The sequence below is a fragment of the Sminthopsis crassicaudata genome, chromosome 4, assembly GCF_048593235.1.
Source record: "Sminthopsis crassicaudata isolate SCR6 chromosome 4, ASM4859323v1, whole genome shotgun sequence".
Classification (NCBI taxonomy): domain Eukaryota; kingdom Metazoa; phylum Chordata; class Mammalia; order Dasyuromorphia; family Dasyuridae; genus Sminthopsis; species Sminthopsis crassicaudata.
In genome coordinates, this window is record NC_133620.1 from 181,943,255 (window position 1) to 182,015,343 (window position 72,089).

Below are 72,089 nucleotides of genomic sequence, written 5' to 3' on the forward strand. Positions count from 1 at the left end.
TATTCTATTTACCTCTTTGACTTTTTTCTTATTTATTTTGTGGTTTGATTTATCTAATTCTGAGAGTGCAAGGTTGAAATCTCCCACTATTATAGTTTTGCTGTCTATTTCTTCTTGCAGCTCTCTTAATTTCTCTTTTAAGAATTTAGATGCTGCACCACTTGGTGCATGTTTAATATTGATACTGCTTCATTATTGATGCTGCCCTTTAGCAGGATATAATGCCCTTCCTTATCTCTTGTAATTAGATCAATTTTTGTTTTTGCTTGATCTGAGATGAGGATGGCTACTCCTGCTTTTTTGGTTTTGCCTGAAGCATAATAGATTCTGCTCCACCCTTTTACTTTTAGTTTGAATGTCTCACCCTGTTTCAGGTGTGTTTCCTGTAAACAACATATAGTAGGATTCTGACTTTTAATCTAGTCTGCTAACTGCTTCCTCTTTATGAGGCAGTTTGCCCCATTCACATTTATGGTTAGAAGGAGTAATTCTATATTGCTTGCCATCTTATTAACCCCTGCTTATGTTTTTCCTATTTCCTTCCCTCTTACCCTCCTATTAAACTTGTATTAAACTTGTGAACACCACTTGCTATTCACAGCCCTCCCTTTTTAGGATCCATCCCCCACCTTAAAATTCCTCCCCCAGTTTTACCCCTTTTCCTCACAATTTCTGTATTCCCTTCCCCTTAGCTTGGTCCTTCCATCCCACTTTTCAATGAAGTGGAAGGAGTTTCACCATAAATCGAATATGTCTATTGATACACACTATGTTCATCCCCCTCCTTTCTTTCTCTCAGATATAATAGGTTACCTTTGCCTCTTCATGAGATGTAGTACCACCACTTTACACTTTTTTATGATATAATTTCCTTTCCACCTCTAGTTTCTAAGACAAATTGTACATATGCTCTTTACATATTTTTTTGGCAAAAGTATGGTTCTCAAGATTTCTTTTTACCTTTTTAGAAATCTCTTGAGTTCTGTATTTGAAGATCAAACCTTTTATGTAGATCTGTTTTTTTTCATCAAAAATAGATAGAATTCATTTATTTCGTTAAATGTCCATCTTCTTCCCTGGAAAACGATGCTCATTCTTGCTGGGTAAGTTATTCTTGGCTGCATACCAAGTTCCTTAGCCTTTCGGAATATCATTTCCCAGGCCCTTTGTTCTTTTAATGTGAACGCTGCTAGATCCTGGGTTATCCTTATTGTGGATCCTCCATATCTGAATTACTTTTTTCTAGCAGCTTCCAATATCTTTTCCTTTGTCTAATGGTTCTTGAACTTGACCACTATATTTCTTGGCGTTTTGATTTTAGGGTCCCTTTCAGTAGGTGATCGATGAATTTTTTCAATGTCTATTTTACCCTCTGTTTCCAGAATGTCTGGGCAGTTCTCTTTGATAATTTCCTCGAAAATGGTGTCCAAGCTCTTTTTTTCCTCACATTTTTCAGGGAGTCCGATTATTCTCAAATTGTCTCTCCTGGATCTGTTTTCCAGGTCTGTTGTCTTTCTAATAAGGTACTTGACATTCTTTTCAATTGTTTCATTTCTCTGGTTTTGCTTGACTACCTCTTGGTTTCTCCTTGAGTCATTCATTTCTACTTGTTCGAGTCTACTTTTCAATGATGTATTTTCTTCACTCACTTTTTTTATATCTCTTTGTAATTGTCCAATTGAGTTTTTATCTTCTATGGAATTTTTTTCCATTTCATCCATTTTATTTTTTAGAGAACTGTTTTCTTTTTCCAGCTCACTAATCCTGTTTTCCTTGGAGTTGTTTACCTTTTCCAGCTCACTAATCTTGTTTCTCAATGATTTGATTTCTTTATCCACTCTGTTTTTAAATGCATGGTATGACTTCTCCAGGCTCTCTTGCCAAGCTTCCCTTTCCTTTTCCCATTTCTCTTCCAGCTCTCTTGTGAGAGCCTTTTTGATTTCCTCTATGACATTCTTTTGTATTGAGGAGCAGCTCATATCCCCCTTAGGGGATTCCTCTGGGAACAGTCTGTTTTTAGTCTCCTCAGTGTTTGAAGTCTGCTCTCTCTCCATACAAAAGCTGTCAATGGTTAGAGCCCTTTTGAATTTTTTGTTCATTTTGTCAGAGTAGGAATGGAAGAAAACAAATTGACAAGAGAAACAATTGGTCTGTTCTGCGGGGGATGGGGCTGGATGGTATTAATGGGCTTCCTCTACAGACCGGGGGTAGGGCAGCAGAGAGCCACTAACAGAACAGTGATGACTGTACTGAGTCTGTTCTGAGGCTCTGAGAACTCGCTGAGTCAGTCCAGGTGGGGGTTGGGGGTGCCCGGGTTCTGAGAGACGCTAGCTTTCTGGGGTTTTAATCTTCTCCTCCAGTGTTTACACCCTTTCTGCTGCTCCTGGCTTGCTGCCAAGACAGAACATCCACACTGGGGAAAAAGTCTTTTAGCAGAAACGGCAGAGATCGTACCCCTCCCCCTCTGGTCTGAGCTGTGTGAGCTGCCTGTCTTGCTGTGGCTTGCCTGCCCTCAGTCTGTGCCCAGTCTGATTGACCCTCCCCCGAGCAAACACAGACCTTTTCTGGTGACTTTCAAGGATATCTTCTCTTGGTGATTATTTGTGGATTTCTTTCTGGGTCAAGCATTAAGTCTGAGGCTTGTCATGAAGTAAGTTCTGAGAGAAAATAAGGAGCTCAAGCAGCTGTCTGCCTCTACACCGCCATCTTGGCCGGAAGTCCCTGAAGGTAATCTTGATGGGTAGAATTTGTCCCTAAATTAATATATAAAGGATTACATTATCATTCTTCTCTATGCTGATTAAGTCATTATGCTAACTAGTTGGGTATTGTTGGCAGATTCTAATTGTAACTTTTTCCCCTTCTCCTGCATAAGTATCTCTACAAGTGAATATGGTTTAGTGTTACAACTATCAGCCTCAGTATGGAATCTAAATAAAGGTTAACCTAAAAACAATATTCATGTCCTTATTCATTCTGGACCAGCTTGTGAAACCAAAAATGCAGAGAACAGTTCTATGTAAAGGAATTTTGTTCTCTAGAATATGAATCACCACATCCTATAAAGGCAGGGTTCCTCATTGAGGCGAATCATTACTGATGTCTAAGCACACCAAAACAGCATACTCACATAAATGCACTGTTTTGAAGTAATTTCTTCATCCAGGCTTGAGAGCATGAAGTGCTGTTTTGTTTTGTTTTTTTCCTTATTATTTTTGTCATTTGAATGAAGATAACCACTGAGGAAAAGGAAATTCTTATTTTATTTTTACCACATGAATTAAACTGGGTCATTTCTTATATATAACATTAGGTGTAATGAGAAGTTGAAGGTGGAGGTTAAGGCTTTTGTTTACAAGTTCCCTTTACTTAACACTTGGTAGTTAAAATTCTCAGCCAGTGAGTACTTGTTTTTGTGCATTGTAAAATTCAGCACCAAAGACAGCTACTGCATAGAGGTTGGTTTCCAGTTCTTTAAAAATTGAGGATACTTTTGTTTTTCCTTATTCCTAAGCATACATCCTATATAAGTTTACCTAAATTCAACCTAAAATTATATTTGTAACTATTATTAGTAACAATAATAACATTAATAATTAAGAGATTAGATAGAAATCTTAATTTCCCTACTAGCTCTAGATTTATAACATTCTGAACAATTAATTGTCTTTTAATAAGGGTGTCCCCTGTCTCAACATAGAGTACAATAAAAGATCATAATACCATTTATTTAAAATTAAAAGTCCTATGAAATTAAGGAAATTAAAATTTCCTCTAATTCAACACTTTCATTTTATAAATGAATAAACTGAAGCCTATAGAGACTGTTATGCAAGAATGCTCAGGAACCATATTAAGACCAACAGTAAGGATTTTTCTTTATCCTGCAGACACTTTATTATTGAAGCATGCTACATTCATTTCTAGCTGAAATTTTTTTGACAAAATATAGTGACTTCTAAAATTAGATTTGCATGACTATTTTTGCATAAAATAGTGCTTCTTTCTAAAAAAACAAAAAAACAAAAAAAACCTTACATGTTACAAGCAAAGATTTCAGATTTTTCTCATATTATTCTATAGCCATGAAAAGATATCTTCACTTTTCTAATGTAATTTTTTCAATCTTAGTTTACCATCATTTAATCAATATAGACGATATATACTTTTTAACAAATTGGCTTGATAAATTGTGCCACCTAAAGTCCTGTTCATTTATCAAGGCCCATCCCCAAGCCATACATTTTCTATGAAGAATCCCCCAAGTAGCTCTCATTTATCTTTACTCTATATTGATCTCTTCCTTTTCTGAATTCTTGTACATGGGACATAGCTATTGTCAATGATAACTGGATAAATTTATGATTATACTTCTAAGATAAACTAAAGAGAATTAACTAGTATCATTGCAGAAACTTATAAAATCACCCATAAAGTTAGTCATAAAGAATACTATGTGTAATACACAGTTGACCTCTGAATTATGATATTTTATCCATTGTTGAAGTGGGTTATCTATTGTTCTCTAAATATTACATATATGCAAACTTTCTCTCTACCAATTCCCTATCAAGTACTGAAAGTGAATTTAATGTTATTCATCTTTTATGGCTTTTATGATACAAAATAGTGGGATATATATATATATATATATATATATATATATATATATATGATACTCAATGTATAATATCTATTAGTTGGCTATAGGAAATTAAAAACTGAATATGAGAATGGACAAAGAAAAATGTTTCCAATACAATTATTTTGGAATCCCTATTCTTGACCAATTGAAGTGCAAGGACCTACCCTGACTACAGTTGAAATATTTTCTTATTATAGAAAAAAAGAATATATCAGGAAACTAATAACAGATTGGAATATGAATCCTCAACACATTAAATTAATAATAAATGTGGGTTCTGTCTCTTTCACCATTAAGAAGAAAACATGGAAGAAATTTGATAATTAATGCACCAAATGGATCAATTTCATTGAGAAAGTGTTTTCAGATTCTGGTAAGCCACAGAAAGACTGTGATACTGAGACAATATCAATAGACTTTTGTTGACCAACAAAAATTATTCACTCCTTATTGTTATTGTCAGTTTAATTTATCTCATACTTGCTTTCTCTTTTTTTCTTTCCAAAATTTACCTACTTTAGCTCTAATCCCTGACTTTCTCTCCTATTATCATGGTTATTAAAAACCAGTGTTCCTGATAGTACATCTGCCTAATTGAAATGGTAGAAATAACACTGCTCTTGAATTTAGATACCCTGATTTGTTTCTGAAACTTTCTATGTAATCTCGAGAAAATGATTTCACCTTCCTGATTTTATAAAATATTACTTATCTCACAAAGTTATTGTAAGGAAAGTAGTTCCTAAACATTCAAAGTCTTGAATAAATGTAAATTGTCAATGTAAATTGTTATTTTCTTTACTTCTGATTCCCATGCCTGATATGTTTGAATTATTTTTTTGTCTACCTTGCCTACTTTGCAATTTTAAATCCTTGATACATTTTTCTTATTTGGATCTATTCACTGGTCATGTTATCTGAGTATTTATCCTTTCCTTGTATTTTTAACCTAACAGATTAGCAATTCCCTCTTTGCTAACCCTGAGATTTCTCCTAGAAGGACCCAAGAAATTATGAATTATTAGATAGTATACATAATTCTTACCTGCTCCAGAAGAATATATTGAGTTATAATTGTGACCTCTGCATTCAAGCTCAATATGTAATATGGTCAAAAAAGAATATTTTGACTTAGAACTGGAAAAGACCAGAAAGATCATTTAGTTTCATATACAATAATATATCCCAGGTCCAATAATCTCAAACTAAATGCTGTTTCCACTATATTATGTCACATGAGATGTTATCTTACTTTATGACCTACTGGTGTCAGAATCAGAAGAACTCTGTTTAAATCATACCTCTGATATATACTCACTATTTAAGTCATGGATAAGCCATTTCACCTCTTACTGCTCCTAGATAACATTCTAAAGCCATAACAAAAGTAATGTTCTGCATTGGTATAATATAACAACAAAGTCATAAGTCCAGCCTACAGTGAAAACATCTTTAGATGTTCTGCATCTAAAAAACAGGGGATCTATGACCTTTTGTAAAAATATTCTTTTTCATGTTCTACTTCTTTCTCCTCTGATTCCATTCAAATACAAGATTTTAGTAGTGTAGGAAACTCTTACAATGAAAGCAATTATCAATACACATATAACATATTCTTATTTACAATTTTCTGGTGCACTAAAGAGTTAAGTGACTAGTCCATAGACAAATAATGAGTTTGTCAAATAACCCAGGTTTTCCTGAAACAAAGGTAATGAGGTTATAGATAATAGATCTGCTCTTGTTGGAAAATCTATTGAGCTAAGTGGCAGAGGGTCTTAGGATCTAGATTAACACTAATCTTAGCATTTAAATAGTGCACCCACAAAAGTAACAAATAACCATGCTACTTAAGATGAGGTTTATGGGTAGGTAAAAGCTCACATTCTGTTTAGTAGTGGGATCACACCCAAAAGCAATGTTCATGCTTTCAATCTTGGTGAGACAAGGAGACACTAACTGGGTCATCCTGGAAGAAGCCATATGACTAACACCTGTAAATGTATTAGTTTGTATCAAAGTTAGCAAATGTTCTTTGCATTTTCTCAGGGAGAAAACGATAGAGACAGAGGCAAAGAGAGAATCAAGAGGGAGAAAACAGTAGAGAAAGAGAAAATTAAACTAAAAAAGATATTTTCTAAGACAGAGACAGAAAAGAAAAAGAGTAAAGAGAGGGGGAGAAAGACTGAGATTAAGGAAATTTTATCTGTAATGTCCTACTATAATGATTCATCATGGCAAGGTGAAAACTGTAGATTCTTAGACTGTTTTAAACTGTGAGATGCTCTGAATGCTCAGTAGATTTCTGACACATAGATAGATTTCAGATATTATATAAGAACCAAGACAGAGATGTATGGAAACACTCATGTTTTCTTGGTATGAATTATTTGGTTATAACACATGTAATAAGGGAAATCAAGTGGGATAGGGGAAGTGAAACATGTTATTTACAATCATTTAGCCTACTTTAATGTTCTTCATAAACACCCTGTTATACTATTATATACTATTTTTCTGAAATTGGTTTCTGCTCAATTTTCTTATTTCTTTTCAGTTTATCTTAAAACTATTAACTTGTTATAAGCACAGTAATTACTCATGCTTCTGATTAGATAATAAAACCTAGTTGAAGATTTGTTAATCAAAGGTAATGAATGTCCAAATTTTATAAAAGGATTAGGCATATCAGGAATTTCATAACAATGGTAAATTCTTAAGTATTTTTTTTAATTGATACTTTCAAGCCATACTTCAAATTCAGTAACCATTTAATAAACAATATATTGAAAAGACCATAGTGGTTTCTGGGTAAAAACAATTAATTAAATACTACCTGTCTTCAGTAATCCTATATTCTTTTTAGAGGATGTATAAAAGTAACTAAAACACAATTTGTGGAGGGAGAATACTGAAAATTAAAGGATCAGTGAAAGTTATCTACAGGAAGTGAAAGCTAAGGATTTTAAGAGGGTGAAAAAATGAAACATGTAGAACATGCTGTCCAAAACCAGGAAATCAGGAAATGGAATGTTAACTTGGAAAATAGAAAATAGGCCAGATTGGTTGAATTGTAGAATACAACAACTACAAAAATGTGAAACAAATGTGTAAAAAAGATGAAACTAAACTTTGAACAGCTTTAAATACTAACCTGAAGAGCTTGGAACTTATTTAGAGTAAATAGGGAATTTTAATTTTTTTACATGTATATCTGCAAATATGTACATATGTATATACTTTATATATTGTAGTAATATTTGTACTTCAAGAAAATTATTATGGCAACCAAATAGAGAATGGTTTAGAGAATGATATAGTTAAATGGCAAATCAGGAAAAACAATAAGATGTTCTCACCCGGGCAATTCTAGTTTTACATGCACGTGATAGAGGAAAACAAAATATAAACAATTTTGATCTATCTAACATATTTCTTCAAAATAATTTGAGCCCTAGGACATATTGCTTTCAACTGTATAAAACAAGTTTTTATTTTTCTTAATGCAATTTCTAGGTCTTTGTAATTATCATTTAATCAATATGGATAATATATACCCATATTTTCTTTTCTCTTCAAACAACAATAAAAAGAGAACATTTGCCTGCTTTAAAAACAACATCATTAAGATAAAACAATAGAATTTATTACCTTCATCCATACATTATAAAACTTAATTGTTATCATTAGACCTATTTAGCTTAAATAAAATGTGATTCCTATGTCAGTAATTTCCTGAAACTATTTGAATAACAAACACCTTCAATAGAACTTAGAGAATTCATACTTATATTTCTTATGGTGTGAGTGTGTGTGTGTGTGTGTGTGTGTGTGTGTGTGTGTGTGTGTGTGTGTGTAAGGTATGGTGGTGGTGGTACATCTTTGTGTCAGGGTGTTATAAAGTAACAATGCTACAGTCTTCCTTTCAAATTAATATAATAATTTTTATACCTACCACTTGCCCTGAAGCTCTGCCAAAATTATTTATTTTCTCAGTAGGGAAACCCCTACAGGCTTTCCTAATCACTATTGAAGTACCCTACAAAGAGAATTCAGAGTCAGAACGGATATCTTCTTTGGAAGAAAGATGTGCCCCCACCCAAAAACTGAAGCAAATTCATATTAATTAGATTTGCTTTATATATCTGAAGGCTGCCTTAAGCATCCAAATCAAATAATAACAAATGAAATTAAAAGACTACAAGTAGGAAGTAAGAAGAATTAAAGGAAGAAGAACTAAAGAAGACATAATGATTTTTTTCTCCCCCCTAGTATTGTCTGATCCAGATCAGACAATCAGTATTACCTGGTAATGCCAGGTTACAAAACTCTACAGGAAAGGGAGGAATAAAAAAACCAGAAGTAAAGGTGCACTGTAAGTAAGAGATAATGTAAACAAATATAGCTCAAAAATAATACTGTAAAAAGAAAATATTTAAAGTATTTCATGGATATTCCATATTCACATAAATATAGAATGTATTATGGACTACTTAACTAGGATTAGTAGACTGAGATGTACTGGATGAAATTGAGTTTCCTGTGAAATAAAAACAGAAAATGTATATGTTGTCAAAGTCTATGGTCACATGAAAACTAAACAGATTTCTTGTTAGAACTGAGGTTTTTCATCTTTTTTACAACATGGACCAATTTGGTAGTCTAATAAAACTTATAAAAATAATATTTTTGCATGAATAAAATAAAACATGAGTACAAAAAAATCCAATTATGTTTTAAGTTTATTGATCCTAGATTTTTAAAAAATCACTATATTAGAATGAGAGAGACATAGTTAAAAAAAAATTAGTTAAGACTGTGTGGGTGTGAAGAGCAGGTAGGTAGCACAGTGGATAGAGTACCAGTCCTGAAATCAGGAGGACCTGAGTTCAAATCTAGCCTTAGACATTTAACACTTCCTGTGTGACCCTGGGCAAGTCACTTAACCCCAATTGCCTCAGCCAAAAAAAAAAAAAACAACTGTGTAGATGTAGGTGTGGATGTGTTTGTATGGCAACCAAATATGCATAATATGTATATATGCAAATATGTACATATATATATACTTTACATATTGTTGATACTGGCAAATATATATGTATGGTATTTAATAATATGTATGAAATATATAACTCATTTAATAAATGTTTGGCCTATGTCATGTATTATGTTAAGCACAAGAAATACAAACATGAAGTCATTGCCTTCAAAGGACATGCATTCTAATACAAAAGATAATATTAAAATCGTAGGGAAAGGTTGGTAGATTTATATGGTGAGGAGAAATAAGATAAAAGCCTGGATTCTAAGTAAAATAAGTCAAAAACTCAAATACCAGAGTTCAGAGTTTTTCTAGAGGAATAATTCAAGTTTTCAGATGATCTAGATATAGCCAAGAATGAGTTGAAATCCTGGATCTACATATTTGCATACTATATACATTCTTTTACCTATATATGTATTTAAATATAATATACCTCTTCTTAACCTCCACTTCTCATTCTGATTAGAAATTCAGTATTTTTCTCCTAAATAACCCGATGAGTCATCCACTCCCTGTTTTAATTTTTCACTAACTCCTATTTCATTTACTAAAGCTCACTAGGTATGTGTGTTTTTGTGTGTGTGTATGTGTGTGAGTGCATGCATGCATGTGTATGTACATACATATTGTAAACCAAGATAGATACTCTCTTTAGGGAATTTAGATTTCTCTTTCCCCCAAAAGGGAAGAAAACCAGAGAAAGACAATACCTATGAAATTAAAGATTTTTATTAAGCAGGGAAATAAAACATGTGTATGTGAGATGTTAACTTAATGGTAAATAACACATCTAAGTAATGAATGTGTGTGTATATATATATATATATATATATGTATGTATATATATATATATATATATATATGTACATTTTAAACAAAGGAAGGCAAAGAATGAGGGAGGGTAAGAGGAAAGTGAGAACTGGGCAGATTCAAGAAATGAATGAGGCAGGAAACCACATTTCCATGAGGAGATCCAGGAAACAGTGTAACAAAAAGAATTTCAGTTGTCCTAGCTATGACCCTTTGATAAACAAATCAGATAGCATTTTTGGTGATAAGCAGGCCAAAAAGTTCTAGACTTGAAAATAAATAATAAAATAAGGGGAACATCTCCAAAAATAATAAAACACTATGTGTCTAAGAATATTATAATTACCAGTTAGGAGAGTCTCTGAAGAGAAGAACTTAAGGTTCATAAATCACCAAATGGCTTAGGGTCTGTTTCAAAACTGGTAAGAAATTAATTGTCTTCAGAGTTGACAATTTTCTGTATGTCCAAACTGAGAAAAAAATCTTTGCATCCAAGCATTCTGATAGAGGCCTCATTTCTAAAATATATATAGAACTTACTAAAATATATAAGAATGTAAATCATTCTGCAATTGATAAATGGTCAAAGGATATGAACAATGTTCAGATGAAAAAATTAAAAACATTTCTAATAATATGAAAAAATGCTTTAAGTCACTGTTGATCAAAAATGCAAATTAAGATAACTCTGAGGTACACATTACACACCTCTTGGGTTGGCTAAAATATCAGGAAAAGATAATGATGAATGTAGGAGGAAATGTGGGAAAACTGGGACATAAATAATTATTGGTTAAGTTGTGAATTGATCCAACCATTCTGGAGAGCAATTTGGAACTATGGTCAAAGAGTTATCAAACTATGCATACCAATTGATCTGGCAGTGTCTCTAGGCCTGTATCCCAAAGAGATCATAAAAAAAGAGAACTGGATCCACATGTACAAAAATGTTTGTGGCAGTCCTTTTTGTAGTGGCAAGAAACTGGAAACTGAGTGGATGCCCATCAGTTGGAGAATGTCTGAATAAGTTATGATATATGAATGTATGGAATATTATTGTTCTGTGAGAAATGATCAGCAGAATGATTTCAGAGAGTCCTGGGGATAGTTATGTGAGCTTATGCTAAGTAAAGTAGAACCAAGAGAACATTGGACATAGCAACAAGATTATGTGATGATCAACTTTAAGGGACATGGCCCTTTTCAACAATGAGTTGATTCAGACCAATTTGATATAATGGAGAGAACAATCTGAATCCAGCAAGAAGACTCTGAGGACTGAATGCAGATTACAACATAGCATTTAAACATTTTTTGTTGTAGTTGTTTGCTTGCTTTTTGTTTTCATTCTCATTTTTTTTTTTTTTACCTTTTGATCTGTTTTTTCTTGTGCAGCATGATAAATGTGGAAATGTGTATAGAAGAATTGGTTAACACATATTTAACATATATTGGATTATTTGCTGTTTGGGGAAATGCCATGTAACCCCAAAACAGAGGTTTTTTAATGCTTAATGAAAGCTATAATGCTTGTCGTTTCCCCAGATTAATTTTCTCAATTCTCTTAATTTATCCTTATTTAGTTTTTGCTCAAAGTCATATTTGTCTTCTTTTGTATGCTCTCCAATTGGAAATTATCAAGTTAAAATGTGTGACCAGATTAGAAGAAAATGTTGCAAATGTGGTACAAACAGCTTTGCAAACAGCTACTATGAGGGAGGACTAAAACTATGCAAAGCCAAGAAATAATCCTAAATGGACCAGAAAATTAGAAACAAATAAATTTTATTTCTACACTGGGTAAATTGGTAATCAAATGAAAATTAGGATCACTGTACAAAACTATAGTGCAATGTAATAGTCACCTGCCTAATCTGGGCACAATAACTCTTGTTATCTAGGAATGTATTCCATGTAACTATTAATATATTGATTTTACAGTTTACTAAAATCCCACATGGTTCTTTTTTCAAACAATTCACTAGATATTTTTTCTCTTCTTTCTTGAATTTGTCAAACTGATTAGTAAAAAAAAAAAAAAAAAAAAACAAACATGTTTAATACTTTACATTTATCCCAATTGAAATATATTTTTCTGATTATAGCATGTAGTAATTTTTATGGAATTTTGATTCTTCTACAAAGTGCTTTACTATTGTTCATATTATTGTGAATTCTACAAATTTGATTGACTATCACCATCTGTACTTTTATCTAAATTGTATCTAAATAGATACATATCTTATTGGACATCTATTTCCACAATCATATTGATCAATTAATCTATTTTAGATCAATCTATAGTTCCTATATACATATAATTTCTGTGCCTTAAAATTTACCTAATTATATTATCAGCTACATATATTTTCCATGTTTTTCACAAATGCCATATACAACTCTTTCAATAGATATAGTAAATCTAAGTAAAATATTTCTGTTATTCCCTGATGGAACTGTTAGTTCTATCAACAAATAAAGTTAGGTTTTTTATAGAACCATGTTCACAAAAAGCTGACTTTTTTTTTTTTTTGGTGATCAAAAACTCCATATGTTTATTTACAATCTAAGAAAACACTAGAATTTTGCCAGGAACTATAATATGCCAACTCTATTTTTTTTCCTTTGAAATTTAAAACTTTATCTTTTTACAATCCTTTAATATTCCATACATTGTTCACAATTTTTCATTCCCCAATAATGAAGCAATTATATTTACCAGTTATTTACAGTATCCAAAATGAAGTGCATTTATGACTTCTGGTTTAAATTCCTAAATTATGAATTTAGGAAATCCGATTAGTTGTGTTGAGTACTAATGATATTAATCTCATATGCTTTTCAACATAATTATCATGTTCTTTGAGACAGAATACAGGAAAAAATTAAGGTTCCAATATTTCTTTCACTGGATATCATCACCCCAGACACCTCACAGAAAGATTTTATCTTTCATTGATAACATTTTTCCTTCAATATAGCTAAAAGGAAAATCCAAAATTTATCATTCTTAGCTCAATTAATTGAGCTTGACTTAATTCATTCTGTGCTTTAATGCTCCTGACAAAACCATGACACATGTATTTATTCTTATTCCATTACTTGACAATCCTTCTACTTTCATGCATGTATTTTTCTTTATCAAATGCTTATTTTCAATTCCAAATTATCTCTTTCTTCTACCTTCTCTATTGAGAAGGCAAAACGTAATATACCCATTATACATATAAAGTCATGGAAAACATAATTGCACATTAGCCATGTTATGAGAAAAAAGGCAAACAAATATACATGTATTTTAAAGCCTTTATTGATTTGTCAGCTCCTTGTTTTCCTACATTAGTCTCTCTCTTTTGTTTTTAGAAACTAACTTTTCTCCTCATTAAAATTATTTATCTTCCTGTCTTTCCATTTTCATTCCCTTGAGTTATAGAAATTTAATCCATGGAATACAATCTACCATAGCTATGAACACTGATATATTCTCTCTCCAAATTAAACCCTAATTAAGACTCTATACAATTTTATCTTCCTAATCCGTCTATCTGACTACTATTTCTAAGGATGCTTTGTTGCATATTCATCCATTTCTTTCCTTCTAATTGTGAAGGGCTCTGTTCTGGGCTTCAATTTTTTTTCTTTTCTACATTTGCATTTAGTGGGTCAATGTGCAACTTTGAATCAATCATCAATTGTATATACACAAGTATCAGTGAGACAGTGGATAAAGAGATGATTTTCTAGTCCTACCTCTGGCATATTCTGGCTATGTGATCCCTGTTAAGTCTCTTAACCTCCCAATGCTCTAGACAATTTTTCAATGCTACAAGTTGTAGAAAAGGAACATTGGTAAAAAGTAGTTTCCTCACATGGGAATTTCCATTCAAAGTCACAAGGCTAGACCATGATTTCCAAATCTCTTCATACAACTCTTGTATGTCTCATGACCTCTGTCCCATTTTATCAACTGCTTATTGGGAATTTCAAAATTTCATTTGCAGTTGCAATTCAACATATGCAAAAAAAAAAGCTCACCTTGTTTTCCTAAGTTCTCCCCATTCACTCATTCCTAATACTTTTGAAGCAATCACTATCTTTTCTGTCAGTCAAGTTTATAATCTTTGGAATGGTATGGCCTCTAAAAGAAAGAAGGTGGTTTAAAGAGTTGCTGGCTTAATTTTTCCTGGTAATCAAAATTATATTGGTGCCCCTTTAAGCATTTCAACTCTAAAAATCAAAATTATTTAAATCCTCCTTATGAAGAGATAATTTAAAAAGTACTCACAGTAGCCTATGCATAAATTGTTATTGGGGAGGGCTTGGCAGATCCTGCATCCAGCATGTGCCTCTCATTACCCAAGGAATAATTCAAAGTACCTTTGAAATCTCTGGTCCAAGTACAATGTAAGTTATTCTAGGCAAATGCTATTTGACCAGGTGGTGATAGTAAGTGAAGATATCCTATGAACATTCAAAAGTTTATAGAAAATCATAGGAACCAACAACCTGAGGTAATTTGATTCTGGTCCAGTTTCTGGGGTTCCCCTCCAGATAAAGATTATGCATATTTATGACCCAGTTCAGGAGTTGCGAGTCTCTTTCTACTTCTATACTTCGAGTATAGTTGCTTTTATCAGTGTGTGAATGCTCATTCCATAAATGTAGATTATAAATTCTCTACACATTAAGGACAATCTCCCAGAATATCTAAAACCAAAAGAATTCATCAACCTTCCAGCAACTGTGTAATAATGAGCCTTTCCACACTTAACTAAACTAGTAGTTCCCAGTTAATAGATAGAGAATAATACATAATAATACACTTTTCCATTTTGGTAAGTCTTGCCAGAAGCTCAGTTTCACTGATCACTATAATGAGTTATTGTAATAAGTCAGTAGCATGAATGTTTTCATTCATAGTTCTTATTGGACATTTACTATATGTGAGTCATTAAGATAAGTACTGTGGAGGATACAAAAACAAATAAAACATAGTGCCTACTATCAAATAGATTAATCTCATGGGAGAAACAGTACACGAATGTAACTAATTATGAGGCAGAATGGAATATGAAAGAAAAATAATGAAGTGTATGAAAAGTTATATGAAAGTTCAGATGAAAGATTATGAAGAGAAATAGATAATAATTCATAGAAGACATGGCATTTGAGCTTGGCCTTACATGGTAAGTCATAATTAGACTAGAGTGGGGGAAGAATATTTTAGATCAAATTAGCAGCTTGAACAAAGCTGAATAGGTGGGGGAGGAAGGAGGATGTATTCATAATATTCATGTTACAATAAATATCTCTCCATGGAAACTGTGCAAGATAGAGATAGAATAAACTGGACTCTTTTTAAAAAAAGATTTCTACTAGTTCTGAATCATAGTTCTGTCTTAAGTCACAGAATGTCTATGAGTATTTTGGATCTTCATATTGGAGCTAGACATAGATCAGGAAAATAAAAGTGAGAGAAAATGAATGGCATAGAATCACCCTGGCTTACGTATCAGTACCCAATAATGGATGGGTGAATATTCAACAATCTAACCATAAAAATCAGGTGTCTGTATAGTTCACAATTAACTCAATATATAAGCCATTAGTGTCAAAAAGTTGCCCTCAAATACCTCATCATGGCATGAAGTTAACTTTAAGCTATCAAAAACTAAGCCAATAAAACATAAATCGTCCTAAAATGAAAAATAGTAGATTTTGCCACATGTCCAGACACACGAAGCAATATATTATTGGATGTCCAGTCATCTTCTCATGGAACACTTGTGGGTAAAGCGAAAACAGAAAGATTACCATGAAGATGACTGTAACTTGTATGATATCTGATGTAAAATTGAAGAGGTAGATAAATTCTTAGACTTCATTTGTTGATGTCAGTCATATCTGACTCTTCATGACCTCATAAACTCCAGAATTCCAGATGCTTTTATCCTCCACTATCTCCCAAAGCCTATCTAAGCTCATGCTCATTGCTTTCATGACATTATCTATCCATCTTATCCTCTACCATCCCCTATCCTTTTGTCTTCAATCTTTTCCAACATAACAGTCTTTTCTAATTAGTTTGGTTTTTTTCTGGATTATGTGGTCTCATTATTTAAGTTTCAGGTTCACCATTTTTTCTTATAATGAGTCGTCTGAATTAACTTAGTAAAGTACTGATTGATTTGATCACCTTGTTGTCTAAGGAACTTTCAAGTTTTGTTTTGTTTTTTCCAGTACTATAATTCAAAATGTCAATTCATTGGTGCTCAGCTTTCCTTATGGAAACAATTCTCATAGCCATACATTAGTACTGGACAAAAGCATAGCTTTCATTATATGGAGCTTTCTTGGCAAGGTGATATCTCTTCTTATTAGTAGATTGTCAAGATTTTCCATAGATTTCCTTCCAAGTAGTGCTTTTTATTTTAATTTCATGGCTACAGTCATTATCTGCAATGATTTTTTAATTCAAGAATATAAAATATGACATTTCTCCCTCTATTTGTCAGGGAGTTATAGGACTGGTTAGTTTTATTTTTAATATTAAGATTCAAACCAGATTTCATACTCCCCTCTCTCACCCTCATCAAGAGACTTCTTAATTCCTCTCCATTTTCTGCCATTAGAGTGGTATCGTTTATATATCTAAATTGTTATATATCTAAATTTATCTCTCTTTGTAAACTTAATTTTGACTTTTGATTCATCCAAATTGGCATTCCCTATAATGTAGACTTCATTTAATTAAATAATAAGGTGAAAACATATAAATTTATCATACTTCTTTCCTGATCTTAAACCAATCATTTACTCTAGTTTAATTGTACCTGTTGCTTCTTAACCTGCATACAGGTCTTCAGGAAATAAGTAAGATGATCTGGTTTCCTTTGAGGATTTCCTTCATTTTTTTTTTTTGTGATTCACACAATCAAAAGCTTTTATGTAGTAAATGAAGTAAAAGTACATTTTTTTTTTCTGGAAGTGTTTTGCTTTCTCTATATTCAAGTGATTGTTGGCATTCAGTTTCTAGTTTTTCTGCTTCTCTGAAAATCAACCTTCAATTCTTGTAATTCTTGGTTCACATATTACTAAAGTCTAGCTTGTAGGTTTCAGTATAATTTACTAGTGTGTGAAATGGACACAATTGTCTCATTATTTATTCTTTAGCATTGGCCTTCTTTAGGACTGAGATGTATATTACATATGCAGTACATGTATATATATATACAGAGAGAGAGAGAGAGAGAGAGAGAGAGAGAGAGAGAGAGAGAGAGAGAGAGAGAGAGAGAGAGAGCTTCTTATCCTTGCTGGTCTCTAAAATTCTTCATTCAATTCAGGGTATCTTTATTTTTCTTCTTTATCTTTCATTTTCCTCCTTTCCATGGCTGTTTGTAAAGTCTCATTGACAATTATTTTGATTTCTTGCTCTTCTTTTTTGGGGAAGATGTTTTTGTTGCTACTGCCTGTTGCCTGCCCACTGAACTTCTGCCCATAGATGATCAGGCACTCTACCTCCCAGATATAACTCCTTAAATATATTAAGATCAACATTATATAGGAAAACTTAATGTAAAATCTATGAACAAATGTAAAATGGATGTAATCAAACAGTAACAACAAAGTTTTAACATAAACCATCTTGGATATCAGTGAATTTAAATAGATGGGAATGGTTCAATTTAATTAATGTAAAAATCTAATTCAGATGACTTTTACAATCCTAATGTAAGAGGAAACAGTAGTCCTCATAATCATTAACAAAGGGAAAATAGAAATCCTGGAGGATAATCTCAAGAATGACAAAATGGTATCTTTTCAAATCTAATACAGACAATTCCATATTAGAGTAATGAAAGTCTCTACTACAACCATTGATGCTGAAGAGCCAAAATTGATGAGTCCTATGAAGACTTGTAACTAGAAATAACTCTCCCCTAGGAATAAAACATTATCATATACATCATACTGGATTGGGATACTAAAGCAGGAAACCAAAAGATAATTGGAATAATATGCAATTTTGATCTCGGAGTACAAAATGAAGCAGGACAGAGATTAGCAGAATTTTGTCAAAATAGCTAGCTGGTAATAGTGAATTCTCTTCTCAAAAATCCAAATGGTGACTCTATACATGAACATTACCAGATGATCAATATTGAAATAAGATTGATTATATAGTTTTTTTATATAATTCTGCTTGAAGATCCGTAAACTCCACATATGTGTGTGTGTATATATATATATATATATATATATATATATATATATATGTGTGTGTGTGTGTGTGTGTGTGTATATATATATATGCATTTGTGTGAAATAAAACTACTTACCAATATGCTATTCATTTTTCTGAATCAACATAGCACAAAACCTAGCATATAGTATGTACTTAATAAATCTAGTTAACATGGGGGCAATTAGGTGGCATAGTAGATAGAGCACAAGCCCTGAAGTCAGGAGGACCTGAGTTCAAATCTGGCCTCAGACACTTAACACTTCCTAGTGACCCTGTACAAGTTACTTAACCCCAATTGCCCAAGGAAAAATAAATAAATAAATAAGTGAATGAATGAATAAATGAATAAATGGATGAATGAATAAATACATCTTAGTTAACTCATTTAATCTGTGTCATTATATCATCAAACTATTAGTAAACATATCAAAATCACCATAAAGTTAGAAGAAAAGATATATTAAGACAACTCAATCTCATCCTGTTTAGACAATACATTGATGCAGAAAAATTTTAAATTTTAAAAGGAATAGTTATTAAGATAAACTATTCCCATAGATTTACTAGGGTAAAATTATCATCATAGTGAAATATTTAGAGATTGTATTAGCCAAGAAGTATTTGCTCTCATTGATAAACAGAGAAAGAAATTAACTAAATGGAATATCAGTTTAAATATAAACTCCTCAAAAAACCTTCAACAATAAGAACCACCCCCTCAAAAAAAAGGAAAAATAAAGGTGGCTTGATGATGATACTGATGTTCAAAAGAAAAATTAAACTTACAAATATAGAATGGCTCAGACAAGGTTAGAGATTAATTCTTCTTTAAAATAACATCTAGGAACATCTAGGACTTTTCATGATCTTCAAGCTCAATATAATCATCAATAAGATATCCCCATCACTCCCTCAAAAAGAAAACTTTTTCCACTAGAAATGCCTTTTTGCCTGAAAAAAATTTTATATGACCCTGGGCATATAGATATATTAAATAGGTATGTTAATCAAACATGATTGACAATAAATCATAATTTTGTGATTCCCTTACATTCAGTTAAGAAAAAAAAAAAAAATGCAGTTATGGCCAACAGTTTACGAAGCCGAAATCTACAGCATGAAATGCTACACTACAAAGATCTCAAGAAGGGTGAAGTTTGAGAAACAATCATTTATATTTGGCAATTAAGAGATCTTTGATAACTTTGGGGAGAGAAGTTCCATTTGAATGATTAAGTTTAGAAGACAAGTTACAATGGGTTGAGAAGTGAATAAAAGGAAAGAAGTTGAGACAAAAAGCATAGATGCCATGTTCTAGAAACTTTCCTGAAGAAAGTACTGAGATATATCAAGATCATAAGAGCAAAGATGAAAAAAACCTAGATGTGTCAAGGGCAGTGAAAGTACTTATGAAGAGACTGAGAAAAGGGATGATTGTGGAAGCAATCTGCCAGAGGATATAAAAGTGATTGTTTTCAAGTGTATAAGAATAGAGGTTGACCTTGTTCAGGAAGGCTACCTCTTCTTTCTAATTCATCCAATTGAAGTGATATAAAATAGCAACTGAAAAATAAAATACATGAGCAAGTGAAATTAGAAATAACATTTACCAAATGAAAACCCTGTGCATAACAGATATACTAGACAATTACATATGGAGTTTCACAGTATTATAGAACATATGGACATTACAGAGTCCACAAGCTAACAAACATTTAAAACTAGGACTTCACTCAGCATGGACAACCAAGCCAACCAGTGACTTCTCAGCCCCCAACATCAATGAAATTATACTTTATTATGACATGTAACTGTATAATTATAGCAAAATTCATGTGATATTCAGTAAAAATAGTTGAGAGGAAACCGTCCTTTTATATTATTGAGTTAGTAATTAGAAAATACAAAAAACACAAAGAAATTTCCACATATCAGATTATACATTAAAAACTAATAACATCATATTCACTGAGTTGTAACAATCAAATGAAATAATATTTAAAATATTTTGCTAACCCTAAACCATTATATAAATGCCAGCAATTATTACAAGTATCACTTTGCTATTAGCCATTTTTGTAATATCCTTTCTAATCCAAAAATCATATTATTTGGCAGGAAAATAAAAACAAAATAAAATTGAGTGGTTGAATTAAATATAGATATAGATATATGTGTGTGTGCATGTGTGTACATATATATGTATATGTACACACATGCACACACATATATTTATTTATTTGTTGATTTACTGAGACAATTGGGATTAAGTGATTTGCCCAGGGTCACACAGCTAGGAAGTGTTAAGTATTTAAGGTCATATTTGAACTCAGGTCCTCTGATTTCAGGGTTGGTGTTCTATCCACTGCGCCACTTAGCTGCCCAAATGAAATATTTTGAAAACAAAATATTACTATGAAGATTTTATATTTACATAGTTCTTTTCTTCCCAAGATAAAAGTAACTTAAGACATTGGTTGACTCAATATCAATTAAGTGTACAATGCATAGCAGTCTGGGAATACATATTATTTCCTACTTCTCCCCTATACTTCACAAATAATTTTAGATTGTCTTAGCCACCTTCTCCCTAAATTTTATTGACTGAAGTCAATGGTTATAAAATCATAGCTGAGTATTGGGCTTATATCCCAAAGAAATACTAAAGAGAGGAAAGGGACCTGTATGTGCCAAAATGTTTGTGGCAGCTCTTTCTGTTGTAGCTAGAAACTGGAAGATGAATGGATGCCCATCAATTGGAGAATGGTTGGGTAAATTATGGTATATGAAGGTTATGGAATATTATTGCTCTGTAAGAAATGACCAGCAGGAGGAATACAGAGAGGCTTGGAGAGACTTACATCAACTGATGCTGAGTGAAATGAATAGAACCAGAAGATCGCTGTACACTTCAATGCTGTATGAAGAGGTATTCTGATGGAAGTAGATATCTTCAACATAAAGAAGATCCAACTCACTTCCAGTTGATCAATGATGGACAGAAATAACTACACTCAGAGAAGGAACACTGGGAAGTGAATGTAAAATATTAGCACTACTGTCTATCTACCCAGGTTACTTATACCTTCGGAATCTAATACTTAATGTGCAACAATAAAATGGTATTTACACACATATATTGTATCTAGGTTATATTGTAACACATGTAAAATGTATGGGATTGCCTGTCATCGGGGGGAGGGAGTGGAGGGAGGGGGGGATAATTTGGAAAAATGAATACAAGGGATAATATTATTAAAAAAATTACTCATGCATATATACTGTGGAAAAAAAATTCTAAATAAAAAAAATCATAGCTGAGGTCCGCCATGTTCTTTGATTAATTTAAAATTTTGTGAGGCTAGCTTTAAAAATGAAATCTTATATGTTATTTGGTTAGTATCCCATTCATGGAGATTGACTTTTTTGATTTGAAGATTCTAAATTGTTTTTAGTGTGCAAACCAAGTAAACAAGTATTTCTCTATTAGTTATTAGTTTTTCACCTTAAGATGTCACTTATTTGGGTTATCGGGTTCCAAAAAATCTCCATAATGTCATTATCTAATAAATACTCTTATCTATAGGAATCAAACTCATTATAAAATAAATCAAGGATAAATAAATTTGCTCAACCAACCTTGGTCATCCGGATATACAACTCATATAATATATGGAAAGTGTTTTGAGAACATAAATAAATGTTCAGAATGATTGAGGTTCAGTTTTCTTCATTTGCTTTTAGTTAACTCCTTCCTCACTACCACAGAAGGTAAGCTTCATATACAGAAAAACTGAGATAATTTTCTCAATAAACAAGGATAGAGAGACAACATCAGTCATATTCATAGCAAGTATACAATCATACAAAGTATTTGCAGTATTTTTAAGTGGACTAGATTGGGAAAATGACATAAAAAAATCAAATAAAAAGTCAAATAATGGGCCAAATATTCTATACTGTAGGAGAGGAGAGACAAGTTTGTGTTCTCCACATTCCTGGTACAATTACTCTGCCTTCCTGCTAGGTGATCATCAAGAGAGAGTAATTGAAAGGGAAAAATGTAATGAGTTACATTACAAATTTATAAATCAACATTAGCCATTATAAAATTAAGAAAGCATTTATTAATGCTTTCCACTCAGAAGCTTATGGCCATAAACTATATATTTATATAGAGACTGAGAAACAAAGAGAGAGAGAGAGAGAGAGAGAGAGAGAGAGAGAGAGAGAGAGAGAGAGAGAGAGAAAGATCATACAAAGACAGACACAGAGACAGAGATAGACACAGAGACAGAGAGAATTCCTTTTGACTCTCCCTAATTTATAGATAATGTACTAAATCACAAAGAGGTAAATATTTTTGTCTGTGGTCATTTGGAAAAAAAAAAATGAATTAGAGGACAATGACTAGATCCCAGGTTTCCTAAATTCAGACCCTAGTAAGTCACATGATTTTCTAATAAAAGTAAGACAGAAAAAGTTTTCAGATATATAATTGAAGATGCATATATGCATTGAAGTAAGTGGTATATTTTTTCAACACAATAAAGAAACCCAAAGTGGAAAATGTTTTTCCTTCATTTACTTCTGTTCTGTCTGAATTTTCAGTCATAAGACAAAAAAAAAAAAAAAGCCCTAGAATTTTTATCAGATAATATGCTCATCTCAGCAAAGACATTTCTACCATTTTACTGACATATCTTGGTCTTGTCCATATTTTCTATCTGCAAAAAATTGTATATAAATCCCTAAAATAAAATTGTCTCCAAAATGACATTATTTGTAAACATAACCTGACACTTCTGAATCCATATCCCATTATGTTGCTTATAGTACAACATATTTTGAGATCTCCTTCAGGCTTATCCCTACATTTACAAAATAAATGAAAAATATAGGCCTTTTTTGATGCAGAAAGGTAACATGCACGTAACCCATCTATCTTTAAGGGAATTTCACCAGCCATTCCTTCCTGTCTGTTGCTTCTATATCTCTCTGCCTTGCCATATATTGAATTAGCCTCTAAGTAAGGAACTGCTGATTGTTGAATTAAAATCTGGGGAGGGAGAGAAATAAATTTGTATGTGGTTTACACAGCAATATATTCAGCAGCATACTGTAAGACATTATGACTTAAAATAATGCTGGGGATGTGAGCCACAAAGAATTTAAAGCAGACTCAGAGGAAACTCATAATCATAAAGTCATCCTTAGACAAGGATAATAAAAACACCGTTACAGTAAACAGACTTAGTTCTCAACAACACAGGATAAATCACAAGGTAAAAAAATGGAAAGAGTAGACTACAGACATCATTCATGCAAGATGCAGAGGGATATTCTAGCAATGAGGTTATAGAAATGTTGCAATATGAAAATCAGTGTTCATTACAACTCCTTGTAAAATCCCTTTCTCTTGAACATTAAAGAAACTTTAGGGAAGGAAAGTAAAACACTTTATATTGTGTCTTGAAAAAAAATGCTCTTAGAAAAATTTATCCTTCTGATCATCTGGTTGAAAACAAAGTTGTTTTTTTTTGTTTGTTTGTTTTGTTTGTTTTTTTTATCTTTCAAAGGATTTGGTTTAATCCATTTGTAACATGCAGTCCATACAATATTAAGGTCCAGTTACTTCACTGTCCTGCTCAAAACCTTTTAATGATTGCCTATTGCCACTTACATAAAGTCCCAACTCCAAAGCCTGGAGTTCATGGCCTTTTACAAGTTGACATCTATTTCTCTAAATAGTTTTCTCACATTATTTCCTTCCCCTGCTTCTGCTCCAAATGTAACAACTTTTTATAGGAAGGCCATGTCCCTTCCTCACTCACAAGTACGTCTGTGAAATTGCCAGGACCTCAAAAGGAGTTTTGAACTTTGTCGAGCATGCTGGAGTTAGTACTTTTGATTTACATAGTTAGTCAACAAGTTTTACCAGAAATAAAGTGAGACAGAAGATTGAAGTGGTTCTGCTTTAGAATTGAGCTTGTATAGAATGGGAAATAGTGGGTGTAGAAGGAAAACAGGTAGTATAGATATTTTCTTAGGCATGTAAATAACATAAGTGAGTGCCCTGAGGGAAGGCCTAATAATATTTTGCTTGATTCAAGCTATTCTGGGGAAAATCTATATGTGCCCATCCATGTTTAATAACTATTTAGAGAATTGAACTAAATTAAGCTATATTCTGAAATAGGAACAATCTATTTGATGAAGGGTGTTATAAATTTTAAAAAAATACAAATTGATTGTGGAAGTTAGATATGATATTGCCTTGTTTTCAGTGGGCTTAGGATATCATTTGTTCAAATGCAACAACAACAACAACAACAACAACAAAATAACACCCCAGGGTGTTATTCCTATGAATGAATGCTCTTGCTAAATAATATTTACCTTGTTATTTTTGTTTACAAAGAAATCAGAAATTTTCTCCCTGAAGTTTTATTTTAGGACATCCATCCTCCTCATTATAATACAGATTTCAATTGTATAGGAATAGTTTAGCAGAGGTGTTAAATTTACTCCCCAGGCAGCAAAGCTCCCAAGTGATATCCAAAGCAGAAAAAAAAAATTTATAGTTGGGAAATGATCAATAAAATAAATAAAAATATAATGCAACACAGACTATATTATTTTTTTATTATGTGGGTCTACACGGATTCCTTTTTTATTCAAGTTTTACACATTATCATATATTATATTATCATATAATGACAGCAAGATTCAGAATAAAGTGACAATAAGGAGCAAGTATCTACTCAAGATGTATGAATATCTTGTAATCTAACCAAATTAAAGGACCTTACAAAATTTTTTCTTCACATAAATATTATTCTCTTCAGTTTTGTACATAAGCTATTAACCTAAAATTTTGGTTAATTGATACTACTGAGTTTCAAAGTCAAGTTTTAAGTATTCAAAATACTAATCACCTATATAGCAAAAGCCATTAATTCTAATATATAGTGGAAGAAATTGAGAGGGATCATTGAAGTGTTGTCCAGGAGAAATTATTGTAAAGATCACTCAAGAAAATATATGCCTTAAAAATAACAAAGGATTTTAACAAACAAGATCGATCTTCAACAATATGCCAATGAATGTCATCAAATAAGACATAACTCTACTATCTCAAAAAACTAAGATCTCTATCATAAACGCTCACTGGTTTGCCTTTGGGGAATTTTTCTTTCCTTATTAGGATAAAGTAGAATCTCTGTTTTTTTCAAGATTTAGGTTAAAGATTTTCTTCCACAGGTGGCATTTCTCAGTCACCTCAGTTAGTACCTTTCCTTTTAAGGTTACCTTGCATTGCCTTGATATATATCTTGACCTTTTATATTCATGTAACATCATCTCCTTGATTCAAATTTATGTTCCTTGAAGAGAGGGATTATTGTTTCTGTTGTTATTAGGATTTTTTAAAATGTGTGTCTGTCTTAGAGTTTAGCACAGTGTTTGGCACTTTGCATAATAACTGCAGAATTAATTGACTGAAAGTAATCTGATCTAAAGTGCCCTTTTGCTCAAAAATGTGAAAAAGAAATGGACTATACATGTATGAAGGTCATTGAGATTTATAATTCTATGATTTCTAATAATAATGAAAAATAAGCAAATGTCTTACTTTCAGAAAGCGCTGTAGCAATATAGTAGCAAAATCAAATGTCATTGTTCACTTAAATTCTCTCTTCCATTTAGCACAGAGAAGATGTGGTCATGATGTTATTAGATGGATATTGGAAATAAATAAGTCACTGCCATCAACAACCAAAAGAAAAAAGCTGGTACAAATGTGTAATATATTGATTTGTACTCGGGATCCAAAAGGATCTCACAGCCTAGAACAGATTGAATCTGATAAAATGAAAATTGATGTGAATAATCATAGAGTTATTCTTTAGTCTTAAAATTAACTTGACAAGTACAAAATGAAGATGTATAGGTGACAAAATATGTTATAGACAAGATCAACGAATCTGAATGGACTAAAAGCTCATTATAAGTCAGTACTGTGAGAAAGAAAGAAAGAATGTCAATTTAGATAATGAAAAGCAACAGGGTGTTCAGAGGATTGTGATGGCTTCCCTGTTTGATGCCAGATAGACTAAATGTTTTAATTTTGTACTAGATTCTAAGAAGGATACTGTTTTATTATTTATTTGTTAGTAGTTGGTTTATTTGTTTATTTTGCAAAGAGCATTTATGCCATAAATCCTTTCTTTTAAATACTGCATATCTTGCTATCCAACATGCCATCCCATGAACCATTAATCCCTCCTTAGTAACAAAGTTGACAATTAAGTAAAGGTATCTAACAAAATGAGCCCTTCTAATACCTCATATAACTTTTATCCCATCATCTGTAATAATCTGTCTAGTGAGTCATGTGAGAATCTGAGTTTGATTAGTTTTTAATTTTATTCATTTATATTTTTTGCTCATTTTCTACATCGTTTTCTTAGTTCAGTTTATTTCACTCTATATTAATCCATTTTATTATTTCCGTTTTTTTCCTAAATTTGTCATATTGATCATATCCTTGTAGGGTAACCATAATCCATCACATTTATAAAGCACAATTTACTCCTTATTATTGTGAAACTAGTCCCTATGGAGAAGTATCCAATCTATTTCTATTTTTAGCTACTTCCACAAAAAGTGCTGCACTGAAATCTTGAGATACACATTGAGACTTTTTTTCTGTCTTAGACCTCTTTGGCTTATATGCCCAATAGTGCAAAGAACTGGCATATTGACATATGGGTATAAAGACAGATTTAGCAGTTTACTTTTCATTGTATTGAGGAAAAACAGATATGCAAATAAGACCATACAAAATATATTTAAAGTAAATTTAAAGAAATTTCAATCATTGAAGGAGAAACAATCTCAACTGGGGGCCAATATAGGAAGTGGCTAAGAGGCCTAAAATTTTAAAAAAATGAATTCTAAAAGGATAGTCTTCACTATTGAGGAAGTTAAGGCTAAAGGAAACTAAATGTTTCCTCATGATTATATATAGGTGTCAAAGGAAGAAAATAAAGTCAAATCTTTCAGACACCATCAAATATTGTAAGCCATTACATTGCCTTACCTCTGCAATATCTGCTAAGTACCTATTTTATAAAGAGCACTATTTAAAGGATTAGAGGAAATGCAAAATTTAATGGGATCTCATGGAAATTATATTCCACCATGTTAAAGAGAAAAATTATATGTGCAGGTGATTATACCAAAATCAGAATTTCTGTAGCTAAATGATGCTTTATTCAAAGTAGACCCCTTGGGGAAAATGTGCTTATTTCAATAACATTACAGTTGTTTAAAATATTTTCAGGTTTACCTTCCAGGTTAGCATCATATTCAAATCAACATCTCTACTCTGCTAAGGTGTATATTAATTTCTAAATTAGCCAGGAGTCATTCAGAGACAAGTCTGGTCAAAAGTATAGCTATCAATCTAGATGATATCTATTTGGGTTGAAAAAAGAAATGTGACTATATAGTAATGAGACTTAATTTCTTGCATGACTCTAAGTCTCAAAATGATTAGCATTCAATCAAAACAAATCAAGTGAAATTGAATGAACACTGTATAACATCTGCTATATACAAGTCACTGTGCTAGGATACAAAGACAAGAGTTTATATTAATGTCCCTTTCCAAGTGGAACAAGCTGGTAAGAGCCATGACCTCTGAAAAGATAATTATAATTAACAATAGCACATCATAAATACATTAGAGAAATATCAAATGATGATGGTGACAATGATGATAACAATAAAAATGCGACAGATCAAATTTAAATTTTACTTTAATTTCTGTGAAACATTTTTACACATATCTTATTTGATAATGTAATAGTTTTCTATAAAGCTTTAGAGAAAAAAATGAGATGGCATAACATAATGAATAGAACACTCAGATTGGAGTCAAGATAGACCTAGAATCAAGCTACAGAAAATTACTGATCATGTGACTCTGGACAAAACTTCGCTTGTCATGAGTTTCCTCATCTTTAAAATAAAGGGGCTGGAAATTACATCTTAGGGGACTTTTCAGCTCTAAATCTATGATAATAAAAAAGTTTGTGGTCTCCAAAATTGAATACCTGGTAGGATGGCAATCTCTTGAATATAAAGTCTTAAAAGTTGATAAAATCAAAATCATTTATACCTTATAAAAATAAACCTTAAAATATATAAATTCTCATTCTTTTGAGGGTGAGTCTCAATCAGTTAACAATTTATTCTTCCCCGTCACACTCATATACCCCCCTCCAAGTGTAAATCATTCTTTCTGGGAGCTTTGAGAATATATACACCAAGGGTTCTACTTTTTTTAAAACTACCTAATATATCAGAGAAAAATACATAAAGGCATCCCTATTTTTTTTCTTTGAGATCAAACAATTTATCTTTATGTCATAAGTACAAAGTAAAATTTCCTTGATTCTCTTAATAATTATATATTTTAGATCTATAATTTTCAACTTTCAACTTTATGCAATCATTCTATCTCCAATTATATTTATACAACCTTGAAAATACATGTAAACATATAAATACAGATATAGATTTAGCTTATGTATTTATGTGTGTGTGAATAAAAAAAAAAATTCTCTATCTAAACTCACTTTTGAGAAACTGTCCACTGAAGGGTGTGCCAAGGCACTTCAGTCCTAATGTTTTTATGTTTTTTTTCCTTGTAGCTTTCATCTTGTTCCCCAAAGTAATAACTAACTCAATCTCTTTCTTGTTTTTAAAAAGTTTACTATTCCATCCTCAGTATGCTTGGAAATCCTCCCTACTCCCCATTTTTTCAGGTTTTCCTCATTGTCAGGCTAAAAGTGCAGCACATTTGAGAGATAATTTATAGATTTTAGAATTATTTGGATAGCCTGATATTATATACCACAGTTGTTTTTAGTTGTAGAGATGGATAGCCTAGTAATTAAAGATCCCATACTACATTCATATCACATATATAGGTAAGAACTGAACAAAATGCTATTGAGGCTCCTTCAGAAGTAGTTTCTATGCATTGTGTCTTATGGAAACAATCTAGACTATGTATTTGGGCAAACTATATTATGATTTGTAATTCTTTTATAAAATTGCTGTAGCATCTAAATTACCATAATGTAAGAGACATAATCTTATGATCTATTCCAATATAACAGCTGAAAGTGAGCAACAGTCTAAGAACAGACTTTAAATTGGAAATAAGTATTTGAAATTGATCATTAATAAATGTTCCTTTAAATTGCCTTGCACATTGTGTATAGTTAATAAATATTTAAAAAGTATATTAAACAAGTCTATAGAGACACCAAGATATGATTTGACATTTATGTAATGGGACCCCAGAGAACAGATAACTGAAAGTAATATTTTATACTACTTAGGCTAATGTTATAAGTAGTAAAAGGTAATTCATCTTAAAATTATGGAGTTCCAGGATAATAGGATAATAGGATCTTTAGCAGTCATATAATGCAATATTTTACTGATGAGGAAACTGAGGCCTATAGTGAATAAGCAATTTAGCAAAATATATATATAGTAGACCTAGAGTTCAAATCTGGGTCCTCTAGATCCAAAATTATTTCCACTGCCTCTGAAAATTACAAATAACAAACTATTATAATTCTTCAACCATCTCAATTTGTGAAGAGATATACATTCAAGTTTATATTCAAGTTACTTATAATCTCTTACTTGACAAATTCAATGGTCTTCTCTCTGTCCTCAGTGTCTTTGATCTCTCTGCGAACTCCTTAATATTATCTTTTCTCTTTTTATTTTATTTAGTTTATTTATTCTCTTTTTATTTTAGGACACCACTCTCTCCCTGCTCTTTTCCTATCTATCTGACCACTACTCTGTATATCTTGCTGGATCCTCTTCTTTTTATATTACATTATAGAAATATTTTATTCCATAAATAAAAATGAAAAGATAGGTGTTCAAGTGTGAAGTACTACTGAAAACATATCTTAACCATTATATTGTTAGAACTCTGTCCATGGATATTATTTTCTATGCTTTTTTATCTAATTTTCTGGGGATGTTTTTTCCCATTTTCCCCAATAGAATATAAACTTCCTGATGTCAGACCTACTTTTGATTTTGTTTCTTTATTTCTAGAACTTAGCTTAGGGCTTGACACTTGAATCAAATGAAATTCAAAACTGCAGTTCATAGTCACAGAACAGAGCAAAGTTTATTGAATTCCCTGGAAATTAAATGTAAACCAACAAGACCCGAGTAAATGATATTCACAAAATTTGGAGAAGCTAAAATTAGGATGCTTTTTCTCATTACTATGAAAAATTAGAGTAATAATAATGATACTTTATGTATATAATCCCATCTGATCCTTATAATCTCTCTCTGAGGCAGACAGAAAAAGGATAACTGCTTTATTTTCCATTTTAAGAAACTGAGGTAAATAGGATCAAGTGACTTTTTAAGAGTCACATAGCTATTAAGTGTCCAGATATGAACTCAAGAAGTTGTCTTCCTGACAATAAGCCTCAGTTTCCTCATCTGTAAAATGATAATAACCTGAAAAAGAAAATGATAAACCACTACAGTATCTTTGCCAAGAAAATGCCAAATAGAGTCACAGATAATCAGGTATAATCAAAAATGATGACAACAATAACAACAATACTTTTCTTAAAATGGAATAATGGAAACAGCAGAGAATAGGAGGCCAGGAAACGTGGAGTTAGGTTTTGATTTGTGATCTCAGTTAAACCCCCTCACCTCTCTAGGATTCATCTGACTCTTTATAAAATAATGGGGTTGAACTAGATTCTAAGATTTATTACAACCCTAATATTCTATGACTTTTCTTCTCTAACTAACCCCATGTCAATGTAATTTAACTGTTGCAGGGAAAGACAGCCTGCTTAAATTCTGATCTGGGAAATTAAAAAAAAAAAAAAAGTATTAAGATCCACATGATCTAGTTCTTTTAAAAAATCAAATAGTGAAGCTCCTCCACTTTTGAATAACTAAATAGACCTATCATATAATTTATTTTGTTTATACTGTTTCAGAGCTTAGGTGAAGATTTACTGCCAATCTCCTTGCAACAACAACATCAACAAAGAGAAAAAAAAAAAAAAAAAAAAAAAAAAAAAAAAAAACAGGCACAATTTGTATTTCCTTTACTATTTGGGCATTGGAACGTTATATATCTGACTGCTATATTAAATTCTGGATCCAAGAGTGGTATTCAGATCTGCATTCGGTATCATGTGATCAGCACTTATCCTATGGATAGTCTTTTGTTCAAAGTGAGATTTAATCATAAATCTATTTCAAGGTTTCTAAAAGGAGCATTATTTGTGTTATGGAGCTCTCTTACCTGTAACAGAATGAATTAATTCAATACAATAAACATTTTTAGCACCTACTATGTGGCAGGCATTGGACTAAATATTAAAAAGTATTTAGTCCAATAAAACTAGATCCTCTCAATTAGTAAAGAGATAGAAATCAGGAAAATCAGACATATACATATATATATATACATATATATATATATATATATTATTTATATTCACAGAAATAGATGTTAGCCTAAACTTCATAAGAAATTAAGTCTGTCCAAAAGGAAATGGGCTACCTAGAGATAAGTTCTTATCACAAGAAGTCTTCCATTAGAATCTATTTATTTATCATTTGTAGAAAGTATTCCTATTCAGTCGGGTGTAAGGCCAGATGATCTCTGAGTTCTGTTCCAACTTGAAGAAACTAGAAGTCTAAGACTACATTAGACAATATCAGAAACACATCCCTTAACTATTTCAGATAGGCAGCATATAATTGCATGGAAGTAATGTCGTAAGTGGTGGTAATCTATTGATCTTGAAATTTAATGCAGCTTCCTAAAGGGTTTAGGATGCTGAAAATAGAAGAATCTAACAAAGTGCAGCACCCTAAGGAACACAGAGAGATGCTTGATAATTTATCAGCTGAAAACCAACCTTGAATCATCTTGTATTCATTTACTTCCCAGTTAATTCTCTTCCAGTTTATAGTATGGAAATTTTAAATGGCACTTCAGTAAAGGGAAACAGGACTCATAAACTGAGATTTGTTATTATTTTTAAATATCCAAAATGTCATTTTTGGATTAATTGGAAAAGGGTATAGATTCTTTCCAAAACTGCCATTTATTAATCTAGCACTTAAGATACAATTGACATGTAGAATTATTATTTACAAAGAAAATACTACTATTATTGCTTTACAAAAACTATGCAATGTTTCTACCATATAAACACAATCAGACCTTATCACATCAATCCAAAGGTTCTATATTTAATGGAAAAAATGCTTAAGAGGCTGAAAAAACTAGAAATAGTAAAAATAGAATGTAAGAATTGACACTATGCTTATCATTTAAAAAAAAATTAAAATCATGGCAACTGGCCACATATCTTCTTAGAAACTGAGGGTTGGGGAATTTAAGTACTGTGAGATTTGGGCTAAAAGATCATTGCAGATGGCAATTGCAGCCATGAAGTTAAAAGATATTTGCTCCTTAGAAGGAAAGCAATGATAAATCTGGCCAGCATGCTAATAAAGAACAAATATCACATTGTTGACAAAAGTCCAAATTGTAAAAGTTGTGTTATTTTCAAAAGCAATATATGGATGGCTTTGAGAGTTAGACTATAAAGAAAGCTGAGTATCAGAGAATCCTTACTTTCAGATTGTGACATTGGAGAAAACTTTTAAGAGTCCATTGGACAGCAAGAAGATCAAATCAGTTAGCACTTTAAGAAATTAATTCAAGCTGTTCACTGAAATGTTAAATGCTGAAGTTGAAGCTTAAATCCTTTGGCCACAACCATGAGAAGACAAGACTCATTTGAAGATCTTGATATTGGGAAACACTGAAAACAAAAGGAGAAGGAAATGGCAGAGGATAAAATGGATAGGTAATGTGGTGGAATCAGTGAATATGAGCTTGGACAGACTTTGGGAGATAGTGGAGAATGGACAAGCATGTCATACTTTTGCCCATGGGGTGCTGAATTCTTGTACGTAACTAAATAATAACAACAAATTGAAAGAAAAAAGTTGAAAAGAATTACTTTATGAGAAATTCTTTCTGAGGCTTATCAACTTTAAAAAAATGATAACTGTATTTCAATGTAATTGGCTTCCTTTTTAATACTATATGTAACAGAATACCACTGGGGTCCATAACAGAATGCCAATGGGGTCCGTAACTCACAAAAAGGTAAAGAATCCTATTCTATAGAATAAATGACTGACAGATGACTTATGGTTTTCAAGTGCACAATGTATTGTAAGACAAGTAAAATATTATAAGTGAAATATCACTATAAGAAGAATAGTAAACAGCAATTCTTTATGTGTGCTATAAATGAATTCAGAAATTAATTTTTATTTAGTATTTGCAACTTTTAAATTCCCTTTCCATTTCTCCTTCAAATAACCTCCCCTTCATCTTCACTCACATTCTATGTGCAAAGGAATGAAATTTATAAAAGAAAATCATTTTAAAACTTGCCTAAACTGCCTTTCCAATATCACAAAGAAAATATTAATTTTCTACAATGATACTAAAAATTAAGTGACAACACTCTAGGAATTTTGGCAAAAAAAAAAATAATAGCCTCCTCCTAAATAAAACTCTAAGCTTATAAATGAAAAGTATTTGGATGAGGCCCTAGTTAAAATTTCAAAACAAAATTTTCTGCTGGCTAGAGTGACTGATTACCTTAAACAGCCATTTAGCAAAAATTAAAAATATATATACTTCTATGGAGGGTGAAGCAGTTTATTGGTTTCTAATGAATTCACATAGTGAGACTTTTAGGACTTTAATGAAGGGAAAAGGGGAAATTATTATGTCCTGTAAATGATTAAATAATTTTAGCACAAGAACATGTATTATATGGTCTTTTAAGTTTTTTATTCAAAGGCATAAATGATTTTAGAGGTCAAGGTTCCTAAACTAAACAAAATACAATCCACCAGATTATAGTTGAACTATTTCATAAGAATTAGCCTATCTCCCTGTCTAACTTTACTTAGAAGTCCTACAGTGATCCTCCAACTTTATCTGAATTAAGACCAACCTTGTTCCTATAGTTACAACTTTCTATCATATTACCTGAAACCACTAAAAGCATTTTTGCTGTTCATTTCCCTACTTGCTACTTTTGTTTTTTCCATGTATGTTGACTCTCTTCCCAATTCTTCAGGAAATGTCCATTTTGCTGAATGTTCTCCAAAGCGATCACTAGAAATCCATCAACAATTCTTCAGTTTGAGTGGAAGCCCATCAGCTGAATACTGGTTGAATAAGTTCTGATACATTAATGTTATGAAATATTATTGTTTTATAAGAAACAATCAGTGGGATGATTTCAGAAAGGCCTGGAGAGACCTAAATGAACTGATGTTAAATAAAGTGAGAAGAATCAAGAGAACATTGGACACAGCAGCAAGAAGATTATGTGATGATCACTTCTGATAGATGTGACTCTTTTCATCAATGAGGTGATTCAGGCTAATTTGAATAGATTTGTGATGGAAAGAGCCATTTGCATCCAGAAAGAGGACTGTGGGGACTAAATGTAGATTACATAGTATTTTCACTTTTTTGTTGTATGCTTACTATTTTTTCTTTCTCATTATTTTACTTTTTGATCTGATTTTTCTTGTGAAACATGATAAATGTAGAATATGTATAAAATAATTGCAAATGTTTAGCATATACTGGATTAATTGCTGTCTAAGGGTGAGGAGAAGAGAGGGAGAAAAAAATTAGAACATAAGATTTTGCGAGGGTAAATGTTGAAAACTATCTGTGCATATACTTTGAAAATAAAAAGCTAAAAAAAAAAATTTGTAGTTTCTCCTTTTAATACCTTTCATACCACAAATCTTAAACAATAAAGCTATGTACCAAAATACAAAAGGCAACAGAAAAAGTGTGTAAATAGCATTGTATATGCAATCAAAAATCCTAGATCCATATTCTAACTCTGCCTTTTAATACTTAAATGACATTAAATGACTCAATTTTTTAAGCTATATTTTCTTTAAGATGCAGCATGGCATAATAAAGAAACAAATAAAAGTGGATCTGGTTTCAAGTCTTGACTGATAAATGCAGCTTACTGCTAAGTCATTTATAATCTCATTACCCTTCATTTTCCATGGTGTCTGCCTCCATCAGACTCCATTATGTCTTGCTTTCTCCATACAGTGTATTCTTTCCCTCTTCTCTGCTTTTCACTTTCTTCCTATGTGTTGTCTTTTTCATTAAACCGTGAGCTTTTTGAGGATAGACACTATTTTTTGTCTTTCTTTATATCGCCAGAACTTAGCATAGCACTTGACACTTAGTAGGTGCTTACTATAATGTTTATGCTGACTGACTCTTTTTTCTCTAGATAATTCTCTAAGACTCTTAGTTGAAGAGAAGGTTCAAATTGCTTTGATAGAATCTTGTTTATAAAGAAATTCTAAAAAGCAGAATTGGCCAACTGGGAAAATGAAGAAAAGCATTACTTAAAAATTAGAACTGAAAGCTAATGATTCTAAGTCACAAAAAAAACAATAAAATAAAGTCAAAATAATACAAAAATAGATGAAAATGTGAAATATCTCACCAGAAAAACTATTACCTTGGAAAATAGATTTAAGTGAAATGAGAAGAATTATGATAACCTGAGAACTATGACCAAAAAGAGATTATAGATATCATATTTCAAGAAATGAGAAAGAAAAATTACCCTGATATCTTAAAACCAGAAGGTAAAACAAAAACTCAAAAGAATTTATCAATCACCATCTTAAATATATCCCAAAATATAAGGTCTCACCAATATTTTACCAAAATTCCAGAGATCCCTGGTCAAAGAAAAAATAACATCCAGAAAGAAACCAGTTGAATACCATGAAGACACAATCAAGATAATCCAAGATTTAAGTAGTTACCATGTTAAAGGAATGGAAGGCTTGGAATATGATAATCAAGAATCACATTCCCAGTGAAACTGAATATAATCCTTTAAGCATAAAACATATTTTGCTGAAATAGAGGATTTTCAAGCATTTCTGATAAAGACCAGAACTGAATAAAACTTTTGACTTTCAAACATAAGCTAGCAGAGAAGCACCAAAAAGGTCAATATTAAAGAAATTATAAGAGATTCAACAAGTTTGAACTGGTTATAAGGAAAGATAATACATGTAACATCTAAGGACCTTGTCATTATTAGGTCACTCAAAAGGATTCAACATAGAAAAAGGAAATAGGCATAAGTCAATTATTTGGGGATAAAAAAAAATGATAGTAAGAAAGAGGGATGTCCTGGGAGAATAAGAAAAGAAGAATGAAGGAAATTATCTCACATTAAAAAAACACACAAAGAATAGTTTTAATTTCATTTTTAATGAAGGATTAAATTGTGGGGGACAAGAAAATGCTTAAAACCTTAATCACATCCAAATTGGTCCAAAAATGGAAAATACATTTACATATTAATTGATAATAGAAATCTATCTTTATCATCGGGAAAATAGGAAAAGGAGATAAAAGTAAAAAGAGGAATGGAAAAATGGAGGGCAGTTAAAAGAAGGCAATGGTCAGAAGAAAAGATAATCTTTAAAGAAGGTATAGAATAAAAAGAGAGAGAAAAGATAAACAGAAGAAAATAAAATGGAAAGAATGTAATTATGAACATGAATGGGATGAACTCACCATCAAAGTGGAAGTGGAGAGCTGGATATAAAAAAACAAAACAAAACAAAACAAAAAAAAAAAAAAAAAAACAGATCCAACAATATGCTTTTTACAAGAAACACACTTGCAACAGAAACATACAGTTAAAATAAGGGACTAGAGGATGATTTATTACACTTCTATCATAATATTAAAAGTAAATATATATATATATATATATATATATAGGAGTTAATTTTATAAAAGAAATTAAAATAAAGAATTGGATAATTTAATTTGAAAAGAATGAATAAGATGTAATTCTTAATATCAAAAATTAAAAGGATCATGCAAGTGAAAATGAAATTAATGAAATTGTTAGGAGTTATCTTGCTCAGTTATATGCCATCAAGCTTACAACCTAATATATTGTTTATAATTATTCATATTATAATTATATGTTTGTATTATAATTATACTTTGATTATTTATATTATAAAATATTTATAAAAATATAAGCTATTCAGATTAACAGAAAAAAATAGAATACTTAAATAACCCTATCATATAAAAAAGCAATTAAACAAGTAATGAGCTCCCTAAGAAAAGATCCTTACATGAAATGGATTTACAAATCAGTTCTTCAAATTAAGGAACAATTAATTCCAATACCAGACTATTATGAAAAATAGGTAGAGAAGAAGTCATTCTAAATTACTTTTATGACACAAATGAGGTTTGCTTACAAAGATAGATAGAGGCATCTACTCTAAAATAAAGAAAGCTATAAAACATTTTCTTTTATGAATATAATTGAAAAAATAATAAGTATACAAGCAAAGGTATTAGAGAAACATATCATAAAGTTGACCAGATCAGATTTATATAAGGAATGCAGGGATAATTAAAGGGCAGAAAACATGTATATTTAACCACATCATTTACAAAACCAAAACAATCACAATTATGTCAATAGATGAAAACAAAGACTATATAAAATACCCACATCCATTAAACACATTAGAAATATAGGAATCATTGAAAATTTTCCTAAAATATTAATATCTATCTAAAACTAGGTAAACATTATCTCTAATTGGTATAACAAAGCCTTCCAATAAGATTGTGGTAAAACAAGAATGTTAATTATAACTACTATTATTTAATATTATGTCAGAAGTACAAATTTTAGCAGTAGATCAGAAAAAGTCATTGAAAAAAAATAAAAATAGGGCATGAAGAAATAAAACTATAGCTATTGGCAGATGACATGTTATGATATAAAAGAACCCTAGAGAATCATTTAAAAAGTAATGATCTTTTAAAATTATGAAATAGAGGAATTATTGTTGTTGTTCATTTGCATCATTTGTAACTCTTATTTGAATTTAAGTCTTCCTGATTTCATGTCTGATACTCTACTGTGCTGCCTGAAAAGCTAGGTAGCATAATATGTAGAGCACCAAGCTTGAAGTCATGAAGACTCATCTTCCTAAGTGCAAATCTGACCTTAGACATATTTTAGATATGTGACATTGGACAAATCATTTAACTTTGTTTTCCTGAGTTTGATATCTATAAAATAAGCTGGAGAAGGAAATGGGAAACTATTTCAGTATTTTTGCCAGGAAACCTGCAAACAGGGGCATAAAGAGTTAGATATAATGAAAACAAATGAAAAAATTGTCAAATTAATAATTTAAAATGTTAAAAAATAAAGAAAATAATAAAGAATTTTAGAAGAAAGTTAAGATTCCATATATTAACTTCAGTTTTCTATATTAAAGAACACTGACAGAAGGAAGGAAATAGATGAAAAGTCAACAATGGAAGCTAATAAGAAGCTGTCAGACTGAAAAGGAGAGAGACATATGAAAGCTGTATCATAGAGATCTATTGAAAAAGAGTATATCCAAGAGGGGAGTATGGATAGTAACATAACCCATTACAAAACAAAGGTTTATCTCTTCCTCAGAAAATGGCAGAACTACTTTTGTCAAAATAAACTAGAAAGATAGTGAAAGGAAAAGAGACATGATTAAAAAAAAAAAAAAAAGTTTAAGGATAAAGGAGAAGGGTAGAACAGTAAAATGGCAGAGAGGAACAGGACTTTGCCTGAGCTCTTCGTGGCTTCCCTCAGAATCAACACTGGATCAAGCTTCTGAAAAGATTTTGGAATGACAGAACTCACAAATATTTGAAATGTAACAAATATCCAGCATAAGATATCTTGGAAATACTTTAGGGAAGGTCTATCTCTATTGAGGAGGAGCCCATTACATGTATAGCTTGGGGAAACCCAGGGCAGAGAGGCGTCACACAGGGAATCGAGTACTCTCAGCCAAAATACAGTAGCATTGACTATCAAAAGGCCAGTGGCTCAGCTGACTACATGTAAGACCTCTATTTATTACAATCTCTAGTGTTTTTAATAGGAATGGGTGTTGGATTTTGTCAAATGCTTTTTCTGCATCTTTTGAGATAATCATATGATTTCTGTTTGGCTATTGATATAGAAAATTAAGCTAATAGTTTTCCTAATATTGAAGCAGCCTTGCATTCCTGGTAAAAATCCTCCTTGGTTGTGATGTATTTTCCTGGAAATGAATTTCTGTAATCTCTTTGCTAATATTTTATTTAAGATTTTTGCATCAATATTCATTAGGAAAATTGGTCTATAATTTTCATTCTGTTTTGACTCTACCTGATTAATTGTCTTTAAATGTTTGGTAGAATTCATTTGTAAATCTTTCTGCCCCTTAAGACTTTTTCTTAGGTAGTTGATTAGTAAGTTGTTCAATTTCTTTTTCTAAAATGGGATGATTTAAATAATTTATTTCCTCTGTTAATCTGAGCAATCTATGTTTTTTTTAAGTATTCATTCATTACACTTAAATTATCATGCTTATTGGCATATACTTGACCAAAATAGCTTCTAATAATTCTATTATTCTAATTTCCTTTGCATTGGTGGAAAGTTCACCCTTTTCTAAATCATGAAGCAAATTTGACCTTAACTTAGTATATAGTATTAGGTATGGATCAATGCCTAGTTTCTGCCATACTAATTTCCCAGCAGTTTTTGTCAAATAGTGAGTTCTTATCCCAAAAACTGGGATTACGAGATTTCTATAGTCATTAACTATTTTTACTTGTGAACCTCACCTATTCCACTAACTGACTGTTCTATTTCTTAGTCAGTACCAAATGGTTTTGATGACTGCTGCTTTGTAACATAGTTTTAGGATCAGTATATCTATGCCACCTTCATATGCATTTTTTTCATTAATTCCTTTGAAATTCTGGATCATTTGTTCTTCCAAATCATTTTAAATGTTTTTAGCTATGTAAAGTGATTTCTTGAGAGTTTGATTGGTTTGCACTGATCCACTAATGGTACATTAATTTAGGTAGTATTGTAATTTTTATTATATTAGCTCAGCCTATCCATGAGCACTTGATATATTTCCAATTGATTAGATCTGACTTTATTTGTGTGAAAAATGTTTTGTAATTGTGTTCATATAATTCCTGACTTTGCCTTTGTTAAGTAGACTCCAAAATATTTTATATTATTCATAGTTATTTTAAATGGAATTTCTCTTTTTATCTCTTGCTGCAACATGTGTGTATATATTATTGGAAATATACAAAATGCTGATGATTTATGTGGATTTATTTTGTATCCTGCAACTTTGTTAAAGTTGTAGATTGTTTCTAATATTTTTTTTTACTTGATTCTCTAGGATTTTCTAAGTATACCATCATACCATTTGTAAAGAGTGGTAATTTGGTTTTCTCATTACCTACTATAATTTCTTTAATCTCATTTTTTTAATTTTCCCATTGCCAGAGCTAATACTTCTAAAACAATATTGAATAGTAATGATGATAGTGAGCAACTTTCTTTCACCTCTGATCTTATTTAGAAGGGTTCTAGTTTATCCCCATTACATATAAGGCTTACATATGGCTTTACATAAATGATACTGATCATTTTAAGGAAAACTCCATTTATTCATGTGTTCTCTAGTGTTTTTAATAGGAATGGGTGTTGGATTTTGTCAAATTTTTTTCTGCATCTATTGAGATAATCATATGATTTTTGTTAGTTTGGTTATTGATATAGTCAATTATACTAACAGTTTTTTTGTTTGTTTTTTGGGGTTTTTTGTTTTCTTTACTATTGAACCAGCCCTGCATTCCTGGTATAAATCCAATTCGGTTGTTGTGTATTATCCTGGGGATTACTTTCTGTAATCTCTTTGCTAATATTTTATTTAAGATTTTTGCATCAATATTTGTTGGAAAATTGGCTTATAACTTTCTTTCTCTGTTTTCATCCTACCAGGTTTAGCTATCAGCACCACATCTGTGTCATAAAAGGAATTTTTTAGGACTCCTTTCCCTATTTTTTCAACTAGTTTACATAGTATTGGAATTAATTTGTTGTTTAAATGGTTGGTACAATTCACATAAATCCATCTGGACCTGGAGATTTTTTCTTAGGAAGTTCATTAATAGCTTGTTCAATTTCTTTTTCTAAAATGGGACTATTTAAGTAATTTATTTCCTCTTCTATTAATCTGGGCAACCTATATTTTTGCAGGTATTTCTCAATTTCACTTAGATTATCAGATTTGTTGCTATATCATTGGGCAAAATAATTCTTAATTATTGCTCTAATTTCCTTTTCATTGATTGAATTTTTTTTTCTTTTCATTTTTGATAGTAACAATTTGATTTTCTTCTTTACTTTTTCTAATCAAATTAATTAGAAGTTTATCTATTTTGTTGGGTTTTTTTTTTCATAAAACCAACCCTTACTTTTGTTTATTAATTCAATAGTTTCCTTATATTCAATTTTATTAATTTCCCCTTTTATTTTCAGAATTTCAAATTTGGTGGGGTTTAAATTTGTTCTTTTTCTAGCTTTTTTAGTTGCATGCCCAATTCATTAATCTTCTATTTCTCTATTTTCTGCAAGTTATAGAGATATAAAATTTCCCCTAAAAACAGCCTTGGCTACATCCCATAAATTTTGGCATGATGTCTCATTATGGTCATTTTCTTATATGAAATTAGCAATTGTGTCTATGATTTGTGGTTTCACCCACTCATTCTTTAGGATTAGATTGTTTAGTTTCAATTAATTTTTAGTCTTTTTCCGTGGTCTTTTATTGCATGTAATTTTTATTACATCATGATCTGAAAAAACTGACTTACTATTTCTAATTCCTGCCTTTGGTTTTGAGGTTTTTAATATCCTAGTGCATGGTCAATTTTTATATAGGTTCTATGTATCACCGAGAAAAAAAGTATATTCATTTCCATCTCCATTCAATTTTCTCCAAATGGCTATCATACCTAACTTTTCTAGAATTCTATTTATCCCTTAACTTTGTTCTTATTTATTTTGTGAAATGATTTATCTAGTTCTGACAAAGATCCCCCAATATATAATTATACTGTCTAATTCTTCTTGAAGCTCTCAACTTCTCCTCTAGGAATGTGGATGTGATACCATTTGGTGCATATATGTTTAGGATTAATATCACTTCATTATCTGTTACCCTTTACCAAGATCTAATTTTCTTCCTTTTCTCTTTTTTTTTTTTTTTTTAAATGGGGGAATTCATCTCATTCACATTTACAGTTAAAATTACTTACTCTGTATTTTCCACCATCTTGTTTTCCCCGTTATATTTTTCCTTCCTTTCCCCCTTTCCCTCCTCCTCAGTATTTTACTTCTGACTACTACCTCCTTCAAACAGCTCTCCCCTTTTACATGTTATGGGCCAGAACTTGAAACAGGGTGCTAAATCAGTGGAATTGATAGAGATAATAATTATCTAATTTAGCATGGTGCTTAACAGTTCTCTAGTTCAGTACATGTACTTAGTACTTACTATAGTTTTATAAGATTCACAACTTTGATAGGAGAGCATATATAAGCAAGGAGCCTCAACCAGGATTCAGTCAAGGAGATTCAGAAGCCAGAGAAGGCAGGCTGGAGCTCAAGCTCTCGGCACCAAGGCCAGACTAAAAGTCTCTCCAGAAAGCTTTCCAGCCCCAGGACGGAGATAATAAAGGATCTGGACTATAAGAAATTTAACTGGGCCACAAGAAAGGAGACAAGACTTATAATGAGATAATAAAGTATTTGGACCTTAATCCCTGGCTGCACTTGTGGTGATTACTGAACTGAAATGAAGGCTCCCTCCAGAGATTCTAAGAAAACCCCAACAAGAGATTATTACAAAACCCTACCCCTTTCTTATAACTTTCTCCTACTTCTGTTCTCATTTCTATTATCTTTCCCCTTTCCTTTCTCCTTCCCTTCCTCTTTCCCTATAGGGTGAAACAAGTTTCTCTATGAAGTTAAATATGTCTGATATTCTCTCTTTGAGCCAATTCACACAAAGCCCATCCTCTTCTCTTCTTTCCCTCAATTGTAATAGGTCTTTTTGAGATATAATTTACCCCCATTTTAATTCCATTTTCCTCTTCTTCCAGTAGAATTCCCTTTCCTCCTCTAGTTCCTTTTTTATATCATCACAATAAAATCAAATTATATGTGCAACCTCTAAATATATCCAGATCAGAAATATAGGTCTTAAGAGTTAAACATATCATCTTCCCATATAGGGATATAAGCTTTTTAATTTTTAAAAGAAAGTTTTTTTTTTTATTTCCTTTTTATAATAAAAGTTATTTTGTGTTCTACATTTCAAGATCATATTTCCTGTTCAGCTCTGGTCGTTTTCATCAGAAATGAATGAAATTCACCTGTTTAATTGAATGACCATCTTTTTACCTGAAAGGTAATGCTTAATTTTCTAGGTAGTTGATTCTTGGCTGCAATCTAAGTTTCTTTGCCTTTTGGAATATCCAATTCCAGGCCCTTCAATATTTTAAAGTGGAAGCTTCTAGGTCCTGTGTAATCCTGATTGTGGCTCCTCTGTATTTGATTTGTTTCTTTCTGATTACTTGCCGTATTTTTTCCTTGGACTTATGATTCTGAAATTTATGATATCCCTTGAAGTTTTCATTTTGGGTTGTCTTTCATAAGATGATCAGTGAATTCTTTCAATGGCTATTTTACCCTCTAGTTCTAAGTGTAAGAAAACATCTAGAGATATAAATTCTCCCTAAGAACTGTTTTGGCTGTATCCCATAAATTTTGGCATGTTGTCTCATTGTCATCATTCTCTTGTATGAAATTATTGATTGTGTCTATGACTTGTTGTTTCACCAACTCATTCTTTAGGATTAGATTATTTCATTTCCAATAAATTTTTGGTTTGTGTTCCCCTGGCCTTTTATTGCATGTAATTTCAAAAATGTATTTACTATTTCTGCCTTTCTGCATTTGATTTTGAGATTTTTATGCCCTAATACATGGTCAATTTTTGTGTAGGTTCCATGTACCATTGAGAAAAAATATTCTTATGTCCCCATTCAATTTTCTTCCAAATGTCTATCATACCTAAAATTTATAAAATTATATTTACCTCTTTAATTAATTTTGATTTATATAGTTATGAGGAGAGACAGTTTTGAGATTCCCAAATAGTTTAGTTTTGCTGTCTATTTATTCTTGAAACTCTTAATTTCTCTAGAAATTTGGATGCTATACCACTTGGTGCATATGTATTTAATATTGATATTTCTTCATTATCTATGGTACCTTTTAACAAGATGTAATTTTCTTCCTTTTCTCTCTGTCTCTCTCTCTCTCTCTTTTTTTTTTTTTTTTTTTGCTTTTGCTTGATTTTTACTTCAGCTGAAGCATAATAGATTCTCCTCCAGTCCTTTTTGCCTTTACTTTGTATGTATTACTCTGCTTTAAATGTTTTTCTTGTAAACAACATCTTGCAGGATTCTGGCTTTTAATCTAGTCTGCTATCCACTTTTGTTTTATAGAGAATTCATCCCATTTACATTCAGTTAAAATTACTAGCTATATTTCCAATCATCTTATTTTCCTCATTTTATATTTTTTCTCTTTGCTTTACCCCTTCCCTCTACACCAGTGTTTTACATCTGACGAGTATGTCCTTCAATCAGCCCTCCCTTTTTACAACCCTTCCTTGCTTTCTTAGCCCTTTCCCCTTCGACTTTTTTTTCTCCCTTCTATTAGCATCCACCTTTCCTTTCCCATTTCCCCTCCTACTTCCCCATAGGGTAAGACAAGTTCCTATGTCAAACTAAATATTTCTGATATTCTCAGCCAAAGCCAATGTGATTATGGGTTCAACAATGCTCATCCTCCTCCCTTCTTTTCCTCAATTTAATAGGTCTTTTATGCCTCTTCATGTGATATAATTTACTCCATTTTACCTCTCCATTTGTCTTCTTCCAGTACAATTTCTTTTCCATCACTATTTTTTTTTAAATATCATGACATTAAAGTCAATTTATACCTATACCCTCCAGGTTTACCCCTAACAAAGATACAGTTTTCAAGACTTAAACATATCACTTTCTCACATTTTAACCTTTAAAAACATAGATTTTGTTCTTCTCTCTACCTTTTTTCATGCTGTTTGCCTACTTTATTTAAAGATTAAATTTCCTGTTTAGCTCTATGTTTTTCATCAAAATAACTTAAAATCACCTATTGCATTGAATATCCATTTTTTTCCCCTTAAAGATAACATTTAGTATTTTTTTTTTCTGGTTAGTTGATTCTTGGCTACAGTCAAAGCTCCTCTGCCCCCTAGAACATTATATTCCAGACCCTTCAATCCTTTAAAATGGAAGCTGCTAGATTCTGATTGTAACCCTGGTGGCTCCTCAATATTTGCCTTTTTTCTGACTACTTGCAGTATTTTCTCCTTCATCTGATAATTCTGCAATTTAACTTCAATATTCCTTGGAGGTTTCACTTTGGGATCTCTTTCAGAAAATGATAGGTGGCTATTTTACCCTCTGGTTCTAGGATATCAGGGCAGTTTTTCTTGATGATTTATTGAAAGATGTTATATAGGCTCTTTTTTTCATCATGGTTTTCAGGTAGTCCAATAATTCTTAAATTGTCTCTCCTGGATCTGTTTTTCAAGTGAGTTGTTTGGTTGGTAAAGTATTATACATTTTTTCTATTTTTTTCATATTTGGTTTTGTTTGACTGATTCTTGATGTCTCATTGAGTCATTCACTTCTATATACTCAATTCTCATATTTAGTGAATTTTTTTCTTCACTTAGCTATTTTATCTCCTTTTTGAATTTGGTCAATTGAATTTTTAAATATGTTGTTTTGTTCATTGGATTTTTTCCCATTTTATCAATTCTTTTTTTAAAGAATTGCTTTCTTTTTCATTTCACCAATTCCTTTTCTCAAGGAGTTATTTTCTTTTTTTCTGTTTCACCAAATATATATTTTAAATAGTGGTTTTCTTTAGTGAATTTCTGCTTCCTTTTCCAAAGATCTCATTTCCTTTCCCCATATTTTTCTAACTTTATTTTAAGATCCTTTATGAATTCTTCCAAGAAAACTTTCTGAGTTGGAGACCAACTCATATCAGCCATTGTGGCTCTATCTGATAATGTTTTGCTTTTAGTATCCTCAGGTTTTGAGATATGTTCTTCCCTGTCTCCATAATAGCTATTTAAGGCCAGAACCCTTTTTGCTCTTTTCTCATTTCAAAAGGTATCAGTCTGCTCTTAGGGAAAACACAATATTGTTCCAAGCTTCCTCTACAGGGTGGCAGGGGCTTCCCATTGCCCTAAGTCCAATGCTGTGTTTTTGTTTTTTTTTTTCATGCTGGGTAGGTGTGGCCAATTTCCACTTGTTATGCTGGGGTTCAGAGGCTCACCATTTGCTTTCTGTAGTTGTGTTAGAGGTCTCACAACTAGTCTCCTAACTGACTGCTATTTGAACCAGGACAGAGTATTTAATACTGCACCATTTTGGGGAAGAGCCTCCCACTAGATAGTAGATATTAAATAAGGATTTAATTTTTTAAAATCATAACAATTTTTTAATCCATCCTCTGTTTTGCTGTTTCAAATAAATTTTCTCTCATCCCAAGGTTAAGCATCCTTTTCCAACCTCCTGACCTGGGTACTCCTATTTAATTACCATAATGCCTATCAGATAATGCCTGGCATACACACTACTCTAATTATGGGAGAACTTGTTGAAGCTCAGTCTGGAAACCAATATTGCAAGTTATTTCTCCACCTTAAAAGCAATCTATTATACTGAACATTTGCCAATTAAAATGAACTTGGCATGTCATGTGGTTCTCAGAAATAGGAGGGTGAAAAGTTGGTTCCTGACCATAAAGAAAAAGAACAGCATAATTCAGCTTCTTTCACAAAGTATCATCCTGAGATAATTCCCAACAATAGCACATCAGATGAAAAAGAGTGTCTCTGTCATTTGCACTGCCAAATGCCAATTTCTGATGAACATCTTGGTTAAGAAGCAGCTTACAACTATATTTATCATGTAGTCATTATGAAATATTATGAAATAAATTTTTCTTTATTCGAAATTGGTAACAGTCATGCCTTAGTTTTGGCAGAAATTATTTTTTCCTATCTTTTGTAAAAGTCTCCTGCACAATATCAGTTCTCTTAATAAACCTGCAAGATATCAAACCAGAAGGAAAAGGAAATACATTTGTGTATTGTTAGTTCAGAAATGCATTCAGATCCACATGGCAGAAATATTATGACTTAAATCCTTTTTATAAAAGCCCCAACATATTTTCAAAATGGGTATTGAAGTACCTGATTGCATATTCACATTAAATGCTGCCTTCAAGGAGCCAAAGAAGCAACTGTCCAGAAAGACATTTTCTAATTTTTAAAAAGCATTCATTCCTTTTAAAGAGAGATGTCCACTATTTAATTTAGACTAATCATGTTTTACCACAATTTTCAAAATACATTTTATCCCCTCTATACTTTCCCAAATTTAGTGCTGTGGTCTAACACTTACCTGTCTAAATGTCTGAAGAATATTACTAAAAAAAAAAAAAAAAACAAATACATACATACATATATACCACCACTGAATAGAATATATGCTAGGTAACATTGAACCATCCCAACATTTATTTTCTAGAGACTGAGAGAAATATATCTATATAAAAATCAGCAGAGAAAATATAATTTGATTTAAAACCTTTAACAAAACAATTTGTACATGATGACCAAAACTGAGAGTCTATAAAGCAACAAGAGTCATTTAATAAAGAATTTATAATCATCACCAACAAAATATTATTGGGATACTACTATATGCAAATCACACAAATATCTTATTCTAAGCTCATGCTGACTTCTTTTCTACATCGATATTGACAACAAACCCCACATGAACTTAAGTATAATAATGTCAATTGTATCTAGAGAGATAAACTCAAATACTAAACCAGGTAAGCTATCTCAACCACTAACAAAAAAAAAAAAAAAAAAAAAAAAGGAAGCAAACAATTTGCTAGTCTCAGAAAGATTTCCAAATCAAATAACAAATCACAAAAATTTGATAATTAGAAAGGAACTCAACAACATGCCTTTATCATGGAGGAGGGTGCTTTCCTTTACCATTGATAATCTTAAAGCCTAGTTTAAGAATCTTCCCTACTATCATTCATCTATCAGTCAAACCTCATAAAAGTAGTGAAAATATCTAAATAAATTCATGTCCCAATAAATACCAGGTCTCAGCAGTGGCAGCAGATATTTCTGGAGTTCTCAGCACACAAATGATAAAGGGGTTGAACAATAGTTCAGAAGGAGAATATAGAGGTCTCTTTGCTAGCACTAAGACAGGACTCTATAATTTTGTCCATATTAGATCCAGATTGCAGTTCAGGTAGATATTCCAGGGTGAGGAAGGACACTCGCACACCAGAGATTTTGGCTACAATAAAACAAGAATTCTCCTCAATTTCAGGGAAGAATAGAGTGCTTGTGTTCACTTACAGAGCACAGCATAGAGTAGGAAAATAGTAAATATCTCTCCTTAAACCATAACATTTGAAGGAACTGAAAACTCACAGATCCCTAGAAGTATCTTTGAAAACAACTACAAAAACCCCCTGAAGCTTGGGATAGTGCACCTTCCAAATTGGAAAAAAAAAAAAAAAAAAAAAAAAAAATATATATATATATATATATATATATATATATATATTTTAACAAAAATTTAGAAATCAAGTAATAGGCTAGGGAATTGAGCAAACAACAGAAAAAATGTATGACCATAGAAAGTTACTATTGTGACACTGATGATAAAACACACACATAGACACACACACACACACACACACACACACACACACACACACACACAGAAGATAACAAAGATCAAAGTTCCTACATTCAAAGCATGAATTGGTCTCTTGTCTTAGAAAAACTCATAAAGGATTTTGAAAAATCAAGAGAATTATTGGGAAAATTGTGAAGAAAAATGAGAATGATACAAGAAAATTTTGAAATATGAAAAATTGTGAAAAATAAACAGCTTAGAAAATAAGGCACACACAAAATTGGAAGAAAATAATCCCTTTAAAAAACAGATGAGACCAAATTGTAAAAGAGGTACAAAAATCCAATGAGGAGTTAAAAATATTTTGAAATAAGTTTTTTCTTATAAAGTCCTCCTCTCTCAAATATATAAAGACGTGAATGAAATTTATAAAATTAAGAGCTATTTTCCATTTGACAAATAATCCAAAAATATGAACAATTTTCAGATGAAGTAATCAAAGATATCTATAGGCACATAAAAATGTTCTGAATTATTATTGACCAAGACAACTCCAAAGAACTTATGAAAAATGATATTCATTCCCAGGAAAAAAACTGATGGAGTTTGATTATAGATCAATGCATCATTTCAAATTTTCTTTATTTTGGGAGGGGAGACCGTTTCCTCCAGATTAGACATAGAAATGTAAGACAGACTATAGGGAAAATGAAAGAAAAGCCCACCTAAATATTTTTTAAGATTTTATTAGGGGAGAAAATTGTCAATGGTTTCATAAGTCAACAGTCAATATAATAACAAAGTAAAAAAAGTGGAAAATGAAATAATTGATAGTATTTTACAACTAAAAAACTCACCTGGAAAATGGGTGAAAGAGGAAAAATTTAAAAATTAGACTACTTGAATACCATGACAAAACAAAAAATATGGACGCCATATGTCAAGAAACTATTTTTTAAAAATTCTCCCAACAATATTAGAAACTAAGAACAGATCAAGGGGTCAGGTATGGAGCAAGATAATAGAACATAAGAAACAATTCAGTTGAACTCTCCCAATATTTGTCCTCAAAAATCACTTTTAAAAAGCTCCTTAAATAAAGGGGGGAAAAATCAAAAGAATAAAAAAATAGGGGAAATGTGAAATCACATCAGAAAAAACAACTGGCCTGGAAAATAGATCAAAAAGAGATCATTTAAAAATTATTAGACTACCTGAAAACCATGATAAAATAAAGAGCCTAGATATCATATTTTATACATTATAAGAACTATTCCTGTACTTTTTTTCTTAATAGTATTTTTCTAATTACATGTAAGTATAGTTTTCAACATTCACTTTTATAAGATTTTGAGTTCCATTTTTCTCCATCCTTCCTTTCCCACCCCTCCCCAAGATATCAAGCAATCACACATAGGTTCCACAGATACAAACATATTAAATACATTTGCACTTTTAGTTTGTAAAAAAATAATAAGAAAAAGTAAAAGCTATGAGAAAGAAAAATAAAGTGAAAATAGTATGCTTCACTTTGCATTTAGACTTCATAGTTTGTTTGTTTGTTTGTTTGTTTTTTCTGTGAATGTGGACAGTATTTTCCATCATGAATCATTTGGAATTGACTTAGATCATTGTACTGGTGAAAAATGGGCATCCCCTCAATTTCCAGTTCTTTAATAACACAAAAAAAGAATTCATAAATATTTTTGTACATGTAAGTACTTCTTCAATTTTCATGATCTCTTTGGGATAAAGACATAGTAGTCTTATTGCTGGATCAAAGAATATTCACAGTTTTATAACTCTTTGGGTATGTTTTTTGATGCTAGTGCAGCTCACAACTCCACCAATAATGCATTAGTGTCTCAATTTCCCTTCCTCTTGTCAAACAGTTATCACTTTCTTTTTCTGTCATGCTAGACAATCTGATATGTGTGTGGTGGTACCTCAGAGTTGTTCAAATTTGCATTTATCTAATTAATAGGGTTTTTTAAAATGTTTTTATATAAGTATGTATAGTTTTAACTTATCTAAAAAATGCCTATTCTTATCCTTTGACCATTTATCACTCGGGCAATGACTTATATTCTTATAACTTTGATTCAGTATTCTATATATTTTAGAAATAAAGCCTTTGTCAGAAATATTGTATATAAGAATTATTTCCCATCTTTTTCCACTTTCTTTTTAATATTGATTGCATTGGCTTTGTTTTTGCAAAAACTTTTTAAGTTAATGTAATCAAAATTATCCATTTCACATTTCATAATATGCTCACTCTTGTTTGGTTATAATTTTTCCCTTTTCCATCCATCTGATAGGTAAACTATTTCTTGTTCTCCTAATTTGCTTATGGTATCATATATATATATTATATATATATATATATATATATATATATAATATATATGTGTCATATATTATATATATATATATATATATCACATATGCATTTTGACCTATTTTAATATACAGAGTAAGATGGTCTATGCCAAATTCCTGCCATACTATCTTCCAGTTTTCCCAGAAGTTTTTATCAAAAAGGGAGTTCTTATCCCAGGAGCTGGAATCTTTGGGGTTTTGAAAGAGTAGATTATGGTTGTCAGTGACTACTGTGTCCTATGTAGATAATCTATACCACTTTAATTGCTCTAATTCTTACCCAGTACTAAATATGTTTTATGATTGCTATCTTATAATATAGTTTTAGATCTGGTATGACTAAACAGATTGGGTGAAGGGTACAAAAGCAAAATTCTTTTGATGAGGAATAGAGTGAATGGGGAGAAATAGAATAAATATGGGGATGAGGGTGGAAGGAAATACAGTTATCAAAAGTAACTGTGAAAAAATTCTTGAAACAAGTTTCTCTAATAAAGGCCTCAATTCTCAAAAATATAGGGAAGAGAGTCCAATTTATAAAAATAAAAGTCATGCAAAGAGTGATAAATGATCAAAAAATATGAACAGTTTTCAAATGAAGTAATCAAAGCCGTCTATAACTTTTTGGAAACAAAAAAATGTTCAAATTCTCTATTGATCTGGACAATTGCAAATTAAAACAATTCTGAGATATTACCTCATACCTATTATATTGGCTAATAGGAAAAAAAAGATAAATAAAAAATTATGGAGGGCATGTGGGAAAAAATGATACATGTATTATTTGTGAACTTGAGAACTGATTCAACTGGTCTGTAGAAGATCTAAAGAAGGACACCCAAAAGGTTATAAAATCATACATACCCTTTGACCTAGCAATATCACCACAAAGTATATATCCCAAAAGCAAATAAAAGAAACAAAACAAAATAAAAAGGAATATATGTTCAAAAATATTTATAGCAGCTTTTTCTCAGGGAAAAAATGAAATTTAAGGGAATTAATTAGGCAATGGACAAACCAATTGTGACATGATTATGATGAAATACTATTGTGCTATAAGAAATGTTGAGTTGGACGCTTTCAGAACAATCTGGAAAGACTTTCATGAGCTAATGCAAAGTGTACAAATGTAAAGTAAAAAATAATAGCAATATTATAAAGTGATTAGCTGTGAATGACTTAGTTATGCTCAGTAATACAACTACCCACAACATCTCTGAAGGATTTATGATGAAAAAATGCTATCAATTTCCAGAGAAAAAACTGATAATACAGATTGTTGACTATGAATTCAGATTGAATTAATTAGATTCAGATTAAATACAGATTGAAATGTATTTCTCTAATTTAAAAAATCTATTTTTCTGGAGGTTTTTCTTGGAAGGGTTGGGTCTATATTTTCTTTCACAACAAGAATATTATGGAAATGTTTTGTGTGATTACACATGTATAGCCTATATGAAATTGCTTGTCTTCCCTGTGGGAAGTGGATGCAGTGGAAAGGACAAAGAGAGAGAATTTGGATTTCAAAGTTAAAAAAAAAATGTTAAAGATTGTTTTTATATGAAGCTGGGGGGTAATAAAACACCAAATAAGTTTTTTAAAAATTCAAACCTTCAGCATGTGGTTATTCTGTAAAGCAATAGAAAAAAAGATGAAATGTTCTATTAACTAAATCACACTTGTCTCATCTGCCTGTTATCTATTTTTGACTATAAAATAGTTCTAAGTGATAGGTCTTGACATCATGAATTTTAAGTAACATGATTAAATGAATAAGGATGAATGTTGTGGTATTTCCTATCTGCATATGGATCATGTTTAGCTTGAATGGATTTATAGAGCAATGGAAGCCAGAGTGTTACTTAGAACAAAAGTACTAAATAACTTCTTATCACAGACACCAAGCATGTGGCTAATTGAAAGATCTATAGTTAGATTTCCCATCATTTTAAAATTAGAAAAAAAATCCAACTTTCAGAACTTGAAAGGCCAAAATAGTCAATAGCTCAATTAACCCAATAGTCAGACACCGTTAGGAGCAAGTTCCCTGTGATATTTTGGCGGAAAAGTACGTAAGAGAATTTTTATGGTCATTTCAAACACCTAGAGAATGCCTTCATGCAATCTAGCAATTTCATTATTACTTTAAGATATTTATTTACTATTGATGGTGGATCCATGATCTTTTTCGTGTGTTTATTCCTTTCATTGTTGAAGATTCCAACCACTATATATCCTAAACTTTTATTTCTCTAAACCCTTTATAGAGAAGCCACACAGCATATTAAATATCCTTTTTCTGGTCCTCCTAATATTTTATGTCAGCAGAAAAACACTGGAGTATCCACATCCCTCATATAACTGAGCCATTTCCTTTTCTGATTATATTTGTCTTTGTCTTTCATGTGATGTCTCAAGTGCAACTCATTAATGCTCTATATGTCAGAGTAGTTAGAATATTGGCCTTATTTTAATTTGTGGGATCATTTGACTTCAGAAACTGAGTTTAAGTCCCACGTTCATTGTTTCCTAGCTTTGGGACCCTGTACAAATATCATAATCTCTCTCAGATTCAGGTAACCAAACTCAACAACCAAGCTTTAATGGCTGAATTATTTCATGGGACTATAAAGAAACAGTGTGTATAAAAGTTCTTTCAAACCTTTGTGGGGGGGATGCATTCTTTAATTTTATTGATATGCAGTAGCCTACTCATATCTAATCTATATATTCCCCATGGTCCTTTGAAAGCCTATAATTTGTTATTGGTGTACTTGTTTATATATACACTGAAAAAATACAGGTGTCAAAAAATATGGGCTTTAGTGACACTGAGTAGCTTGGAATCACTGATAGTAATACACAATTTCCCAAGTGTGGGTCTTTTCAAGTTTTAATTTATAGGTCAATCCTTTATCCAGCTGATATTCTATGTACCTATCAAAAACATGCACTATAAAACATTTTCTAAACACTTCCTATTTATGTGCAAAATGCTGAGTAGACACTTGGAGAAAGACAAAAATGTTCATTAGACCATGTCTTCACTCTTGGAGCTAAGAGTTTTAAACTATAACAATAGAACATAAAGTTGTTTGTACTACCATCCAGTTTGTATAGATCACTATGCAAATCTCTTTCAAAATGTTATAGATTTAATTGAAAAATATTTTGTAGTGTTTTAGGTATTCATGTAATCCTATCATCAAGTAGAAGCATTTGAAAAACTCTGACATGAAATTAATTTATCTGGACGTAGCATATAATACTTTCAATAACTTTGGAAAATATGTACCCCTTTTAATGTGTCACAATGTTGATATGTCATAAATAATTAAACAAAATTATATCGGTAATCCATCATAAATTTTTCTCATCCTTTAATATGTACTTTTTTTAACTTTTAATTTTTTTTTCTTTTTTGCTGAGGTAATTGGGCTTAAGTGACATTCCCAGGGTCACACAGCTATGAAGTGTTAAGTGTCTGAGATCAGATTTGAACTCTAGTCTCCTGACTTCAGGGCTGGTGCTCTATCCACTGCATCACCTAGCTGCCCTTTTTTAACATTTTCTTGAAACACACCTTGTTTGAGAAAAGTCATGAAGCCTAAATTTTGCACAAGTAAATACTTTCTTATGAGAAGCAGATGATAAGCATAATATGATCTGATTTTATCTATAATACCTAATAAAATGCATTGTTGTTATAATATGGCATGTTGCATATAATCATCTACAAAATCCATTTTAATCATCATCAATATATTCAATGAGTATTCCTCAATTTATACAAAAACTATTCTAATAAAAGTTTCATAATAATGATACAGAAGGCACATGAGCTAATAGCTACTGATATGTGGTTGATCACCAATTTCACTATTATTTATAATCTTTTTTTCATTCTTTTAGAATCTCCCCTTTGAAAGTTTAGCCACAAGTATCTACTTTTAAAAAAATATTCAATATGAATTTTCTCTAGATATATTTGGTCAAACCCAAAAGTCAAATCACTCTTTCCAACTTTGTCTCATTTACTATTGAAATTTCCTCACAAACCATTTGATAGTAAAATGGTAGAATCCAAATGGGATGGCTCTACTATTATCTTTAATAAAATCAGATTATTGTAAAAGTAGCAATAATACCTCCAGAGTCAATTGGAAAGTTACCTACAGGCCCTGAAGGCTAAAAAGCCAGTATTGCTGTCTCTAAAACTTCATAGACATTACAGCTAGCTTATTGAGGTTGGGATCAACTATTTTCTACTAAAGCAATGTTGCCCAGACACAAATTATTTCTGGATCCTATAAAGATCAAAAAGGCAACAATTAGACTGTGTCTTTGATATGATTTTACAGGAGTTGCTGAAAAGTTGTTGTTTTCTGACTCAGAATGTTTCTGTAATTCTTGAAGAATACAACACTTTTGTAGCCAAAACCCTTAGTGGTAGCTCCCCAGATAAGACCAAATATAAGACCACAATAGTCTCATGAGAATTATGAAATACCTGGTGTTTACATAAAGCACATCTAGGAGATAAAGTTGGAAAAAATGAGTAAGCAGATAAAAAAGATAAAGGGAATTGTTTTTGTTGTTGTTATTATTGTTGCCATTGTTCTTGTTGTTGTTGTTTGTTGCTTTGTGCTGCCAGAAAGGCCCAAGACATAGTAATAGCTCCAAAACATATATGAGCAAAAGTTTTTCTAACTCCATGTCCAGCACTCTATCCACTGTACCAACTATCTGTTCCCAAAATGAAATGTGATAAAGTAAATAATTGGACAAGAAATGAGAAATAGGTAGAAAGGCTTGAAAAAAGAATTAGCAACTTATAACAAAAGGCAGCTAGGTGATACAGTAAAAATGCTGTACTTGGAGCCAAAGCTATGATTTCAAAACCTGCTTAAGATACTTACTATGTGAGATCTTGAGCAAGTCACTTAACCCCTCTCAGTTTGAGTTTCCTCATCTATAGATGAGGACAGTAACAGTATCTACTGCATAAGCTTGTTGTGGAGATCAAATAAGATAACATCCTTCATTTCTTAGCAAACCTTTAAGTGCCATATAAGCTGTAGCTATTATTTTGATTATGAGGAGGAGGAGCTACAAAATCTATAACAAATGCTTTGAAATTAAGATCAGTTTCAGTGTATGTTAGTGATATGTTAGTGATCCTATGAATAAAAAATGTTAAAGTCAAAAAAAATTAAATAAAAAATGCAAATTAGTTCAAGGAGAAATGATTTAAGAATTGTTGGACTACTTGAAAACCACAGCAAAGGGGAGAGAGAGAGACACACAGAGAGAGAGACAGAGAGAGAGAGAGAGAGAGAGAGAGAGAGAGAGAGAGAGAGAGAAGGAGGAAGGGAGGGAGACACTGGGGAGATGGAGAGAGATAGATAGACAAGCAGAAACAGGAAGACACAAGCAGAGAGAGACAAAGAGACAAAGAGGGAGATGGGGAGAAAGAGAGAAAGGAAGAGAAGAGAGGGGAAGAGACAGAGACAGAGAGAATAAGAACCTGGATATCATAATCATGCTTTAAAAATGCAAAACTCTACCCAAATATCTTATATTCAAAAGTGAAAGTGAAAATAGGATTTAATAATTTCCTCCTGAAATCCCAAAATGAAATCTCTCAAGAGCATCATATCTAAAATCCAGAGAATCTAGAGCAAAGGAAAAAAAATATTCAGAAAGAAAAAAAAAAAAAAAAAAAAAAAAAAAAATATATATATATATATATATATATATATATATATATCCAGAAAGAAATACTTCAACTACCAGTCAATATCATAAGAGATTTTAAAATTACCACTAAAATGGAAGAGAAAGCTTAGAATAACATACCATAAACATTATTGATGACATGAGCAGGACTAAAAAAAATATTGAATGAAAATCCTAGTGTTATCAGGGATCAAATTGTGAATCAAGACTAAAGGTTTGGGATGAAGTAAATGGATTTTCTTGTGTTCTGATAATCTGAAAGGATGAAATGATATTGTTGAGGGGAACGATGCATTAGAGAAGAGGAAAAATGGAAAGGTACTTATCTCCAAAACTATAAAGTAAAAGCAGAAATCTCTACAAATAAGAATGATGTTTAGTGAATTGGCATCAGGAGAATGTCATATTCATATAAACTAGGCAAAAGAAGACAGAATGCACAAGCAGAGTTTGTGGTAGCAAAATATTGAGCTCCATGGGTTAGATAAAATAGAGGAGAAAATCGGGAATGAGAAAGAGGAAATTAAAAAGGAAGAAAGAATGAGTGTAATTGTTTCAGTGTGTTGCTTTGTTCTTTTTAAGGTATGTGGCATCATGGAAGAGAGAGAAAAAAATTCTATTAATTGAAATAATAACATTTTATTTTTCAAAGTGGCAGTGGTAAAAGATGCAACTAATTGGTTTTGCTTAGTTGTTTTCATTTTTACAAAATATGGTTCAGTGTTATAGAGAGAAGGGAAAGTAATATAAAAATTATTCACTAGAAAAACAAAATATCAGTTAAATATGAATTTTAAAATCCTTTATGAAAGAAGTAATAGATCTGTTTCATTTCAAATATATTTATTGTCCTTCTTCAAGTCTCATCCAAAAATACTCTTAGAAAGATACACCTTATGTAAAGCTCACACCAAATACTCTGCAGGCTTTTTTTTTCCCTCTCAACTACTTTTTTAATATTTTATAAGGTAGTCTGCTCTTAATTTCTTGTCTTTACCCTCTTCAATTTTTTGCATGTACATTCCTACCTGAAACCAGTATTTCCCTTAGAAGTTTTTCTATAAGCAAATATTTGCTGGCAAAAGTGATTCCTGACTTTTTTCCCAATCTGTGTTATTTCTTTAATATTTCACACTTTTAAAATTCCCTAAGAAATATATATCTTTATTTTTGTTTATTCTGCATTCTTGGAATTAATGACTTGTTGTAATAGAATGAACTGGGATTGTTTTGACTACACACATCAATCTTTATCTTTATCCTTATTACTTTAAAGCTTCATAACTTAGTGTGAATAAAATTCCATTATTGAGTAGGCAAATCTCATGATTATTCTCTATAAATGTAATTGATAGAGAAAGAGGAAGAAAGGGAAGAAGGGGAAGAGAGGGAAGGATCAATTTATTAAGGAGTACTCTGGCAAGAATCTTGTGAACAATGTTTAAAAGAGAGATGTCTCTTCCCATCTCCATGATTGTAACAGGACAACCTATTTCTTTTTCCCTTATTGAAGTAGTGGAAACGTTTTTGATCTCCTGGAAGTTCAGTCAGTTTTTATATGGTTGGACTTCGTGCTTTGTAACTCTCTGTTGAAATGGAATGGCATTCAAAATTTCTTTTGAAAGTTTGGCTAAAGAGGGATAAATAAGCACTTGAGGCACATCAACCATAGCTTCAGCGTTAATTGATGATTTCTTGAGAATAGCATGGAAATATTTATTCCATCTGTCCAGGATTATGGCCTTATCACTGAACAATGTAGCTCCAAAAGCACTAAATATTTAAGATATAACATAGGCCTTTGGCCACAAATATCATTTAAGTTATCATAGAAACACTTTGAGTTGCTATTTTCAGGTGTAAAACTATATTTAATCTGCCTTCTCATTGAGCCAAGAATCCTGCATCTCTCTAAGCTTCTTTTGTGCTATAGTTTTGATAATGCTTAACATTGATTTACATTGATTTCCTAGAAATTGATGAACTATTATGCTGGTAAACTCTGTGAAGTTCTCAGCTTTTCTTTTGTAGCTTCTGAATTTCCCATATTTTCTATCAAACCAGTGCTGATGTTTACAGATATTGTGACTCAGATGAGTAAATGCAGTGCTGTATACCAAATTTCCTAAAGTTGTCTGCTACTTTTCTTCTTCACTGTTAGCAACCATTTGTTACCTCAACTTTCCCTCCAAGTCAACAAAAAACTATTCCCACATAGAGAAGCCCTGACATCAAATATTATTGTTCTTGTTTTTCCACTCCTAATGAATTGGATTGCTTATTTTGGAGAAGAAAATTCTGTGATTAGTCTATTACTCTATGCAGGGGTTCTCAAACTATCGCCAGTGGGCCAGATGTGGCAGCTGAGTACATTTATGCGGCCTGCCAGGTTATGGCAAATGGACTGAAGGGCAGAGATAGTGTGAATTTTTGTTTTACTATAGTCTGGCCCTCCAAGAGTCTGAAGGACAATGAACTGGCCCCCTATTTAAAAAGTTTGAGGACCACTGGACTCATGAGTCACAAGTCTTCTATTGTGACTACTGCTGTTGCTATTTTCAACTCAATTTCTTTCAAAGACCCCTCTGCAGTATTTGATAGTCTGTGACTACCTTAGTATTAGGATTCTTGCAGATATTATGGGCCGAACTTGTGACAAGGTAATGTGCTTAGTTCACATTTTTAAAAGGAGTTCACACCTTTAAAGGAGTAACACCTTTAAAGGAGTTCACACCTTTAAATGTGCTCACTCATTGGTTCTGTAAGGAGCTCCCACAAGCCTATGAAGTACCCACAAGCCCATTCTCTGGGAGGATATGAAGAGCCAACATTGAGTCTGGAAGGCAGTCTGGGAGTGAGTCAAGGGAAGAACTTCAGGGAAGCTTGAGGAAATTCAGAGCGAAGATTCAGGGGATTCACAAGTCCAGCAGATTCACAAGTCTAAAGGAAAAGCCTGCTCATGGACTTCTGGGAGATTTACATCTAGGATTGAATTCTGGGAAACCCACAATCCCGCACTCTAGGAGATTCAGAGTCAAGATTTCATTCCCACTTCTACCTTTGTGCTGGCTGGAGGCTTTGGATTCAGAGGGAACTAGAGACTGAAGCTGGTTGGAGACATTCTGACAGGAAAAGATTCAAGACTTTGAAGGACACAATATAGGATCTGTACTTTAACTCCTGGATGCATTTTGGGATTATTGAACAGGAACTAAAGCCAAGGCTGCCTCCAGAAGCTCCCCAAGAAAATCTGCCCCCAAGAGAATGATTGTATTCTAGAGAAACAGAACATCACACCTTAGCATTAAATTTACATAGAATTACATGATTGTCCTCTTTCAACATGTTCATGATGATAATCTCTGGATCTTCATAAATTTTTTGTCAGACCTCTTCATAATTTGCCATAGTGAGAACATACACTAATGATGACTTTAAGACACTTTCCTTCAAGTTGCAATCCCACTGTGATGAATCTTTCATTCACTCCTTTGGTGAGACATACAAATTGTTGACTATATTTATCAACTTTTATTTAATTACGAAACCTATATCAGCTTTACTACACTTCTCATCCCAGCGACCACTTTAGAAAAACACATATCCAGCTGTGTCTTTGGTAAGTTGGTCTTTTCTAGCTTTCTTTCATTTAGGGCTATTTAGATGTGATACCTGCTGAGTTCTTTTGCAACAAAAGCTATTCCATTGCAAGTATACTGGATTTTGTTTTCCATATGCATGTACACATTCCATGTACATGAGCAAAATTATTTTTGCAAAATTTTTTGTAAATTTTTCTTTTGATTGTATATGTCACAGGGGCAGGCAGAGAGAGGCATTACATGGACTGAGGCTGTAGTTGTAAATGGATGGGATGACATCAAAGAAAAAGACATTGGAGTGGGCAAAGGTCTATATTGGAGAAAGAGGAAAGGAGAGGTTTAATGGAACAATTGGATAACATGAAGAGACACTATAAGACTACACTATAAGAGACCTATTACACATAAGGGAAACAAGAGAGGTTTGGCTAAAGCTTAAACTCATCAGTTTTGATCCTAAAAGGGAATAACTTAATCATTCACTTGGGTATAGAAATTTATCTGACTCCATAAAGAAGTAGAAGGAAAAAGGGGAAGGAAAAGGGAGACAAGATAGAAGGGAAGGCAGGAAAACTAGGAATAAGATAAGAAAAGGGGGAAGTGGTGATAGAAAATAAGATAGTAGGTATAGTGGATTAAAACAACACAATTAGAGAAGGGGGAGGAGTGATAGGAGATAAAGGTAGTGGGTAGGGTGGGTAAAAAAATTATATATTACTAAGTGAACTATGATAGAGTGATAGGAAATAAGGTAGTTACTGGGTTGGGTAAAAAAAAATACTTCAAAGGACATGCTGAAAGGAAAAAAAAAGTATATACAGGGGAAAAAATAACATGGGGGGAATTATAGAGCTGGTAATTATAGCTGTGAATGTAATTGGAATGAGATCTCCCAGAAAAAGGAAGCAAATAAAAGAGTGGATTAAAAAATTGAATCCTACAATATGTTTTTGTTTGTTTGTTTGTTTAGTTTTGTTTTGTTTTTAACAAGAAACACATTTGACATAGAGAAAAAAGATAAAAGACTTGAACAGAATTTGTTATGCTTCAGCTGAAGTAAAAAAAAAAAAAGCAAGGGTAGCAATTCTGATATCAGATAAAGCAAAAGTAAAAATAGATCTTATAAAAAGATATAAAGAAAGTACATTTTGATAAAGTGTACCATAAACAACAAAGTAGAAACAATACTAAATGTATATGTACCAAGTATCAGAGCAGTTACAGGAAGAAATATACAGTAAAACTATACAAGTGGGGTAACATCAAAGTTCTCCTCACAGAATCAGACAAACCTAACCACAAAATAAACAAGAAAGAAATTAGGGAGGTTAATAGGATTATAGAAAACCTAATATGATAGACCTCTGGAGAAAATTGAATAGGAATACACCTTTTTCTCAGCAATACATGGCACTTACACAAAAATTGACCATGTACTTCAGCATAAAAACTTCACAATCAAATGCAGAAAGGCAGAAATAGTGTTTCCATTTTGGATCACTATGCAATAAAAATTATATTCAATAAAGCCCCAGGGAAAGATAAACTAAAAATCAATTGGAAATTAAATAATCTAATTCTAAAGAATGAGCAAGTCAAACAACAAGTCACAGAAATAATCTGTTAATTTCATTCAAGAGCATGACAATGAAACAACAAACCAAAACCTATGAAATCTAAGCATTTCTTAGGGGAAATTTTATCTCTAAATAGATATATGAATAAAATATATTAAGAGGAGATCAAGGAATTGAGCCATGCAACTAAAAAATCCAGAAAAAAATAACAAATCAAAAACCCCAATTAAATACCAAATTAGAAATTCTCAAACACAGAGAGATTAAAAAAATTGAAACTTTGGAAACTATTAAAGTAATTAATAAAACTAATATATTATTTTATGAAAAAAAGTCAACAAACTAGATAAACCTTTGATGTATTTGATTGGGAAAGGGAAAGCAAAAACCAAATCACCAGGATCAAAAATAAAAAAAAGTAAACTAACCACCAATGAAAAAGATATTAAAGAAATAATTAGGAGTTATTTTGCTCAACTGTATGGTAGCTATTATGAAGCACTAGTAGGAATCCTAAAAGGTTGGTAAATTAGGCTCCAGCTATGCTATTGATCAGTATTATATTGTTCAATGTGAGAATAATTAAAGAAATAGATCAAATGGAATAGGGTTGGAAACTGGATCTCTTTCAACTGCATATAATACTATCAAACCATAAGAGAGAGAGTCATGAATCAAAGCCCAAAATATTTTCAATAAAATATCACAGGAAATTTTTAACCAGATTTCACAAATTATAAACAAGAACTTCATATTTCTTTTATCAACAGTTTCTTTAGTTCCAAATCATAAATTATGGTATTGCATTTGGTTTATTGTAACAAAAAATAATAATAATAATCTTTAAGGAAAGACCAGATAAAATAAAAAAGATACTTAAATATAAAGAAAGAAAATTTTAAGAATCTGAAGTCATTGAAAATATTCACTTAATGAAAACTAAAGAAATTATATCTAGTAATAAAAATATGATAAAATAGCACCAATGTCTCAAATGATTTTGAAAAAGAAATGGGCATATTAAGAATGGATGTCTTTACAAAAAAAATTTTTATATTGATGACATAAATTTAACTAGTAGATGATTTATGCCAAAACAGTCATTTTAAAAACTGTTTTCTACTATATCCATCATGGGAAAAAGTGATTCTATCACAATTTGTGACATAAATATAAAAACATTTTAATGCCTGAACACAACATTCTATGTGGTAACCTTACCACAATAATAAACAAGGGAGAAAAGGTGGAACCATACAGAATGTCCTTAAGAAAAGACAAGCTACCATGGCAAAAGGCACCACAAAAATATTAAATATTCACATAGGCAGTCATTGGATAATTATATCAATATTTAGGCAAAGTTTAAAATTAGAATGACATTTCCCAATTAAAGACAATCTAAAAGAAATAGGCAGAAAGGAATCTGGAAACAGTGTATATTGGAAATTCTAGGTTCTCTTAGTAATTGAAAACAACAATCAAAATTTTAAAACTATGTCAGGAGGAAAAGTAGACCAAAGAACAAAATAAATAATTCAATATCAATCAGAAACTTCTGCAGAGACTTAAGATGCAAAGAAATCAGAGAAAAGAGAGTGAGACTTCAAGCTGCCAAAGAATGATGTACAAAAATCCTGGTCATCTATATAACAAAGCATACAATACAATGAAAACTCAAATTGGATCAAATAGAAAACAAAAAATTATTATTTCTGATAATAAGTAATGTGTCACAATGCTGAAGAATTAGAGGTTTTCACTTATGCAGTTAAAAATTTGGGGTGGAAGATATTATATTATCATAGGGCAAGGTTAAAACTCTCCAGAACTAAATGACGAATGATATAATGTTGATTCTAGACTGCAAGATTAATGTGCAATTGACCAATAATCCATTCTCTCATTTATATCTTAAGTATTTACTTTCAAATAGAGGAAGATAAGTAGAGATTATTGGAAACATACTCCAAACTCATTTTTTTCCCAAGTCAGGTTTGAGTTCTTAAGTTATTCAATTAAAATAACATACTATTTAAACATAAAAGAGCTGCAAAGAACAGTGTCATTGCCACCAAAATAAACTGGGAAAATTAAAACAAATATGTAAATAGTTTGGGATTTTATTTATTTTAATTTAGTAAGAAATACCTATAACTTGACATGATATAAAAGCAATATTGTTTCCTCTAAAACAATTATGTGAATCTCACAAATAAGATTAGAGGAAAAACCAAAAAAATTCAAGTGAAAAAAAATTAGATTTTTCACCTGTTTGATGATACAGTTAGTGGTAAGAAATGGAAAGAGCAGTGGTCTTGGAGTCAGAGTACTACTTACCAAAGATTGCTAACCTTTATGACCTTGAATAAATTGATTAACATCCCTGGGTCTTAAATTTCTTCATCTGTAAAAATGAGGAAATTGAATATTATATAGCTTCTAAAGTTCATTTTACTTCTAAACCTCTGGCCTTTAAGCCAAAATATATTATTCCAACGCATGTCCAGTATTTAATATTCACAAAGTATTTTAAAATTGGGCCATGATATTTTTGAGTGGTTGCATGGGAAAGAACACGGATTGAAGAAAAAAAAACAAATCTCAACTTGATCAAAAGACTACTTCTTACAAATAGTCAAAATGAGGAATGTCTTCAAAAAAGATTTAGTATATATGTTTTTGATACTCCAAGTGTAGGTCTTCAGAATCCCATGTAATATTGGAAAATTTTCATAAAACCTATGTATAGAATGATATCATTTTCAACTTCTCAAAATATATTGTGAATCATGTGATGGCAGAGATCATAAATAATATGTCTTTGCCACTTCCTGAAAAACTTGGCATTCAAAATTCATTTGTATATTAAAATTATTAAGAATTATATAACATTCTTAAGAACTCAAAGGGTTCCAAATATTGCATATGTGATATAGAGAATGAATGATCCCTCTTCATATTATAAGACCCTGTGTTTCTGGAACTTATCCCAGAAGGATATGGTGAAGGTGTTTCTGAAGCTTCTATTTTAAAGAAGGTCCCCATGCAAAGTGGCACATGGAAATCCTGAATTTCCATTTATTACTAAAAAATCCTTAAATAAAAAAATACAAACCAAACATTTATATTGCTTTAAGTGAAAAGAGAAATAAAAATGAAATAAAGAAACAAAAATGAGGCTTCTACTGAAAAATGAATTTTTAGATTAAAAAAATAGAATATTATTGGGGGTAAAGACTTTTTTTTTTGATTACTTCAATATATATGTCACTAACAGTGACACAAGTTGAACTCAGTGGCAATAATGAATTTTGGATCTTATGAAAGTCAGCAGTTTTCTATACATAGTCTGCTCCTCCCAAGTCAGAATCCAAAGATGAAAGTTTAAACATTTCAAAAGTGACTTTGTAGGGGGCAGAGCCAAGATGGTGGAATAAAGGTAGGAACTCACCCAACCTCTCTCCCAAACTGCTCCAAATTCCTTTAAATAATGACTTTTACAACAAAAACAAATTTTAAAACATCAGAATGCCCAAAAAGACAGAGTAGAATATTTTCCAGCTAAAGTCAACTTAAAAGGTCAACAGAAAAGGTTTGTGACACCAGGGTGGGAGTCCAGCATGCAGTCCACATGCAGGCCATGCCCTGGACCCAGGCCCAGACTCAACCTCTGAATTAGTGGCAGTAAACACCAAAAAGGACTTGGAAGGTCAGCAGAAAAACCAAGAAGACTTGAGGTATAACAGGGATCCTGTTGTGGGTAGTTGGATGGCTCATGGGAGTGCTAAAAGGCGGGCAATCTCTAGGTCGAAGAGAAGAAATTTAATGGCAACCAGAAAGAATTTTATTGAGAATGGGAGGATCTAACCCACATTCATAGGGGCTAGATTTTTCTAAGTATAGGTAGAGTTGAGGTAGTCAAAAGGCAATGAGAACGATTATTGCTAGGATGGAGTTGATTAGAAGAGTTAAGATTGTATTAATTATTTCTCTCTGGTTTTACCCAGAACTTAATGATTGGAAATCAGTAGTACTAATTATACTAGAAAAATACAATACAAAAACCCTGATACAAACTAAAAATATCTGAAAAAAAAATTCAGGGCCAGGATTAACCTGTCTGAAATGCAAATATTTCCAAGCTAGCTCCAGAAAAACAAGAAGATTATGAAAAAAGAATTAAACAATTAGAAATGGAGGTACAACATCTCAAAGATGAAAATAACTCTGAAAATTAGAATGGGGCAAGAGGAAACCAATGAAACTATGAGAAACCAAGAAATAACAAAACAGATTAGAAAAAATAAGAAAAAGAATAGAATATGAAACATAAGAAAAACAACAGATCAGTAGAACAGATCAAGAAAAGAAAATATAAGAATAAATGGACTGCTAGAAAGTTGGGATCAAAAAGAGAACAATAATGTAGGAAATATTCCTAGAAAATTGTCTTGGAGGGATAGAACTTGAGAAGAAAGTAGAAATAGAAAAAATCCATAGAAAACCCTCAAAGAGATCCTTTGTGGAAAACACATAAGAATATTACCACCAAATTTTAAAACATTCAGATCAAAGAGAAAATTTTACAAGAAGAAAGAATAAAACAATTGAAATACACTGGAGCCACAATTAGAATTATACAAGATTTATCAGCAGCTATAATTAAAGACTGCAGGTTTTGGAATCATATCTATAGACAAGTAAAAGAACTAACTCTCTAGCCAAAAACATCATATACAGAAAAATTATCTATAATTTTCGATGAGAAAAAAACAGACATTCAAAAAACTTACAAATTTTCAGAACTTTCCATTAACCAAACCTGAACTTACCAAAAAATTTAAAATATAAAATTCAATGTTAAGGACCAATCCTGTAAAGAGTTAAAAGGGACTATACCATTAAGTAGTGGTGGGCTTTCCAAAAGCCCCCACACTTGTGAATCATAAAATAAAACAAATCTGAAACAGAGAGATACATACAGAGTAAAGGTAAAAGGCTAGAATGTAATTTTTTATGAATCAATTGAGGTTATAAAAAAAAAAAAAAGGTTAGCAATTCTGATCTCAGATAAAGCTAAAGTTAAAATAGATCTAATTAAAAGCAATAATGAAGGAAACTACATCTTGCTAAAGGGTACCATAAACAATGAAATAGTAAGGATACATATGTGTATCACATACACTCAGAGTTGTTTTAATTTGTATTTCTCTAGACAATAATGATTTAGAGCATTTTTTCACATGACTAGAGATGGCTTTAATTTCATCAATTGAAAATTATCTGTTCATATCTTTGATTAAGAATCAGACAAATATAACAACAAAATAAACAAGAAAGAAACTAGGGAGGTTGACAGAATCTTAGAAAATTTAGATATGATAGATCCCTGGAGAAAACTAAATAGTGACAGAAAGTAATACGACTTTGTCTCAACAGCAAATGGCACCAATACAAAAACTGATCATGTGTTAGGGCATAAAAACTTGACAATCAAATGTGGAGAGTTAGAAATAGTAAATGCTTCTATTCAGATCACTATGCAATAAAAGTAATATTCAATAAAGCTCAGGGAAAGATAGACTAAAAACCAATTGGAAATCAAATACTCTAATTCTAAAGAATGGGAAAATAGCAAATCACAAAAAATTCATAATTTCATCCAAGATATTACAATAATGAGACAAAATACCAAAACTGAAGGGATGCAGTCAAAGCAATTCTTAGGGGAAATTTTATATCTTTAAATAGCTACATTAATAAGATAGAAAAAAAAAAGAGGAGATAAATGAATTGTGCATTCAACTCAAAAAGCTAGGAAAAAAACAAAATAAAAACCCCCAAATAAGTAAAAAATCAGAAATTCTAAAACTCAAAGAAGAGATTAAAAATATCAAAACTATGAAAACTAATGAACTAATGAATAAAACTAAGAGCTGGTTTTGTGAAAAAAATAGATAAACCTTTGGTTAATTTGATTAGGAAAAAGTAAGGGAAAAAAAACAATTTGCCAGCATCAAAAATGAAAAGGGCAAACTTATCATCAATGAAAAAGAAATTAAAGCAATAATTAGGAACTATTTTGCTCAACTGTATGCCAGCAAATCTGATAATCTAACCAAAAGGCTGAATATTTGCAAAACTGTAGATTGTCTGAATAACAGAAGAGGAAATAAATTACTTACATAATCCATTTTAGAAAAAAAAAATTAAAAAAGCCATCAATGAATTCCCTAAGAAAAAATCTCCAGAGCATTCTACCAAACATTTAAAGATTAATCCCAATACTATGTAAATGATTTGGAACAATAGGTAAAGAAGGAATCCTGCAAAATTTCTTCTATCCCAATAGTACTGATATAGTACTGATACCTAAACCAGGAAGAGCCAAAACATAGAAAAAAAAATTATAGACAAACTCTCTAATGAATATTTATGCAAGAATAAATAAATAAAATATTAACAAAGAGATTAAAATTTAGCAGGATAATATGCTATGACCAAGTGGGATTTATAGCAGTAATGAAAGGATGGTTCAATATCAGGAAAACTGTTGCCATAATTGACATTATCAATAACAAAACCAATAGAAATTATATAATAATCTTAATAGGAGGATAATTTATGGCAAAATAAAGCACCCATTCCAATTAAAATCACTAGAAAATATAGGGATAAAGGAAGTTTTCCTTAAAATAATAAGCAGCATCTATCTAAAATCAACAGCAAACATTATTTGTAATGGAGAAAATCTGAATCCAGTCCCAATAAGATCAGGAGTGAAACAAGAATGCTCATTACCACCACGATTTTATTCAGTATTTTACTAGAAACATCTGTTTTAGCAATAAGAAAAGAATAAGAAATTAAAGGCATTAGCATAGGCAATGAGAAGATAAAACTATCATTCTTTGCAGATGATATGATGATATACTTAGAGAATTCTAGAAAATCATTCAAAAATATTCTTGAAATAATTAACAGCTTTAGCAAAGTAGCAGGATATAAAATAATTCCAAACAAAGCATCAGCATTTCTATATATTACTGTAAAAGCCCAGCAGCAATAGATGAAAAGAGAAAATTGATTTTAAATAACTATAGACAAAATAATATATTTGGGTGTCTTTCTGGGAAAACAAACTTAGGAACTATATGAAACACAGTTCACATGAATGAATTCAGATCTAAATAGTTGGGAAAATATCAATTGTTCATAGGCAGGATAAGCTAATTAATAAAAATGACAAATCAACCTAAATTGGTCTTTTTGTTCAGTGACATACCAATCAAAATTCCAAAAAATATTTTATAGAGCTAGAAAAAATAATAACTAAGTTCATCTGAAAGAACAAATGGTCAAGATATCAAGGGAATTAATGCAAACAAAAATACAAAAGATGGTGATCTAGCACTACCAGACTAAAACTAATTTGAAGCAGCTGTCAATAATACCATTTGATATTGGCCAGGAAATAGAGTGCGGATAAGTGGAATAGGTGAAATACACATAACATAATAATCAATGACTATTGATTAATCAATTGATTATTATCAATGACTCCAGCTTCTGGGATAAGAACTCACTATTTCACAAAAATTACTAGGAAAACTGGAAAATAATATGTCAGAAAGTTGGCATAGACCTACAACTCATATCCAATAGAAATAATGTCAAAATGAATTGAACATGAAAAAGGGTGATACCATAAGCAAATTAGCAAAGCAAAGGATAACTTATCTATCAGATCTTTGGAAAAGGAAATAATTTATGACTAAAGAAGAATTAGAGAACATTATGAAAAGTAAAATGGATAATTTTGGTTATATTAAGTTAAAATTTTTGCATAAACAAAACCAACAATATTAAAAGGGGAGCACAAAGCTAGGGGAAAAAAAATTTACAGGCAGTGTTTCTGATAAAGATCTCATTTCTAAAATATAGAATACAAAATATAGAATAAAATATAGAAAAAAGTGTGTCAATTTTATAGGAATACAAGTCGTTCCCCAATTGATATATTGTCAAAGGTTAGGAAGAGCCAGTTTTCAATTGATGAAATTAAAGTCAACTAAAATCACCTGAAAAAAAAAAATGCTCTAAGTCACTATTGATTGGAGACATGAAAATTAAAACAACTCTGAGATACCAACTCACACCTCTGATTTTGGCTAAGATTATAAGAAAAGATAATGATAAATGTTTGAGAGGATGTGGGAAAACTGGGATATTAATGCACTGTTGGTAGAGTTGTGAAATTATCCAACCATTGGGGAGAGCAATTTGGAACTGGCTTTAAAACTGTGCATACCTTTTGACTCAGCAGTGTCACTACTGTGTCTGCATCCCAAAGAAATCATAAAGGAATAAAAAGACCCACTTGTGTAAAAATGTTTGTAGTAGCTCTTTTTGTGGTGGCAAAGAATTGCAAAATGAGTAGTTGCCCATCAATTGGTCAATGGATGAATAAGTTGTGGTATTTTATGGTAATGGAATATTATTGTTCTATAAAATGATTAACAAACTGACTTTAGAAAGGCCTGGAAAAAATTTACATGAACTGATGCTGACTGAAGCAAGCAGAACCAGGAATACAATGTACACAATAACAGTAAGATAGTGTGTGATCAACTATGAAAGACTTGTTCTTCTCAGTGGTTCAGTGATCCAAAGCAATAAACTTTGGATAGAAAATGCCATCTGTATCTAGAAAGAAAACTATGGAGATTGAATATAAATTAGCACATGCTATTTTTACTTCTTTTTCTACTTTTTTTTTCTCTCATAGTATTTCCCTATTGCTCTGATTTTTCTCTCCCAACAGGATTCATAAAGAAATGTATTTAAAAAGTTAATATGCATGTACAACCAGAAAAAATAAAATAGTTAATAAAGGGAAAAAATGATGAAAGTAAGGAGTGGGGAGAGGATGTACTGGGAGAAATAGAAAGAAAAAAGTGAAATGGTGTAAATTATCTGACATAAAAAGAGAGAAGAATAAGTTTTTACAATGGAGGGGAAGAGGGTGAATAGAGGGTGAGTGACTGAATCCACTCTCATAATTGGCTC